The sequence below is a fragment of a genome, unplaced genomic scaffold, assembly GCF_019419815.1.
Source record: "Pyrus x bretschneideri cultivar Hongxiangsu unplaced genomic scaffold, Pyrus_bretschneideri_v1 Contig14, whole genome shotgun sequence".
NCBI lineage: Eukaryota > Viridiplantae > Streptophyta > Magnoliopsida > Rosales > Rosaceae > Pyrus > Pyrus x bretschneideri.
In genome coordinates this window covers 6354653-6411021 of record NW_025999435.1, presented here as the reverse complement: position 1 = coordinate 6411021, position 56369 = coordinate 6354653, and the positions used below count along the sequence as shown (strand labels likewise).

Here is a 56369-nt window from a genome sequence, read left to right as displayed (position 1 = left end):
TCAAACAAGGAACAGATCTTCTACAACATGATATGCACATGAAATCACTCAAAAACTGTAACACACACAAAGTATTCTCTCTCTAAAGCATATGTTAGTCTCTCAATATTTCCCATCCTGCCTGTCTATCTATTTGTGTGTATCTTCTACGGCAATACAATGTCAACATATCTATAATGAATCTTAACAAAACCCTATCACATAATGTCAAGTCTGATGGGCTTTATTTCGAAAGCCTTAAATGAAATAAACAAAGACCAACCACTTATGTTAACCCACGACTAAAATCTACGTCAGAAAAGGAAATCTAATATTGATTAACTTAGTTCAAGTAAGACTCAAAATGACACTTCAAACATGCACACGCAGAAGAAAAAAAATACATTTGTATGCATCTAAACTACTTAAGAATATATGTAAGTCTATAAGTCTTACTTACCATCCTAAACTTCAGATTGTGACTTAGTTACCGTAGAACAATGATCATCAGTTGGGTTTGATCTTCGATAGCTTGAGTAGAACCAATCCTAACATCTAAGACTCAACGTACACAAAAATTTAGGCTAGAAAGCTGCCAATTACGATCGATATGCACTATTAGATATTATCCTACAATACCCTTTTTGAAAAAAGAGAATCATTCTAATAGTATTATTTTGAGGAGGAAATGTTTCATTGCATGTTTAAAGAAATATATAACCTAATACATGCTCCTCTCATCCATCTCTGCAGTCATTTTAGCAGGATAGTTATACATAGTAGAAGATCAAATCTTTGCCGTCAAACAATCAGACATAATAAATTACTAATTTGATTCATCACTAGCAAGCCTCTCATCCAATATTGTTTTTCCCATGTACCTGCACCATCACAAATCATAACAAACCATCAAACATCAACGTGACATCCATGACATATAACTAATATTAAATTTTGAGTAACCTAATTACGAGTCAACTATGGATTAATTGAAACTGTCGAAAGCCCGTATCGCAGATAATACGAGCATTCATCCCTTACACTTGAGATCCATAATTTAATTTCCCATTCCCTAATGTATAACTTGCATCAGAATGACGTATTAACTTAACATTACATACGTACCTTCCAAGCATCATAACAGTGGCTTGAGGATTGGTTCCAGGGGGAGTAATTAAACGTCGAACCGTCGATAACTCGAAGAGCATCGACACCAAGAACCTTGTAATCATGGTCAACAACCCTACCAACTTGGCATCCTCCATGGTAATGCCATATGGTCATGACAGTGTCCTTGCAAAACTGATCCAAAGACCTTGACGCATTGGCATGTTTAGGCAACAAATTTACAGGGCTATTTGCAGTAGCGTTCAGCAGAGCTGCTATTGACATACCCTCGTATCTGAACTTAGAGAAGGCCTTTGAGTCTATTATTTTCTCAATGGTTTCAATGCCTTGGACACATCTCTCCAAGTCTTGGGGCTCTTTGAAGTAGTTGAATGTGACTGCCGGGTTGTCGTTCGGGTTTCGGGTCCGGAGCTCCATGTGGCCTATGGAAATTGGACCCATGACTTTCTCAAGAATGAACCCTCCTTTGAAGGCTGCGTCTTCAAGACTGTCCATGTATCTTACAGCTTCGGCTAGGGCTTCTGGGGTCCTTTGCTTTGGTGGCACTGTGGATAGCTGACCAATCTGCAAAATATGAACAAAATTAATCCACAATTACAATTATAAATATTATTATTAGTAGTACAATCACTAAGCTTAAACATTAGGGTTTAATCCCAAAATTGGATATTTAAACCCTAAAACGCAGCTCTAAACGACCATCATATACCCTAGATAATTAAACAAAACATGTCTATAAATGAGATCAAGTTGTAGAAAATTGAGTAGAAGTAAGTTTTTCTCAAGGTGTTCTTCACAAATAATTTCTGTTGAAACAATAATCAAGCCATAGAAAAACTAAAAACAAGAGAGCCGACCATGGTTGGCCAACGTCTAGATGAAGGACTCCCCATCTCACAGTCGACTCAACAACAAATCAAACTTTTATCTACGAAATATGAATTCATAACTTCCTCTAATAAAATAGAGACTAAAATGAACTATAACGATGGAACAAACTACATATCTTTTAGTCATTTTAGTAATTTGATGTCTTTTTAGGAGTAAATTAAGTTGCAAGTGGCCGTTTACCACAATGGTAGAAAGGTATTGAGCCCTTGCATAACGGAGTGGGTTCAAACTATGTCAGTGGCTAATCTAACAAAATTTACGGTTTGACAGAAAAAAAAAAGGAGTAAGGTTTGAATTAAATATAATTGGGTGTAGTGATCAAATTCTTTTTTAGAACCACTTATTGGCCTCAATTGAAGGGATACCTTGGGAGAGAACATTCCAAAGTCTTTGGTAGTAGAACCGCCAGCAAAGTTTTCACCACTGGCAGCTTCAATGTAGCTTCCAAAGTGGGTGATCCCTACCACCTGAATCAGTGAGACCTCCGCAGGGATTGGAGAGGGCACAAAAATTGCATTCATGGGGTTGTCAGACATGCCTTGCCCAACCAGGGGCTGGGCCACCACCACTGTGATGTTGTGGGCCTTAAGTTGTTCTGCTGGGCCCACTCCACTCAGCATTAGAAGCTGTGGACTTCCGAGTGCACCAGATGATATGATGATCTCGTTTTTGGACCCGTTTTTGAGATAGGCTCTGTGCTTGGTCCCTGAGGAGTCTCTGAACGCCACCCCATGGGCCAGTGGCCTTGATTTTCCTGTTTAAGTATCACAAGACAAAAAATATATTAAAATGATTATAGGGTCTTTTGGAAATAATCCTTTTATATTAATTAAAACTAGATCACAAACCTTTGGTTCTAAACAAGATCTTATGCACAGAAGCATGCAAGAGCACAGTAAGTCCAGTGGGATTAGCGTACTCTAATAAATCAGCAGCAGTGTGTCTATGTCCCTCCAGATCAAAAATGGTTCCTCCGACCTTCGTCCCGTAGATATGGTCATAAGTGAACCCATTGTAAGGCATCACCCCAGCTTCCATCAAACCATTGCGCACCGCCGCTTGCCATGCCTGAATTGGCGGCCGAAACGCCACAAGGCGCTCTACCCATTGGTATGATTCGTTAACTAATCTCCCGTCCCATCCAGCTTCCCTAATTGCAGAAGCATAATTCTTAATCATTATTAATCATACTTTTACTCATTAGTGATTATATATGTTGAATGAACATAACTACGTATAAGTCACGTGATGATATCATGTCAATGTTGAAAATTCGTGTCATAATACTAACAAGAAAATTGAACATTTGACGTGTCTTAATCCTAACTCATTATTCTACCATTCTTCATCACTTGAACTAACCAATTTTTTTTTTTATCACAAAATATATTGTGTTCAATTAGTTTACTTTTTACTGCAAATAAGAAGCTTGTATATAAATCCTCATATATTTTTTTAAACAAGGTATATAGATTGATATTCAACAATAACAATGTGTGACAACAAGTAAACATTAATTACACCTATGTAGATATTATAAACGTAAATATACCTAATGTAGTCAGGGGGAGCGCGAGTGTAAAAACCGGCATTGAGACAGGTGCCGCCGCCTAGCACGCGGGCGCGGGCGTTAATGACACCATCCTCAGAGATGAAGCGCTGGGAAGGGGAGGCAGGGGAGAGATCAGAGAGTGCACTGCCAAAGGTAGACAAATTTGTAATGTTGGGGTTGCCATAGGGAGAGCCGCCGCGTTCAAGTAGCAAAACGCTGTAATTTTGGGAAAGAGTGGCGGCCAAGGGGCAGCCAGCAGTGCCACCACCCACTATAATGTAGTCATAGTATGATATGTCTGGAGCTGTTGTTGCGTTATGCATGAAGGTGAAGTTTGGGGCTGTAAATTAGAGAGCATATATAAGAATATAAGTATATAGATTACACATCTTATGTAAATTAATGGAAATAGGGCTAACTTTGTCATTAGATTAGTGTAGCTTTATACGTGTCACATAATACACATATATCAAATTATACTTTGCTTTATACGTGTCACATAATACACATATATCAAAGAGAAAATTAGGTTCATATCCTTCTTTTTGTTACTCCATTAATTAAAATCCTATTCATTTTCAATTTTTGATCAAGATCCTTGGGTATTAATATCATTAATTATTTGAATAATAAAATATTTTTATTTTTACATAAATATTCCTTTAGTGTTAAAAATGTTACAATTAGTATATTTATGTTTATGGCAAAATTTTTTATCATATATTTTTATTTTAGTTTGTACCTATTTTTAATTTGTACCAATTTTCTTTTCATTTTTAATTTGTACCCATATATTAGTTTCTTTTTGTGCCCATATTTTTTTAAGTTTTATTTGTGTTTGTACCTATCTGTATACCATCACGTGGCATTGTATATTTAATTAATGATAGAAAAATTACATATGGTATATTTATGTTTTATGCCTAAACTTTGTATCATATATTTATATTTTTAGTTTGTACCCACTTTTAATTTGCAACATTTTTTTAAAATTTGTAGTATTTTCTTTTTAGTTTTATTTTGTACCCATGTATTAATTTCTTTTAGCGCCTATATTTTTAAAAATTCATTTGTACTCATAATTTTTAATCTTTTATTTATACCCTAATTTATTTATAATGTATGCATTCTTCTTTATTAATGTACCACTTTGTTATATGTGAAATGTACCAATTTTTTTAACACTATGGATACATTCTTTTGCCATTTATTATTTCTTATTTTTACACAGTTTTTATCCATTTATTCAGTCAAAATGTTTGAATTTTTTTTATTGTAACAATTTCTAATAGTATTATAATGAGGGATTTTAAATTTATAGGATTATAAATCTCATAAAATATCAAACAATTAATGTCAAAACTATAAAAATATAAATATTAATAGTAATATAATGAGGTGTACAAAGTCAAGGGACCTTGATCAAACTTTGAAACTATTAAGGTTTTGATCAAAGAATATTAAGGATTAGGGACCGCATCTAAAGTATCTCTATATCAAATTATACTTTTCTAAGCAAATAAATGCAGGCAACATTTTTAGGTTTATGCCTTTATTTCTGCTCAATGTATGCATGGTAGATGGATCAGGTCCCCACTCATTCACTACAAAGGGTAAAAGAATGTAAATGCACACTAATAATATAAAGGTCAGTATAATATATAGTTGGAAGTTGGTACATCTAGGGCTAATGAAACTAAAAATTAATTTAGCTTATGCTGCCTTTGGATTGCTGCTATGGGTGGCTCATGATCTTATAATTTTTCAGTTCAATGTACAATATGATGTTCTAAACTACTTCAATTTTTTGCGGGAGGGAGATTCATACTCGAGTACAAAAAGGTGTACATACTGTTGTAATCAACTAACCTCTAACTTATATCTGCCACAAGTTTGCATAAATGATATTATGCAAGCAGTAGCAGAATGAGTCTATGGATCTTTCTTATCACAGTCATCACAAACGCAGATATATCTCACTGCTCTCATTTCATGCAAACAAATTTCGTAAAAAATTCAACATATTCACAAAACACAAAAAAGAAAAGAAGAAGGAAGCGAGAAGATCAAGTGTTACCTCTTTCAGCACCAGAAAAACCATGAAAGAAGAGAATGACAACAACTGCAGCAACAAACAATCTCCACCACCCAAAACTCATTTTTTATAATATCAAGATATATATATCCCACGTACTTTCAAACAAGTACACAGAGGTTTTGTGTGTAGATGTTATGGCCGGCTTAATTGCTTTGCAAACCCTAATGCCTTCCTTCCTTCACAAACCCTAGTGCTTGCCTTCCTTATATAAGTTTCAAGGCAACGATATCAGCGGCTGGAAGTACTGAAAACAAAGCTCAAAAAGCCAGTCATGTGTACAGAAAATGAAGCACCGGACCAAAAAAGATTCAAGAAATGCATAAGATGTGATCAAATATATAGAAGCTAGCAAGCTGGCAAGCAAGCAATTAGCTCGGCTAATTTATAGACCAAAAAATAATGCATGCATGAACTATATAATAATCGCTAAATATTTGGTTTTTTGGACCTCTTTGATTTCAGCAAATGTCCGTCTTAATCTGTTAGATGTAGTGTGTGTGTGTGTGTGTGTGTGTGTTTGAACAGAGAGAGAGAGAGAGAAGGGACGGAGGAGGGCAGTTGGAGGAGGGCAGTTGGAGAAGGGCGGTTGGGTTTTATTAAACTCTGGGACCTTTAGATAGGTATAATGGTGGTGGATAATCACTATCAACTTAATTGTTGGTCATGTAATGTGAGAGTAATAAAGTTAGATCATTCTCCGTAAAAAGTTAAAACTTCGCAAAACAAAAAAAAAGAGATAAAAAAAAGACTTTTTTTCTTCTTATTCAGTGACGAGTAGATTTAAACTTGAGACCACTCAGCAACTAGTAATAGCTCAAAACCATATACTTTTGCACCCAAAATCATATGTTCATTTCCTCCTCCTCCAATATCACGTGTATCTTAATTGACATAGATAAATATTCTTAGACAAAGAACTAATTGGTTAAAATACCACCACTGTCTCTCCCTTTGTGTATACATGTTACAGCAGTGTGTCAAAAGTTATTTTGTGTTTGTATATAGGAGCACTATGAAATAACGTTATATTTTTAAAATAAGATGTTTGTGCCACTTAGTACTACGGTCTAATGATATTCATCTTCACTTGTAAGTGAGAGGTTTTAAGTTCGATTCTCAGTAAAGATGAATTTGAACATTATTGCTAGCTCATTATGAGGCTAAGTCACCCCCCTTTAGTGTAGATAATATCATTTGTTCAAAAAAAAAGATGTTTGTAACTTAATGGGCTAAGCATATAATGTTTAATTTTCATTCAAACTTTTATACATACTTCCATATAGACACGAGAGCGTTTTGTGATGTTGGTCAAAAAAATCGTGGGCTCAATAGCTGCTGATCGTGAGAGTTTTAAAGAAGTTGAACTACTTCAGCACAAGTAGTTGCATCTCAATGTCTCATTTAAAAGTTCCCCACAATTGCACACTAGTGTAGTAATAATATATGTGTTCAATCAAATATCATTCATTACCTTCATTCCAAACTTTTCGGTTCTTGAATAGAATTGTTAAGGAATCCAGACTTTGCTTTGGTGTATAGTTTGTATAAAGAATTGTTGGAGCCAACGCTACATCTAGCAAGATATGTTACGTTTTATCGTGTTTATGTTGTGTCATATTTATGTCTTGTGAAACTATATATCCTAACCTCAAAACACAACCTACTAACGTACTATATCCAACATATAAACCAAAACTCATTCACAATTTCAATGTGTCCAGACTTTCTATTTTTCTTGTCAGCAAAACAAAAAAACATAGTACATAAAACAAAATTCTATCTGAGTTTAGTACAATTATTATCGTGCGAAAATCGTGTTTTGCGAGTAAACACTAATCCAATCGACCCATTCTTATTCTTATCGCCAGTAAACACAAAAGTCTATCGAGCTTAGTTATTATGGTCTCAACCTGTTACGCACGAATCAGACTCAATAATCGTGCAGAACTTTGGAAGGTCTAGTGACTGGTGAGACCTGTGGATTGCTAACGACTTGCTAACATTTTTGGAAGGATATGGACCCTATGCTTTCATTACTCAAAGCCCTGTATATCTCCAAGGGAGGAGTAATTATATAATGTGGGTAGATTTTTTATTTGGGATTTTGTACATGTATTATCTGAACTTGCAAGTATGTGCGCCAATATCAGTACCTCAATTTTAAATTTTTTTATTTTAACCACCTGGACTCTTTTAATTGTTGAAATCTATCACCTGGACCATTTGCCGTCAAAACATGCCACCCGCCCCTCACGTGGAGGGATATTTTTGTCAATTCACTTCCTAGGGCTCGTTGGAATCAATTTGTACGAAGGCCAAAGGCATTTTTTGTAGCAATGTTGGAGTTAGGTCATGAAGAGAAAGGCAGAAGAACTGAAAATTATGCAAAAATATAGTCTTTCATTTATAGTGAGTTCTCAAGATATTTTTTTGTAGGTCAGCAAGTGGGTGTGTGGTTCACCTTAATTTATTCAAATATTAATTTTTCAAACTCTTATGGAGGGAATTGTCGAATGGAGGCGGTACAAACCTCCAATTTTGGCACCATATTGACTCAGGCAGTATTATTTTGGAGCCAATTTGATTCTAGCAAGCCCTATGAAGTTAATTCACTAAATATCCCTACAAGTGGCATGTTTAAACGGCAAAAGATGGCAAGTAACGTAAGTGGTAGATTCCAACAGTTGAGAGAGTTTAGGTGGTAAAAAATTAAAATTAAAAGATCATGTGGTATTATCTGCTTACAAGTTTCAGGTGGTACTTGCACAATAAAAAAAACTTATGTATAATTAACTATATTTTTTATTCATGGTTATTATCACGAACAGACGTTTGGATTACCCATCAATTTGGTCACTCACGTTTCAAATTAATCATTTGCATCCACACATATATGTTCGTCGAAGAAATATGAAGGTTGGCCTAAGAAGACAACGTTTAGTTTTTCAAACATTAATATGATCGTAGAAACCATAATTGCTTGATCTACATCGTATTATCTTCACAATCTTGGAACACTTTGATTACCAGATTCCCACCTACACCCACGATTGTTTGTATCCAACCCTAAATTATTTTGTGAGTCCTACAACACATCTACCATCTTTTCCGGTCATTAATTAGTTGTGTTCACTTTGTATGACCGACGACAAAGAAGAAACCCTTCTTATATAATTTTTATGGAGAATGTTCAAGATTTACGGTTTAGGGTAGCTCCATCCGTTTTGCCTCGGCAAGGAGCATGGAAGGACTAGAGTAATTAGTGTTCACGCAGAAGGCTAAGAATTCATTTCACATTTTGCTCATCATCTCTTTGGGCCTTATTTAAACTAATTATAAATCATTTTGCTCTTCATCTCTATGGGCCTTGCTAAACTAATTAGAAATCATGGCTGGAAACTTTTTTCACCCAGGTTACATTTTCAACAATTTTGCAATCGGAGGTACATAATTAGAGGCTTTTACTAGACTACCGCCTATCAAGTTTGCACGTTAATTTAAGAGTAGTACTGTCCACACACTCATTTTTACTTCTCATATACCTCTCTAAAATTTTGGCCGTCGAGTCGACACACCCATTTTTACTTCCCACACATCCCTCACAAATTTCGGTCGTCGAATCGAATGAATTGAAGAAGATCAATGACCAAAAATTAACAAGGAGATGTAAGAAGTAAAAAATAAGTGCGTGAATAGCACTATCCTAAGTTAACTTGCACAACGGAACAAAAGCCGTTACATGGATTGGTCTAACAATGATATAATAGTTCTTGTTCAATTGGTGCAACCAAAAGAATGAACTGTTGAATGCTCGGGCAAATATCAAACAGTCAAGGATCCAACGGCAAACGGCGGTGTATCACAAGTGACCCTGTTCTTTCCCAGAATGGGTAGGCTTGACGGGAGAAGCAAATTCATATAAATTGAAGACAAACAATGACCTAGTTTGCTACAAATATACAAACCTGCGGCTAAAAATAACAGCGATTCGATAGAAAATAATTGAGGGGACTTGAATTGGGAAGAGACGGGCGTTTTCTAATACATTTGGTATGATATGAATCAATAGAGAGAGTTGTACGTGTAGCAGGTGGCAATAATGGAAGTAATACAGATCACGAGGGAAGGAAGCAAGGTGATGTTCAAGAGCCTACTCTCCCCCAAGTATCCGGCTAGAGTTATGGTGGCATCTGCTACTACTCGAGCGAGTGTCCCAGCTTCTGTTGAAAGTAATCCACCATTGTATGTTCCGCGGGAAAGCCTCGATGACATAACCCTAGAGAGAAGCGACAAGTTGACACCTGCACAAATGGCGGTTGAAGATATGTTGAGAATGAGGCAGAAATTGCCTGTGCGTCTCCTGCTACTTAAGAAACTAACAATACTTCGATTCCTATTAAACCAAAAAGTAATTGAACTGAATAAAAATATCTCACCTTCAAGTACTTCAGCCGAAACAAACATGATGAGCCCTGAGCTGACGTATTGTATCACCGAGTACGGATTAAACATATGGAAGCTCATAACTATGCCTATGCAAACCACTATTTCGGATACTAGTAAAATTTGCCTGCAATTACGTCAACAAGATCAAATCCATCAGTTAGCAGGGAAAATAAATATGGAAATTATCAACGACCACCTATAAAACAGCACGGCAAGGATTACCTGTCTTCAAACATGTTGCTGATGTAGCTCCCAACAAGAATATTTACTGGAAGAACGGTTAATCCAAGACATGCCAGAAAAATTGCAACTTTGCTAGTATTCCAGCTAAAGTAGTACGTGGTAACAACACTAGATTCTGAAAGTAAAATCTCCATAGCATACTTGAGCATGAAATATATCAACAGTTGAACCTGACGAAACCATAAAGAAGTTGGAAGGGTTAAGTGAAAGTAATGTTAACACGGACATCAAGGGCACATTTAATGGATTATCTGTGAAAAAGACATATATGAATTTCAAAATCAATGAAATACCTTTACAGAGGGTGTAAGTAGTCGATACGCGGATCGAATTGAAGTGGCTGGTTGACGAGATTCCTCAGGAGCTTCTTCACTTTCATCAATATCTTGGTCACCATCTTCATCTTCATTCTTGTACTTCAGCACTAATGAGCAATGGTTGTTGAAGACCTTTCTCGAGCGCATCATTTACTGCTGTTCCTGTCAAATTCCAGAATAGATAACTGTTAGCTCCTAGAACTGCAACTATATGCTTTGCATTGGAGAGATGGAGCAGAATGGCTCAATCCTACTCTTATACAGCACATTCAGAATCATGGCTACGTGGGCTACGCACCCATTATACACACACTTATTTCATGGTAGAATTATTATTCAATGTCTCAATAACCAACATTGATCTGGATACTGAAATCAATAAACTTGAGTTCAAGAAGTGCCCACTGATTGAGAGAGGTCTATACCCATTAATGGATTTAAGGATCCGCTCATTGGCAGACATCATGCATGTCCACAGCACTATGTCTACATCAATGCCATAAACCATGTCGATACCAAGCTTAACTAACATGTTACTAACATTTTTTATTCTTTGGTCTGAACATGTCAAGCTTGTTGAAATCAGTAATGTCCAAGAGGTAGTTTGGTTTTGATTTGTTGCAATCAAAATAAATTAGCACGAGACTGACATTTGAATTTGATGATGTGTTTAAGGATGTAATTAAATTTCTCAATACAGCCAAAAAATGCTCACAGCAATAAATTGAGAACTATTGGGTCCACTTAGATTAAATCCATGGTGCCATTAGAAGCTTAAGATTTATGAGGAGGACACAAAACATAAATTGTTCTAAATTGTTCAAAAGTTAAACTGCTGCTGATATGAGTAAACATACCGCTATTAGATCCCTCTTGTACAGGATTCACTTCATCTTCACGAGCAGGTTCTTTGAATGAGATGCACAGCCATATCAAGTATAGTAGCCAAGCTATAGCCATAACCCAACCAGGCAAAGTGTCTTGATTGAATGTAAGCTTGTAAATCTTGAAATTAGTTTGAAGTAAGCCAGCAAGAGCAGGACCACATGCCATTCCAAGGGCACTAGCACTAACAAAAGCTGCTGATGCCTGCATGCGGATTTTCAGAGGTACACAATCACTAATATAACGCCTGTTAACAGCTCTTGCAGAACCCAGCCTGAAACAAAAGATAGCTCAAATTTGTCAATTGATTTGATGAAAGACATCAACATTCCTCCAAGTTCCGGGGAAGCCAAAGGAGAAAAGTTAAAGAACTAAAAGCTGTGTCAAAAGAGCAGACCTACAGTACAAAAATGTTTTAGAGCACGGTTTGGTACAATTGTCAATTGTTACTGAGGCAGCTAGTGTTAATTTATACATTTGGAAACAAGGAGTTGCAAGTATAGCTGTACAGGTTTTAATCAAAGCCAAGAAGTTCCAAAACTCCCTAAACTACTACTTCCAATAAATATTATTGCCTATCCAAAAGAAGAACCAGAGGAACAAGTAGAAGAATTACTTACCCACAGAAAAGACGACCAATCAACAGTACCCATATCGAATTAAGATCATAAGCCAGCGCATACAGGGTGTTTCCCGCAAAAAGAACAATACTGCTAAATACAAGAGGCTTGAAGTATGACCGATTTGACCATGCACTAAAATACACTGAAGAAAACACCTGTGCAACAGCCATTGCTCCAATCACAACACCACAAACTGTTGCTGCAGCACCAAGGCTCATGGAGTAGTCATCTGCTGTAGGAACAATAATATATGTATTGACCATGTAAAGGAACGTGTTCACTAAGTTTAAGACAAGTGACATAAAGTGGTATCTCTGATCATCAACTTCTTCCTCAACTGGAGCAGGCAGCATATCGTCTTGCAGAATAAGTGCATGTTGTCCCAAAAAGTTAAGAAAGTTTGTTGAATTGGTTAACCTGTCCACAGCTGCTTTTACAGAGTCAATGACAGGATCCTGCACATGAACCCTAGTAAGCATTACTATATACTACCAACATTTGACTGCTTCCTGCTCGAAGAGTAACATCACAGTTCATGGAAGAAAATAAGGAAACGACAAAAATTGAGGCATCAAATTACTAAATCAACCTGGAGGGGAAGAGTAGGCTGATCATATATTGATAAGTAGCTTCCTTGTCGGTCCTGAAGTTCATGAAGATTGCGAGATATAGCTCCTACAACAGCCCCTATGCCCTGGAAAATTATTTGTCCAAGATAGATCATTTACACTGAAATTACAAGGCTTACAGTTTCTAATAATATGCCAAGTTATATAATGACTAATATGCAAAGTTATATAATGGCTACTTTATGTTTTCTGTCATGCTTGCCCCAATATTTTATAACTGCACTTAATAATATACATTAACGGAAATGCTTTCAAATGTTTGAAAGGAGAAAGGGTGGAAAGGCCTCAGATCAAACATATTACCACATGCTTAAACACTTGCTGCAGCTGTGAGTAAGGATGATTCGCACGAGTTTTGACGTAGTAGTCAGTAAATCTATACCCAAAGCGTTTATCGAACTTCTTCAGTATCTTACGCAGACCTATGGCATTCACCTCAACAAAAAACAGAAGCTTTAGAAGATCATGCCCCACTTGTCTATAAGCTTCTCGTAGTTCAGATATTTTGGATAGATCAGGTTGCTGCTGAAGAGCTTCATGCTGTTCTCCAAGTTTGGCTATCCTACTTGCAAGTAGTCCTTGTTGTTCCAACAGGAAAAGGACAATAGTCTCAATCTGATATTGAAATAACAAACAAGAAAGAGAAATACATTCGTTATCCACCTCTCATGAGTCATGAATAACAGCACAAGTCAGATGAACCAGAATAAAGATTCAAAAAACCATAATATGCTACAAACTTCCTTCTGCTATATATACTACACACACTTATATAGGTATATATGTATAAATAGTATATACACACCTAAAAGAACAGGCATCGGTTTATGTGAATGCATATAGAGTATGCAGGTGGGCAAAACACACGAAAACAAATATACAAAAGCAAAGTGATGCAGAAATTGACTATAAATGGGAATTTGAGTTCTTGGTTGCATATATAGGTTGAAATGTATATACACAAAAGCCACAGCAACTTTATATCAATTCACTTATGATATGCCTCTATGAGGCTCTTAAAATTTCCCACAACTTCCCCAAAGAGACTACTAAAGAGGAAAAGTGAAGGGAACTAAGCATATTTATCTTTAATAAATGAATTAATCAGACTTCCCTACAAACCGCCCAAAAATTAACAGTTCCTTGACAGCTTAAGAAATGCATCTATGCCAAGGTGCACAACTTTCTCATCTAACATTCTCATATGGTATTTGTGAACGAGCATTAATGACCTGCATACCTGATTATCCAGCATTCTTGAAAAGTCCTTTAGGACGTGCCTCCGGTCTATTGCTCCAACTTTAATTTGTTGAGAATAGTGTTTCACTTTTTTCTTCATAAGTTTATAGTTGATGTAATACCTGAATGAAAATATGGTGTGAGCACACAATCATTGCAATAAAACGAAATTTATCAATGGAACACACAAGACGTTTGTCATCAAAGAATCTCATCTTCAGAGCCGTTCTTTAATTCTTTTATCCCTTCCACAAGAGAAAAGGTTCAAGATGTCCATCACAATGCACCAAATATTGATGATGCATACTTGAATAAGTGAGAGATAGATCAAACATACCCCTGCCATTCTTGTACTTGTCTTTCCTTCAGCTTTTTCCCAAAGGCAACCATTTTCTCACTACAAATTAACAGACACTTGCATTAGCAAAAGAGGAAGATGAAGTGAAAACTACCACAAAATAGAAGGGAGAACGAATGCAATTTCTCCGAGTTCAATAATTTCACAAGCTGTTCCATTGTGCAAGAAACAAGAAACACCAAAACGCTAACAATTATAGTTATTCTCGTCTGCCAGAGAAGCTGCTTCTACAATTAGAATTCTTCTCCGAGCCTGAGCAATGTTGATTTACATTGTACATTTCAGGCCAATCGATTACATACATGATTCAAAAACAAGATTTACCACTGTTTTATTCACACACACACACACACCCACACACAGATGAGCCAAGAAAAGGTTTTTTTCCGTGGAATAAAGATCAGCCGTGCCACAAATCACAGAAATCAGTAGTCGGTTTACGCCTTCGAATAACATAATTAGAGATTTTTAAATAATTTGAATTGATTAGTAATCCAGATTTCACCATCCTAATGCTCACTGTATAATCATAAGCCGCCCAATTTGACCTAGTCCACACTCCACACAAACAAAGCCATCAGTCAACTTGCCGTACCAAAAAAGATAAGCTCATACGCCTATCACGTAAAATCATCTTATCACAATTGATAAATACATACAAAACATAATTAATTCTCACACACATTTATAATTAATATTTAATTATTTGTAATAATACTCCTAGCAGAATAATAAATCTGATGAGGAAGAACACAAAGAAAAACTATTCCACCAATTAATTGAACAAAAATATAAAAATTCAAAAAGCTTCCGATAATCCTCTGTTTGGTTGCTCAGAAAAAAAAAAAAGAAAAAAAAAAACTCGGAAAAGAAAATTCGAACTCAACTCCAACAATCTCAGGTCCCAGGCTCCGAATAAAATTCATCGAGCGATGTACAACGCCTGAGTTCGAATCTCATTTTCTCGGCAACCAAACAGAGCACAAATCCATCAACCAAAAAAATACAGAGAGATTCACAGCTGCAATACATACACACACACACATATTCACAGCTGCATATATATACACACACATATGTGTGTGTGTATCCACGCATTCAAGCAAGAAAAATTGCGAGAAAGTTGAATTACCCAAGTGAATTCGGAACGCTGCTGCACGATGAAGAAGCTTATTAGATGACCATCAACGAACACGGCTTCGAAAGAGCAAATCGACGGCGCTATCACTGCATGCCTTGTTCACGCCAATCGATATTTTTCGAATTTACAAATCGACGGAAACGTTTTGAATCAGAAACGTATATGCGAAGACGACGGAGGAGATGGCGAAAGCTCGGAAGAGGAAGCTCAGAGAGAGAAAGGAGAGAGAGAGGAGAGAGAGAGAGAGAGAGTCGTGTGTACGCTGGTGTGCACGGAAAGATCGGATCCTTATAACGCTTGGGGGATAGAATGGGAATTGTGAGAAATGTAGACTGCGGCAGGGTGGAAATGAGTGTACCTTTTTTGAGGTAATTTAGAAGAGGCCAAATCATTTACTAGTAACATTTCTTTTTTATTTTATTCCAATTATTGGAGACAGGCTCATTCGGGATTCGTTTTAAAACTTTATATTAACCTTGTCGTCTCCAACCAAGTATAAATTAAATTATTTTTATTTTGTATTTATTTATTTATTAACAAACAATAAGATATTTACATAAAGTGTTCTAAAAATCAACTTAGACAGTCACCTAAGTGCTAGGCAGTGAAAGCCTGCCACAATTTAGTGCAATTCTTTTCGAAAAATCGGTCTGGAGCTAGGCGGAGCTCGGCTAAAGGTCCAAAAACCAAAAAATGACCTGATTTGCCAAAAAATCCATCTACAACCGATGTCTAGGTTATAATTTTGTGGAACCCACTAGGCTATTATTTGGTCAAGCTAGCTAAACGTAGCCCCTTTTTTTATGGGGCTCAGCTCTTCACTTGCAATGATTGATTCAAATTTAACAAATAGATTTGAAAACATCAAACAGTAGTTTAATTAAATTGAGCAATAAATTTAAAGTCTAAACTTAAAACTAATAAATTATTGAGGGATCTATATTTAGCTATTTCGGTTGAAATGTTATATGAGTATGACCTGACATTGTTCATTTAAAAATAATTTGTTGTAGGGCTATAATTTTGGACGGGACTATATTTAGTCATTTCAGTTGGAGATAATCTTAATCAATTGAGTTACAAGTCATTTGCTATTTTTTTATTTATTTCCCTTGAACCCGAAAACATTTCATGTTATTAACTTTAAAATCGTTAAAATATGTCGGATAATACTTGCATTTTCATAGTGGAATGCAAATATTTAACTTATTACAAATTGCGTATAAATTTTATAGAATAAATAGACAATGCGAGCACCAAGTAATATATTCAAGGTAAACTTTTTATTTTTTAAATATATTTGCATGACTAGAAATATCTGATTTGAATAATTTTTTTTCTTTGTAGAATAATCTTCGAACAAAAATTAAGAAATTAAATGGTTTCGATTATAAAATTTATATAGTTAAAATACAGTATTCACAGAGTAGGATATGTCCATTCTCAGGATTCCAGTATTATTCTAAAATGAGACTGCCTAACTATATATACATCACTAGGAAGTATCTATGTCAAGAATTAAAGGAGGGCACTTGTTTTCAATTAACACATATAAACAAATTAGGTATTGCTTTTAGAGCTCATATAAGATTTTGGATAAACATGTCATTGCCCAAAAGGTAAACTTGTCATCTACTTTTATTAAGAAGGAATTTGTCAGTTTGCCTTCCAAACTTGTACAGAGCTGCCAATTTTCCCTTTGAACTTTAATTTTTAGCCGATTACCCCCCCTAAAGTTTTATAAATAGGCACTTTCCCCCCTAATGTTAGATTTTCAAATTCTTCATCCAATTTTCACATATCCAATTTTTCATTCTTTTTGTCCACATACACTTGTCATGTGTTGTTCTCGTGATCAAAATGAATGAAAATTTGGATGAAAAATTTTAAAATCTAGCGTTGAGGGAAAATTGGCTATTTATAACAGTTTAGAGTGGTAATTGGTTAAAATTAAAGTTTGAGAGGAAAATTGACTAATTATAAAAGTTCAGGAGGAAAATTGACAACTCAATACAAGTTTGGGGAACACATCAACAAAAGTAGGTCTATTGAAAGGTGATATAGTGAAAAGGTAGTGATTTTCACATTCTCGTTATTACCTGCTACGCTCATTCTCATGTTTTCATCACTTGGATGATTTATTCTACTCAAAAGCTACAATTAAAGGAGTATCAAAGGAGGAAAATGACGTGTCAAAATCATTTCCGTAGGAACATGTAGTAAAAATTAAATAACATCACTCTTACTTTTAGAGAATAAAAGCGTCTTTTGATAACGACAAACAATTCTAATAACGCCTGGCAGAAAAAAAAAAAAAAAAAAAAAAAGAAAGTACTTTTCAATTTATGCTAAAAACTTTCAATTAGGGAAATGAAAGTACCTTTGAAAGTATGTTAACTCATATAAAGATATAAAGATTTGAAAGTAACGGTAGTGCTAATGACTTAACCTTTACAATCACTTGCCTCCTCATTTTCACACTTGCTGATTGTTCCAATGTCATCTCAACCAATAGCATGTCCCGAATTTCCTTTCATTTTTACTCTTTTCTCTAAGTTGCTTAAAATGAGAAGAAATGAAAACTAGGAAATGAACTAAAATTAAAAATATACATTAGAGACGAGGAGATTCAAACTTAAACCCTCTTCTACAAGGCAACAACATTTTTCAACATAACCTCCGCATACTAAACGTGAGTATATGTTATGCTGCAAAAAAATAAGATTCAAACTTGTACTTTATATGAGTAGATGTTATATTAGTATAAATAGTAAATAGTTTGATCGATATATTGTCAAAATGTTTCTTTAGCAACAGTGATAATTGTTGTCTTTTAGTATGTATGAGTTTGTGTGCTTGATCCCTCATTATGCCTTTCATTTCTTTATTTTTTAAATTATTTGACAGACACGTGAGCATTTTTCTTTTACAACGGGCACCAAATTATTTCGCAATTATTTGTAGTCCACATATATATATATATATATATATATTGAAAATGAAAAGGAAAACTAGCAAATGTGTTGTCTTCCAATTTTCAAAAAAATTAGTAAAAATTCTAAACTCTCTTTCTTCATCTCATTAGTGATTTAACACCAAACTTTTTTCACAAATCATCAAATTAACATCCACACTCAAAAAATTTCATTTTGATTTTTGCAACCGTGTTGACGCCAAAAGGTATTAGTATTTTGTATTCGAATTAGGCTTTGGTTTTATAAATTGAAAACTAAAAATCAATGAGGAATTATTTAAGCTGATGAATAAAGTGAGAATATGGAGTGTGTTGCTCCTCTTGGATTCGATTACTCATCAAAGAGGAATGAGCAAGGTGACCCTTGCAAACCCATTCACGCCTACAACATGACTCAACTCATGTGCACAACACGTGTACAACATATGACACAAATGCTACAACAACTGTCATTCATCTAGCCTATGAGCTAGTTCTAATCTTAGCCATTCATACAAACATGAACACAAGAACAAATAAACCCATAAATTCAACATTTAAACAAAGTGCAATTTGCACAAATGCTTATATCTTTTGTACATTTTTAGGGTTTTGAGTGTTAGAAGGTATTCATCTCTCATCTATGGCTCTGTAATGTATTTTAATTTGACTTTTAATCTTGACATGGTTTATGCATTCAAGTGTGCTCTCTGGATCGCATAAGTTTCAGCAATAATTCTTTTTTGTTCCACATATTATTTTCTAATCCTGATATTTATCATTGTTAATAAAATTAACTAGTTTGTAAAAAGAATAATGTCTATTAATCAACCTACAAAGAGCACCATTTAAAAGTTTGCTCCGGACATTTAAAAACTCAGGACCAACCCTGGGTACAAAACGGTGAATTTGTTTACATGATGTTCGGACCCTGTTAAGGTCTGAATATCATGTAAACAAAAATGTTGACACTGGCCAGAAAAAAATGTTGCCACTTTTATTTTTCTGTTTATTTATTATCCTTTTCCGGCCAAGGATAAGGAGGTGCCTTTTAAGAATATATAGAAGGGGTTTTAGATTTTTTTTGTTTTTGTTTTAACAGATCACTTATTTAGAGGGATTACCGGCAACAAAAATTGAATCTAGACCTTAACCTAACGAAGCGAGTGATTCTTATCAACTCAACCAACTTTCGTTATCTTCTCAGTTTTTTGGGTGTTTTAGTTGAACTACCTTGTTTAAAATCCTCCCCTTATACCAAAAAATTAAATGATATTAGAAGAAAAATAAGACTTTTGTAATTGAACATATGCCCATTTAATATGCGCCACTGGGGTTCTTGGTTTATGACATGATGTGCAATGCACATGTGGGGTAAACCGACCAGAGTACACGGTCAGCCGAAAGCTTGATCTCTCTTTATAGAATGTAGCGCTACTTTCGAATATCGCACCATAAGTTTGAATGAGCATGTGCCAATTATATTATAAGAGAAATACTAAGTAAATTCTCTCGAAAGTAGAACTTTTTATAAATTATTTGTCACTTTATATTTTTAGTACGATTAGCATTAAAGGAGAGATTGATGAATCCATATATAGTGAGATAGACAAAGGTGATGGTAATACATTCACGATGAACCATGGTGGGAGAGTATTCTTTAAGATCAGACTCTCTCTACGATGTATATAGAAAATCTGGAGTGCATGTTAGTTCTATTTATTTTTAGTTTTTACACAAGTGTTTGAAAGAGGAGAATTAGACTTTAAATGCAAAAGATAAATAATAATTTTAACTAACTGAGTTACAAATTATAAAATTAAATGGGATAAGGCCATTAGAAGATAATCATTATTCACATGACAATACTTTAAACTAGTTTTAGTCTGTATGTATGAAGATTGGCACTTGCAAGAGGGGACCGGAGGGTGGCAGGCAACATCATTCCACATTACTTTTAACCCTCATTACCTAACTCAGTTGATCAAATTCAAGACCAAAATAGATTATGGCAACCCCTTGCCAGTTGCCAATGTCCTACACATTATTCACAGATGGACCTATATCCAAATAATTGAAATTATAAACACAAATTAAACACATGTTCATTTATAATTAACTAGAAGTAGGAGCTGTTGCTGAATTTACAGCAGCTAAGTACTGTTCGTGACAAAGTAAGATAGTTCGCTAGGGATTATCATCGCGTCCGGACAAATACTATGTATATGGACTGTGACAAAATCATTAAGTAGTCATCAACTGGTGTCACTTTTAGAAAATAGTAAGAGCCAGCCATGTTCTTGTTTTACAAATGGATAGTATAATACTCTATTATGTGTTGTCATCAGATCTGAAAAGGCCACGGGTCTCTTGTCCTTATTTTTCGCTCTGTATTGTCTCAAAATTGGATCCGATCCGGACCTTATTGTCTGGAGCTTAATGATCAATCCATCTGGATCGTTGATTAGTGTGTAAAAGAAATCAGGATTATTAGTTTGTGTGTGGTGGACCAACGAAATGAGTTAATAGAGAATGTTGGATTCAATTGTGTAGCCTAGATAAGTTGATCCTTAGGCTTCGAACATTAAGGTTCCGAGAGAAGATCCAATTCCTTGTGTCTCCTTGACACTTATCCTATTATTATTATTATTATTATTATTATTATTATTATTTATTTTTAAAAGACGATAGCATTTACGCTACGGTAAGGGGTGGGGGAGTGGGCTAAGCCTCACAATGGGCTAGCAATAATGTGGTTCAAATTCGTCTTTGGCCAGAATCGAATCTAAAACCTCTCACTTAAGTAAAAAAATAAAAAATAATAAAAAAATAAAATAAAATAAAATAAAACTACTAAATTGTAGTACTAAGTGGTTATCATTTATTGAAAGAAAACATTTGTTAACCTTTTTCTTTGATTATATAAAAATTAAAATAAAAAACTAAAAAATACAATAAAATATACAAGTGTATTCTTAATCGGAGCCAATCTCCTTCTCGATTATCATCTCTCAAACCCTATCCGAGCAAGGAAGAATATTATGGCGGAGGTGAAGAATCAGACTTCCTGCAACTCAGACAATTGCAATCGATGGATGGACACAATAGAGACACAAAGAAGGGGACAAGTATAAGAATATTAATAAAGAGACATAATAGAGAAAAAAATAAATAAATAAATAAGGACTTCAGAAATGTGGCCAACGTGGCCATCTGAAAAAATGGTGTGACTTAAAAGCTAACCCATTAATTTACTCAGATTAATGGATTATTAGATGGCTTCAACTAAGTATTAAATTAAAGATCATAAAGATACGAAGGATGCGCTGCCAATTTCTTGTTTTATAAAAATATAACAAAAAAAAAAAAACAATTGTGGCAACAATGGTTAATTGAGTTGGTAAGGATCGTTTTCTTCACTAAATCAAGATCTAGGTTCAAGTAATCTGTAAAAATAAAAAAAAGAAATAATTTGTAAATACCCCCTCTTTAAGTCCTTAAAGAGGCTTGTGGTCTGTCCTGGCCCTGAGATGGGGGTAGCCTTTGCTCCCCTAAAAATTTTCTCAGCCAAGAAAAAGAACTTGTTATTAGCATTCCTAACTTTCTACATTAACAAAAAAAAAAAAAAGGAAAAAAAAAACTTTTTTGAAGAGTGCACCATTAAACTTTTGAAGTACCAACAATAGTTCCCAAAAAAGAATATTGGGTAATGTCAGCAAAATTCTTGTTCTCCCTTCTAGATTTTTATTCTCATCATGTAAGATTGCATAATGATCAATATCGTCTCTTTTCTAGGTCACCCTTAAAGATAATCGGAACAAAACATTAACTAAACCTGAAATTGTATATTTATCTAATGGTTATTCAATAAATAGACAAACTACTAAAATAGTTAAATTTTGACAACATTAATCAAAATGTTAAACAATTTTTAATTTGGTTAACTTTTTGCATAGTTAATTTTATATTATGGCCTAAAATTAGATAGTTCCGATTATCATACAATATTGCAAAACAAAAATAAGAGTCAAGAAGTAAAACAAGAAGATATGAATGAGAAGGTCCCTACTACATCATACAACCCATCTTACTTTATTGTGCGCCCTGATGCATTGCATCATACATGTGTGCGTGGAATCCATTATATAAGTTCTACTTTAACATCTTTTGTATGAGAGTTCGTGTTGAAAGTTATAAGTCAAGTTAGCAGCTCATTATTAATCATATTGATATTATCAACTAACTTAACTACATGCACAACTTGAATTGTATTTTATTACAAAATGCCTCAGTACAATGACGAGTGATATCATTCAATAAAAGTTGAATTTAGATGGTTCTAGCAGACTAGAACTTTTCAAATACTGCCTAAAAGTATGTCCTTCATATAAAGTTTAATCCCAGAGATCATCACAATAAACTTGAGAGGAATCGTTCTTATCATTGTAGCTGGGCCATCGCTATCCTGTCATAAAATTTTGATCCACAATGTGGAGACGTCGCTGTCCGGTCCAAAAAATGCACCTATGTAATTACATGGAAAGCGACCATAAGCAGCCTATAACCTTGTAGGCGGCACGGCTAACCTATAGTTCTACCTTTCTTTCATTTTTGGGTCATGAAGGGCCCCTTATTTATAGGGCGTGTTAGGAAGTGTTTGATGACTGAAAGTATTTTTAGTGAAAGTTTTTTTTGGAATTAATTTTTAGTAGAAATGTAGGTGAATTTTGGAAAAGCACTTGAAGTGCTTCATGCAAAATATACATAACTGGTGAACCCAAAAATACTTGTACTACAAATGAATTCAATCATTTTAAAAACACTTTTAAACGAGCTCTTAGTGGATGGGTTTCATTGTGTTGTTTAATTTCGTAACTGTATATTATACATTCATATACTTTAAAATTTTCCAGCATTCAAAGCTAAAAAAAGAAAATTTTGAATAAGGTCCGCACGTGGATCTGCTTGATGGGGCAAGCTGGATTGCCTTCCAGCTCAAGATGCTCGTGGTAGCTGATTTGGAAATAATTTTCTTAATGAGTTGGAAAGCAAACAATTGAATAGCTACTCGTTTGCTGGCAGATAACATTTTGGTCTAGTGATATTCGGTTTTGTTTTCTTAGAATTTCTACGTTTGAAATTTAATAGACGAGATTTTGATACATGTTTTTCTTTTACATTAACAGAAAATAGTTGAATTTAAACTGAAAGCGCAGTGAATTGAAGAGAAATAGCGTAACAACTGAGATAATTTACCACTCGCAGATTTCAATACATGTTGATGCTTTGTGAATGGTATTATTATTTGTTTGGTTTCATTTGGTTGACAAGTTGACGAGGAACCCATACGGATGACGGATCCCGCAGGTGGCAGTTGGCAAATCTTACACTGCACACAAATCATGCCGCCCACAACATTCGTTCATGTCATGGACTCATGCGCTGAAGCCTTGCTCATCATGTGTCGTCGTCTAATTGTTTGACATTCAACTTGGAACATTTGATGGCTCCATGTGGGAATGACAAAAAACTCCACGGATACGGATAACGGTGGGGATCTACACGAATGAGCCGGATATGATAATAGCACTCTGAACTACAAAACGGATCTGCAGGGCCAGTCCTAAAATTTAGTGACCCTAAGGGTGTCGTTGAAAGGAGGCATTGACATGACATGCATGACATGGCACCTTAACTGAGGCAATTAGGGTTTCAGCTCTTGTACCAAACATGCAAATTTATGCAGCAATGCAAAATTATGCAGTAATTGGAATATGATTTAAGTCTCCAAAAACAAATATTAATAAATACGATTGATTCGGTTGTCCAATTATTACAACAAGAATAAAAGGGGGCCCAATCCAATGCCAGCTTCCCCTTGCTACTTCCACTAGATCTCTTCTGCCTGTTTCTAAATGTAAGGCAAACAAGTTCCAGTAGAAGTAGCAAAAGGAAGCATAGAGCATTGGAGCCACACAGACTAAGCTTAGACACTTCCATTGAAAATAAAAGCAAAAACGAAGGAAAAATGGCCGACTTCGCCAAGCCCTCTTCAAGCTCAAAACATTCTGTTTCCTTACTAGTTACTCTGGGCCGATGATGGCTCATTTCGTACCCAAGAGCCTATGTATGAACAAGGATTACAGCTTTGATAAAGGTATGAGAACTTCAAAACAGTCTCGTTGAAATGAGTCGCTGCCCTTTGTATGGTTAGATGAGCAAAATTCATGAATACTAACTTTATCCACCGGCGCTGGCCAACAAGCTAACTTTGGATGGAAATTATTTCTTCAGTCTACACCTACTGTACATGCTTGGACACCGGGGAATACACATGATAAGAACCAGTTTACTCAGGTCCGCGGCCAAACCATTTTGCCTGGTAGCTCTTGACCCTCTGAGGTGCTACAATCTCAAGAGCACCCATCACGCACTTGTGGTACGAAAAATCTTCAACAGTTCCATCTGTTCGTACCACCATAAAGCATTGTGCCCCCTCATGTTTAGGGTGAGCGCCGATCTATAAAAGATAGGAAAGAAAATCATCATGAAATTGCATTCTTTCAAGTATTTGTTCATTGGCACTTAAGATGCATTGCCTGGAAAATGTCAACGCTCTGCATCTTTACGCTTAAACCAGCAACAGCTAAATGCATTCAGCAAGCAATTTTTGTATTTTCAAGTTGTTAACATCCGTAAGATGGTTGAACACACGAACATACATCTAAATCAAGTCAAAAGCGCAAAGCAGCTATAAAAATACCTTTACCAAGTACCTTGCAACATTTACCAATTTACGAGAGATTCTTTCAAGATAATGTACCTTTATGTCTTGAACTCCAGGTCCAATCTTATCCATTCTATGAGGATGAAAATATAAAGCCGTCATCAATTTTGACTTGTCCTCATCATTTAACGTCTCATTGATTGGATACCTGCATTTACATGAGTTATGTACATGTGAGAAACAATTTTTTATTTCTTTTTTCGTTGGAACTGCTGGATTCAATGTAATTCAGTGTTAATATGAGGATGCTCCTAAACACTGTAAGTTGGAAAAAGACTCTTTGCAAGAGAATATCAGCATTCCCAAATGTCTTCACAATGGGTGCTTAATGTCTCATTACAAATTTCAAACAACACAAGCATTTTCAATATCGAATAATTTTGCAAGAACTCCTTCAATTCAGTTTGAACTTTGTACAAAAAAAGGGTACTAAAAAATTTTTTTTGAAGAATAATCAAATATGATGTACAAAGGTAGCCAAAATGGAACTTCGAGGATATTACGTAACGCTACAATTTACAAGTTTCTTTTTCTGAAGAACATCACTCTAGAAAAGTACAATTTGGTACAAGTGGTGGTGTAACCGTGCAAGCTCTAACAACAGGTGTGGTGTGATATAGAAGACAGATTGAGTATATTTTCTCCGAGTTCTATCTACCAAACAAAGGGATGGATGTCGATAATACTAACTAGAAAGTGCAAAATGACAACCATACAAAAGCTCAAGATGTGATTAACCTTGACGGAAGATAAGTCAAAGTGGTATCATGCAAGGCAAGAGACAAAATGGACAGGAACATCCTAGGGGGTTAACTTACTTGCGCAGTATGTGCCTCCACGTCTGAGACCACTTGAGGATATCATTGAACTTGAGATACTTTTTAATGACTGATTTGGATATACTCTCAAACTTCTCAAGCCCAACGTATTTTGCATTTTGGAGCAGATATGGAGAACCACATTTGTCGAGTGAATTGTTCAAAACTTCAGGCATTTTAACTTCATTCTCCTTAATGCAAATGGAACCAACTTGGCGTCGAAGCATGTCATAAACATCAAGTGGCTTTGACAAGTTGAGCCCCTGATGATAAAAGAAGAGTATGAGAACTGTAAGTGTCCACTGAAGAAAGTGATAAAATGCCAAACATATTTGAAAAAATAAATAAATAAATAAATAAATAAATAAAGATTGAGATGGCAATGTACGAAATAAAGTGCTAACTAGATTGTACGTTGCTTTACTATTTCTAGATATCTACTCATAATTAACTGCTTTAGATATAGAAAATTTAATGCACCAAACTAAATTGCTTTAACCGTTAATTTAACCCATAGTTCAAACTCTGGAGGATTTTGATAAGTTCACAGATTTTATAAGAATTTTAAGTCATCACTAAAATGCGAAGGGACTTGAGAATAAAGCTACGTGTTACTTTAAAAAATCATTAAGGATTCTGATTAGATTTATAGACAATCTCATCGTTCAAAACCAGTATAATTTCAGCAAAGCGAAGCTCAAGGCGTAGGTTGTACTGTGTAGCAAATGCCTTAAATTGGAACCCTATAATCCTCTGCTTTTCTTGAGTCGAGGCGAGGAATACTAAATCTCTTTTTACCAAAAGCTTACTCTTGTATCCCTCAAAACACCTTAGTTGGTAGATTAACTTAATTTTCTGCAACTAATTGTAGCATAAAATTAGCCACCAGAACAGTCTAAAGTTCTAAACTCTACCTTTTGAGAAAATAAAACCTCAAATTGCCTGCCCGTCCCAGAAGGAGGAGGCTTTCCCCATGCCAAGGCTTCCAAACTCCCCGGAAGTTCGTCCACGGCTCCAGCCTTGGCTGCTTTTACAAAGCAAGCCCCGGGAGTCTACATGAAGTTTCAGAATGATTACGTGAATTGTGACTAAAATAACCTTATTTAAAGGCAAAATGCATAGATAAAGTAAATAAACCAAAAACTAAGTATGGCACTTACAGAGAAACATGCTTGCATGAATGGCGATGATACAGATGCGTGTTCTTGTTGTTGGGCAATGCCCTTGGCATTTAAGCCCACAAATTCTCCTGTGCATGTGAGGCAATCTGCTACAAGGATCAAATGTTCGGGGAGTATGTTCTTTCCAATGTCATTGCATGTGCTCTCTAAACTCTGCAATTAAAATTGCATTGAATTAGTTAGCATATGAAACATATCTCATTTTGTGAAGGAATAAAAAAACAGAGGAATCGCACATTGAGGAAATGGTTCCACCCAACATCAATTCCATAGGCAAGGCAATACTCATGAACATTATCGGGATGACTTCGTGACCAATCAATCACATTCATAATCTGGATACAACTATCCAAAAGCATACTCCAAAGTCTTTTCTTGCCGCTCTTTCCTACCATAGAAACCTTCAAGTACAGTTCACCAGACGAACCATCAGCTACTTTTGATCGTTTGGGTTGGTCATTCCACAAAATATCCACCTTTTTCACCTCCAATAACCCTAAGAAACATAAGATGAGTACAATGTAAAGGAGGGCGTGACTATGCAAAATATGTTTAAGAAAATTTAAACTATCCTCATTCAACAAGTCTCAACAATATTCACAAATAACAAAAAAGGACTGGAGTTGCTAAAAGAAAATATTACAAAATTTTTATGCTTTTACCATATTTTTTCCTACCAAATGCTCAATCTAAAACTTTTCTTCAAAAGTAAGCGAAAACAACGTAAAAAATAATCGCATTGAATTATTGATCTTATCATACTTATTGGTAAAGTATTCCGAAATTCTAGTGTGGAGAATAGGAAACAGCATGGCCTGGTCAGAGTCAGAGCCAGAGATAGCATTTCCTATCCCCCACTCCATCTTAAAATTCGTCATCCACCTGCAACCTGTATTCTACTTCAACATGAATCCCATTCCCCATCCCAATTCCCCATCCCTGCACACACGCTAATTTATTATCCCATCCCATTCTCATAGAGCCTAAGTGTTCAACGTAAGCCAAGCTTTTAGCAGTGATGCATGCTGAAAAAGGCCTCAAACCCTAAGGATTTGAGATATTTTTCTTTTTCTGCTTACATAAGTTAGGCAAAGGCATTTCCTGTCATTGCGGACACTACAAATTATGCATTCAGAGAAAAATAAAAATTTCTGCGAGCTATCAAGCCTAAAAATACAAAAATCTAAAGCAGGATGAAAATGATCCTTGGTGCACAACCAACCTTTAACTACTGTTTCAAGCAGGAAAGGTATCACCAAGTCTCGAGCTTTATCCAGCTGTTCAGAAGAACTTTTGTGGTTTTCAGCCATAGCAACAGTGATGCAAAATGTGTCGTTATCTCCCTTGCATGTGTGAGCTTCAGAACAGTCCCTGCCATTTATCAGCCAGGTTGAAAGGGACGGTAAAGACCCATGAGATGGATTCAGTTTTAAACTCTAAGACAGAGACACAGCATTAGTGTTGTTGCAAATAGGTGCCGCTGGTGCAACCCAATAATATCATGCCTAGATTCGGTATCCTAGGAGAAATTGGCGCGGGTCCCTGCCTAAGGTGAAGCAAGATGGAGAAGGCCAGTTGCTCATGGCTAATGGGTTGTGATGGGACAGCATAGTAAAACAGAAGGAATTCAGGCCGAAACTTAACCTACTCCTAGACCCGGTTGTAAAATCAAGTAAAAGATCAACAAAGTTGACAGCTTACTTGCTCGTAATCAGCAAACTGCGAAGAATAGCTTTTAGTTCTGGTCTGGCAGAGTTGCACCTAGCATAAAGGGAATTGACAACGGAATGCATCTTCAGTCTCCTCCTCCTCACAATTTCCTGAATGGAAACAAAGTTATACCAGAGAATGGAGCTTGTATAAACTGAAAAACGCTACACATTACAGCTTGTACTACCTTGCCTATGTGAAAGTGGGTAACCCATGGGCTGAAACGTTTTTTACTCCCGTTTTGGGAGGAGAAGCTGATACCGACAAAATAAAGAAGTTAAAAAATGTAAATACATATAAAAATAAAAACAAAAGGGAAGCAAAAATATATGCAGATAAGAAAATGAGTGGTATCTAACATTATCAGGACCGTAGAAACAATATCGGAAAATTTCAGCCCTTCCAAATAATTCTTAACTTCCAAGGCTGCATACTCGAAACCGTGCCTATGTCTTCCAAGCTTCTCAGATAAATATAAAGACATGGTCTGCTTGGCACTGCTTTTCTTTGAACCACATTCCAAGATATTCTGCACAATTATATCAGCTCAGAAATGCCACGAGTATTTCCAGAACAGTATAGTTGAATCTGTGTTAATTATCGCCAATTTATAAGCATTATTGTCGCATGTAACGAGAAGTAATATATTTGGGACCAGAGAGAGGGAGAGTACCTTCAGATTTAGAAGTGGAGAAGTTTCGAGAAGACTAACTGGCTGATCTAGAGCACTGTATGCAGCTTCAGATATGGCACAGGCAGACAATGAGCCAACAGGTTGACCACCTACACCATCACAAGCAGTAATACTCTCGTCATCTCTGGTACTAGCGCTATCTGGAGAGGATATGTCATAGGAGAACTGAACAACCTTGTTCCCATATGCATTTCTCACCGTTCCATCATAAGCAGTGCACAAATCCCGCATGAAAAACATAAGCTTTCGTGTCAAAGTCCCAGGAAGATCAGCATTTCCACTAAAAGAACTATCTCGACTTGTTACTGAATGAATAAAACATTCTAATGGATTTAAGCCTGTCAAGAATGAGTTTTCAACCACGGCAGAGGGGATGTAGGACTCGACACATTCAGAACTTCCCTCAACCTTCTGATCTGAACTGATTGCCTTTTGATTATTCCACGCAGCACATGAGAGTTGGTTGGGAATTCTGAATGATAATGGAACTAGTGAGTTTTGCAAACCAAGGCACATACTGTGCTGCACTAATTTCTGCATATTACCCTTGCTTCCAGCCTTGAGCATATTCATCAAAGAGTTGTCCGTACCCGCATATTTGTAAGCTAAATTTTGAATATCCCGAAAAAATTGCTTGAAAGCATCATGAACAACCTGACTGAGGGCAGCAGATTTCTGCTTCTCGTGACAGAAGTAGTCGACATCCGAAGTCACGGGACTTTGATTCTCTTCAGCACATCCCATAAGAAGTTCCCGACTACTATCCACCAACAGCTGTCTAAATATACATGCCTGCTCTGCTTCTCGCAACCCACAGAAAATTTCCTCCATCAAGTTATTCCTTGAGCATGAGTCAGAAGCGAGGTATAAGTCCGAGAGAGAGACAGTCAAGCCCCTCATTGACAACCACTCACAAAAAACTTCCTGAGCAGCATGCAGGATGTCAAGTACCGGACCCTGGCAATGTTTAACGAGACTCTGATAAAGATTTCCACTCGTATCTCGCAACCATGAAGAACCTTCAGAAGATAGCAGCTCCCCATTTCTAACGCAAACTCCATCTGGAGCAAAATCATAATCAAAACCCAAAGGTAGAAGCATGCTGAAAACTTGCTTTCCAGTCCAAGCAGGGCCATCAAGTGAAGGAGCTTTAATGATTGCCGGTGATGGCAGTTCATTGCAACAGAACCTTTGCAACTGTTGCATTTGAGAACGATTCAAGAGAACACCATCCTCCAGGATCAGATGGGCAGCCGTTAAGCTATCCTGACTAAGTGAAAGTAGGTTGGTACCGCTCTGCCCATTAATCAATTGTTTATCTAAAGCAACAAGCTCCCTAAGCTCAACTTTGGCATCAACTGATTGAGGAACATACCCATGAAGGCAATCACCATCAAAATCACCACGAAATGGAGAGCAACAGAGTGGGTTTATAGATACAACAGGCGCTGCCGGAAGTATCTTGACAAATAAAGCAATGAGAGAGTGTTGATGTATCGATGGAGGCCTATTTATCAACACAATGTCTCCATCACTCAGAGGCCTGTAAATAGCATCTCCCATCTGCAGTTCGTCTGTCTGGTGTACCAGAACGATGCTACCTTTTCTACGAACATGCATCACTTGTTTGAACATTAGGAGTAGATTGCAGGTGGCACCCAACCTTTCTAAGTTCCATCTGTTCAGATTCTCCGCTATATGCATCCTCTCTGCAATATTTGAGGGTATACCAATTTCACTGAGCTTTATGTTTGGATCACCAACCACCACCGTGCGAAAACAGTGATCAGTTCGCTTCCCAAGAAAAACATCTTTGATCCATCTCAAACCAGATGATTTTGAAGGATCGTCTTTGACATTTTTTAGCTGAGCAGCAATCAAATCATTGCCTGGTTTCTCTGAGTTCAACTGCATTTAAGAAGGATGACCATAAGCAAGAACCGTATTGTCTTATCTACATAAACACGAAATAACACATAAACTGATTAGCTTGCCTTGGAAATTTTCAGGCATTCTAAAACACGAGAACCCAGCTCATTAGCTACACCTTTGAAATCAACAAGTTTCCTATAAGCCGTGGTCCGATGATCCTACAAACATTCGTACAAGCAGGCATAGAAGGAAAGCAAAAACAAAAGCCATGAATTATTTGGTAGTTTACTAACCAAATCAATCAAGAGAAGCATAGTAAAGAAAAAGACTTACAAACATCAACCGCTGCCCATTAGCAAAAGCATGCATAAATTCTGTCACGCGATGACAATTTGGAGTTACAAGGAAAGAATCCATAGAAAGTGAATCTGTTATTGGGACAAACTTCGCAATGAAATTTGGATCAACATCCTTCAACAAATGATGAACCTGAAAGCCAGAAAGAGGGCACCATGTTTATGAGTGATCTGCATAAGAACTCGAAAGTGCGGCACTAATGTTACACCTATCTGCTTAATAAAAAAAAGATGGTAGTTTAGAGAGAGAGAGAGAGAGAGAGAGAGAGAGAGAGAGAGAGAGATCTGATCAAGCATGGTTTGAAAATGAATGGACAGGAAAGGTAAGAAAACTGAAATGCACTATTTTGATTACACACATCCCTTAACTCAAATGCTGTGAATGCTATGTCGATATCAAAATGCAAAGTCGTAGTCTTGAAGCCACAATGTTAAATAACTATTAACAAACAGTGTGGATACTACAAAATCAATCAGAGAAACAGCAATCATTTTTGGTATTTATAATCTGGAGATAGATTGGTATGTCTACTTTCATGGTTCATATGGTAACAATTTGTTGTAACAGTTAGTTAAGACACAAATCTCCCATAAACTTGTTTCTTAACGTGCATTCCATATGCAATAAGGAGAAAATGAATGCTTAACTATTCCAGTGTAAAAGCGGGTACAAACAACCTTCGTTTTTTGTTTTCTTACGAGGAATTCTGGCTTAAGGAGGAGAACATCATATTTAAAAACAAGTTCATAAACTTCATAATTCCGTCTCCTAATGGTATACTTAAATCCTCTAAAATGTACTCCACTCCACAGAAGCAAAAATGAAGGCGTACGTGCATTCATACATACAGTTATGTAGTGTGCATCACTACACGTTTGTGCATAAGCATGCATCTGACTGATTTAGCAGTTCGATGAATTTATGAATAAGAAAATTAGTTAAGAGTTTGAAGAAATTGTCTCATTGATACCACATAAAAAATATGCACATCAATGTTAATTCTAAAAGATTGTGCAATTAAGACATGCACATATAAGAAGGTCAAGTTACCTGCGCATGAGATAGAATTCTTTTGTTTGGTTTAACGCAACTCTCGTCTTGCTGTTCATCTTTGGGAATAAAATCCCAAAAGTCAGAAGGCAATATTCCGCTTGCTTCCACAATAATACAACTTCTTTTAAAGAGTTCTCTCGTAGAAACTCTGAACTTCATTCTTGGGTAGCTTAACGAACTTCCCTATTAATTGAAAAACTCACTAAAGTTACAATGGTGCAGACAGAATGAAATTACGCTCAAAGAGACAAAGAATCACCTTACAATACTTGCAGCCCTTGCGCTCCTTGTGCTCCTGGCGCTTTCTCTTACCACTTAGAGAATCAGCACCCTGATGCATGCATAATAGGAGATAGTAAGTAACTAATTCTTTCGATAACACACACGAGAGTAATAGGTTAATGTGGATAACCGACAATAATCACAACAATTTTCAATACTAAGCAAACATATCGCCTTTTAACCTTTAACCATTAAGGAAAATAAATAGCAACAAAAGTTCAATAGTGCCAAACTGTAAGTCACATCTCAGTGATCAGCTCGAATAGTGTGGTAGCTGACCTTGGGCTTTAGATCCTGCTTAACAGATTTACATCCTACACAAATCTTGTTTAAGATTTGAACAACTTCTGGAAGATAATATGGATGGACTATTGAGCATGGAAACTGGATACGCCCATAATGACCTAGAAATTAAAATGATTGATCAAAACCAATTCCAATACTGAAGATAACCACATCAAGAATTATGTTAAATGTTCATCCACACCTTCACAGTTCTGTAACTTGTTTTCGGCACCACAAGTAGAGCACTGACCAGATGGATTTGGAAGTCCGAACCTAGGATCAGTGACCTCGCTGGCTGAACTGATTGGTGTTTCTTCAGATATCCTTAGCTGTTACAGAATTATTAAGTATTAATAAATTCTCATCTGATATATCAAACGCATCATGCTAAATTTAAACCACGAAACTAATAACCCCTTCACACTTGTACAGTTGTACTGACACACATATTATCGTCACGTGATAAAATGTTCAAACACACTCCAGAAGTAGATTTCATACATTAAAAATGCCTATGACTATAAATAACACTGGACAAACGAATGAAGAAGTGGAAGATATCGTGTAATAAGAATGCCAATACAGCTTAATTAGATGATAAAAGAACATAGTTCAGAAAGACCTAATCATAGTGTCATATATGTAAAGAATAAGGTTCAACTCTGGGGGGAGAGAGAGAGAGAGAGAGAGAGAGAGAGAGAGAGAGAGAGAGAGAAGTGTTTAACCTTAAAACACCTTAAAACCAAATACGAAATGATTAAAGAAACAAAATCAAATACAAGACAGTCTGAGTTGTATAAATTCAAATGCCACACTAATAGCAAACATCATGTTTTATTGTGACGTGCTAGTCAAACAAAAGCTCAAAACAAACGCATATGCACACGCAGGCACACATTCACAGGCATCGATTATTACATTATAATGAAACTGGAAGGCATTAAATAAGAGTATGAACTATGAATACAACTTAATGAGATGCCAAAATAACTTAACTTGGATACCTATGATACATATGCAGATAAAATGGCTCAAGTCTAATATTAAAACTTGCTAACAAAACCAAAAGACCAACTAGACAAAAGAAAATATAAGGAAGTAGACAAGAAAGGGAAAAATACTTACAATATCTTCCCCAGTTGTAACATTTAGACGTATGGCAGTTATGATACCAGATCGAACTGGCTCTTCTTCATACAATTCACTGTCCATGGGATTTGATTAACCCCTGCTACTCAAAAAATCACACAACCTGCAATGATAGCCAGAGCGTTAAAACAATGAAGAGTAGACAACCATAAAAGCTTACTATATAAGAAAATAAGGGCTTCCTGTGGAAATCCATAGTGAACACCCCCAGATATTTGTACACATAGTTTCGGTAATAATGGTTAGTTCACTCACAAGTTTAAGGCCAAAAGGGCAAAAAGTAATATACATCTACATATGCCTTCAACTATGTGCCACACATATACAAAACCAAAAGACAGCCTTTTGGAGAAATTAAAGCTGATGTAATAATTAATGGTGCTGATCCAATATGAAATTATCCTGTAAGAAACCTATTTATGGGAAAACTAAACCAATCCTTGAAACAGGTAACAAGTCATTGTCAATAAATAACTTGATTCGCGTTGCAGACACGTTCTGAAGCATCCATATCAAACACAAAACTGAATGGAATCGCATATAACACACTGAAAATACAAATACAAAAACAAGAACAACAAAAAACAGCTGTGATGAATAGATATTATGTCCATACCAGTATAACAATCACTATGCTTACAAGTTACAAGTTCATGGCTAACGACAGAATTTAGCACCATATCATCAATGCATAGATGCTAATTTATAAAATTTAGCTGGAAACTCTAACTCCTACCGGTACAGAATGTGTGGTGGCACACTCAAACAATGAAATACACGTGGAAATTAGTCGCAAACAGGGGTTGTCAGTTGAATTACCAAATGGACAACAACCACACCCACCATAAAACTGACAAAACACACTTCCTGCTTTAGTGATCAAACCGTAATCAATAAACTACAATTCATCTACAAAAAGACAGTTAAGACATGATTTTTTTTATATGTTTGAAACAATCCATTACAATGGTACCACGGGAATGATCATTGTAACCTGGAAACCTAACAAAACAAAATACTCATCCCAAAATTGACCACATACCATCATTGTTGCTCAATCTCATTAACCTCTAAGCAATAGGAAAACAGAATACCTTGCTTTCACCACCTTATTTGTTCATAAATCAAACAAAATTACATCAGATACACCAGAAACCATGTTTGTCTCGGACACGCTAAAATTCTAGCATTTCAATCAACAAATCTTACAAATAACACAAGATTTCAATCCACATTGTGCAAAGGTCCATTTTTTTTAACCTCCCCAAATGATCAAACCCAACATGCAGACCACCAGACCCAAATTTTCCCATGCACATTGCCAAAACCATCAAATTCCAACAAACCCACAAACCAGGATGCCAAGAAACACAAGAAAATACACTTATCATCCAAAAGAATCAAACTTTCACTGAAAAATCAATGAAAGCACATAAAAAAAATATCTTGAAAAATCAACATGATCATACACAAACTACCATGTAGCAGCACTCCCAGGAAACCAAAAGACCAAAGTTCTAAAAAGATACAAAATTTCAGACAGGTATCTGCAAAAGCATGTGCCTTTTTCCCAGAAACAGAAAGGTTTGCTGTAAAACTCAAAGAAAAAGGTGACCCAACAGAGGAAAATAGCAAACGGGAAAAAAAGCAGGAGAGAGAGAGAGAGAAAGAGAGAGAGAGAGGCTTTTCTTACTGTGATGAGTAAAGCGACGCCGCCGGGTCACTGCAGCCAACCAAAAGACAACGCCGATTTCAAGAAGGGGAGTTGGAAGGAGACCAATGCCGAGAAAGACTTGTTTTCTTTGTTGCTTGGGTTTGTGTCAGAAAAAGAATCCCCCAAGGCTTCTGTGTGAATTTATCACTACTGAGTACTGACCATGCTCTTTTATATCCCACTGTACTCGCTATCTGACAACTTAGACTGACCGGAAATTACCATTCGAGCCTATTTGATTTGGATTTTCGGGATTTTGAATGCTAAACTTGGAATTGGATTTTAATTGAGAGTTTATGATGAAATTTCCGAGTTTTTGTTTAGGGTTTAGGGTTAGGTTTTCTCTAAGTAAAAAAAAAAAAAATTATGATTAGAGTTTAATTTTGGGGTTTAGGGTGTAGGTTTTGTGGAATACAACACTTATGCAGCATTAAGTTTTCAAACAAGTTTTTGACTATCATGTGAAGTTGAGCAGGATTTCAATTTTTGCGACGGTTACATTCTTTGACCAAATTAAGGTTATGGCTTGTGTTTGTCGTGCATAATCAATAGGATCATGATCCTCTCTGGATCTTGAATGTGAGGATCCTAGGGTATCTTGCAGTTCAAACGTTCGCTACAAATCAAACGGTTATAGTTCAATACATTTATTTTATTCATATTTTAACACAAGTTAGATCCCACCAACCCTATAAGCCCTTAGATTTCAGTCGGGGAAACCAAATGGGCAGCAGGGTGGCATCATAGGTGCAGCAAATTCTGACGACTTGGGGGTGCTCAAATAGTGTTGCATGATCTGAATATCTCGCCAAACATCCTTATAGTCCTCCCGGCAAAGAAGCTTGCGTTTGGGGATAGACTTGCAGGGGTAGGGACGTCTGGAGGAAATTTTGGTGCATCGGTGGATGGTATCAAACTAGCCATGGTGAAGGACCCTCCCAAAAGAGTAGAGGTCAATGAGGTTTTGGGTTTTGTAGGGTAGGAAGAAAGGCCACGAGGAGTATCAGTAGGTGAATCGGAGGTGTTTCCGGTGGCTGGTGAACTTATTAACTTCCACTTCTAAGGCGTTCAAAATTTGGAACCTATCTATATATATGTCATGCTTTAGGCATGCAACAATTTAATTCATGCTACTTATGAGACAAAAGTGGATGTATCAACTATGGTTCACAACGTTCTTAAAACTGTCATTTCTCCTGTTAACAGCGGAATACTTGTCTCACCATATAGTGATAGTCCCCAAAATTACGGTAAATATATATGAGCACAACTAAAAAATACATCTACTTGAATCCCACTTTTAATGGGTGAAACCCATCTTTGTGTACGCAATTACTTGTTGGTCAGAAATTTTACTTCAACCGAACTAATCAGGATGATGCAAGTGATCAAGATGCATCTCCCAAGTAGAAAATTATTAGTAAATAGAATGCTTAAAACTTGTGGTAAGCCAAGAAAAATTGTGCGCTCAAAACTAATCCCAAATGGCATGAAATAGCCTACAAAATTTGGGAATTGTGCTAATAATGGCAAGCAAATAATTTAATGGCCATCTTATAGATATACATCTAGGTCATTGGTTAAATAATCCACAATTATATATTGAATAAGCTCACAAATATGCTTTTATATGCGTGAAGCAATATGAGGATCCAAGGTTAATTTTGACTGAGATGGTCTGAAGACCAATTACTCATGTCAACAATCCTTGCAAGGACATGCACAATGCACTTTGTTGAGGACTCAAAATATGTTCATACAAATTTGCAATAATCCGACACATTATAATGGATCATGAATAACCATGATGATCATGTCATCATTTGGTCAATGAACTTTGGATTCATGATATGCATCCATTACTTCTATAACTTTGCAATACAACTCTTTAGAGAAAGTAGGAGCTTCTTTGAAAAAATGAATTCAACAAGAATAAAATACATCTTGATGTAAAAAGAAATTCAATTAATGAATCCATAGTAACATAACAAAAAGAAATAACTATAATTGAAATCAACCACATGAAAGTGCTAAAAAATAAATAATAAAGAACCAAGTTATTAGAAGATAACGCAATCGTTAGTTGCTTGCTTAAGCAAAGTGGGAGATAAAAGTCAACCACAAATAGTGGAATAAAAATGAGTTTCCATTTGTAGCAAGAAAAACAAGTTAGAATTCTTGACCATCCATTGAGTTCAAAATTAAAGGAGAATCGTCAATTTGTCTCAACCATATTTTATTTGTCTTTAATAGAAATTTGTCATAAAATTCACCAAATATTTTGGCATGCGATGGAATCGCGCCCAATGCCTAATTGCAATAGCATAAATACTATCACAATTTTTTTGTTTGGTTTGGCTATTCAATTAAACCAAGGAACTACATGTTGGAGAGTTGACTTTTTGTAGTTAGTTTAGTTACCTATTTAAGTCCTTGTAATCAGATTGTATTAGGTTATTTGATGTTTCTTCTTTCCTATTGTAAATCACTCTTGTACATTATATATTTTCCTCCTTGGTGAGAAGAATGATATCAAAAAATTAAGCCCCAAGATAAGCTCTAATTAGCATGGTATCAGAGCAGAGAACCTAGGATTCCTACTCTACCCGTTCCCTCAAGCAAACTCGGCCCTCCCATGGAGAACCTACCACCACTCCACGGTGGAAACAACCCCATCCTAACTGATTCTACTCTTACACTAAACACTACTACCCTAACTGACTCTATCATGAATCCTACCCTACCTATACCGCAAGTTGTTACACAGATTGTCCATCATGATTCGTCTATTGCTTCGATTGGCATCAAACTCAATGGTGTCAATTATGGAGTTTGGTCTTAGATTATTGAGATGTTTGTTGCTAGAAAAGACAAGTTGGGCTACTTGTTTGGGAGTAATCCCCAACCACCCATCGACGATCCAATCTTCACCAAATGGCTTATGGAGAACGTTATTGTGAAGGGTTGGCTCATCAACTCTATGGAACCCAATTTGCTTGGGTACTTTCTTCGACTACTGACAACAAAGGAAGTGTAGGACGCGGTTGCTCACACGTATTATGACACCTCTGATATATCTCAAGTCTATGATCTTACCTGCAAGGCCTCTCGCATAAGGCAAGATGGACAATTGGTGGAGACATACTATAGTGATCTTCAATCTTTGTGGCAGGAGATTGATTATCGTCGACCTAATCCGATGAAGTACGGTACTGATATTGAAATTTTTAATAAAATTGTTCAAACGGATCGTGTGTACACTTTGCTTGCAGGATTGGATAAGATGTTTGATAAAATTCATATTGATATTCTACAAACTGAGCCCCTTCCTTCTGTCGAACAAACTTTTGCCTATGTTTGCTAGGAAGGAATGCGACAAGCTGTGACGAATACCGGAGGATAACTGCTAAGTGGGGCAGCCATGGTCGCTCGCCCTGCCACACGAGCCGTAGCTTCGACCTCGTCCCCGCGCCCCCGATAAGTCACATGCACCGAGCCTAAGATTACAACCATATGCTACTGTCCCAAGCCCAGCACAGGGCTCTCTCTTTGCTGCTTGGCCAGCCTCACGGCCCACCACGGGTCCCCATCCTCCTCGTTCTAAACCACCAGTCCCAGCTAGTGGTTGTACTTACTGCGGCAGTAAAAAGCATGGCTATGATAATTGCTTCCAATTACATGGCTATCCTGACTAGTGGGAATCATTGAAGCTTCAGAAACAACAGGAATGACACGAGCAAGCCAATCTCGCCACCTCCATGTCCTATTTATCTTTGATATCTGCAGATGATCTTCCTCCGATTTCAAGTTTTTCCGACATGTCTTCGGAGTCCTTAGGTAACTGTGGTTATATTTTTAATATGAATAGTGCTACTCCATCCGAATGGATTATTGACTCTGGTGCCATAGACTATATGACTTATGATCCCATTGATTTAGCTTGTGATAACTGTACCACTCCGAAGTAATATTACCAATGTTAATGAAGTCACCTTACCGGTAACTGCCACTGGCATCATGCGCCTCGCGCCCACTCTATCTTTGCCTCATACATTACTTGTACCTTCACTAAAACATAAATTGATGTCTCCTAGCCAAGCTACTAAACAATTGAACTGTTATGTGCTAATGTATCCAAAGTTTTGTCTTATATAGGATATTCTCAAGAATGAGATAATTGGTCGTGGTACTAAGAGGGGGATCCTTATTTTGTGGATGATGTCAGTACAGGACGGGTCATTCTCGCACAATGAGCTGTTAATCACAAAAGGCGTCATATATGGTTATGGTATCACCATTTGGGTTATCTATCTTTCAGTTATTTGCAGCATATGTTTCCGAATTTATTTGTTGGTTGTTCAGTTTCAGACTTTAAATGTGACACTTGCATACTCGCCAAGAGTCACCTGTGTTTCTTATCCGCTGAATTCTAATAAAAGTGTTATTCCTTTTGGTCTTGTTCATTCAGATGTTTAGGGAACATCTCCAATTACTACTTCATCTGGTATTCAATGGTTTGTAACGTTCATAGATGATTGCACACGGCTGACATGGTTATATTTTCTTAAGCATAAAAGTGATGTTTTTTCGGCTTTTAAGACCTTCCACACCATGGTTCAGACATAGTTTTCTACTAAAATACTGATTTTGTGTTCTGATAATGGTTGTGAATATGTTAATAATGATTTTTCCCATTATTTAACTAATCACGGAATTCTTCATGAAACTACATGTCCTCAGACTCCTCAACAGAACGGGGTGGCTGAGCGCAAAAATCGTCATTTCTTAGAAACGGCTCGCTCACTCTTGATTAGGGCGTCTGTTCCCCGTTCTTCTTGGGATGTTGCTCTTCAGACTGCCACTTATCTTATCAACCGTCTGCCATCCAAAGTCCTGGATTTTCTTACTCCCCTACAAGTCCTTGCTACCTTCGTGCACCTACTGTCAGTTTTGGTACTCCCATCTCGAGTTTTTGGATGTGTTGCATTTGTTCATCTTCATAACAATCAACGGATTGAACTGTGTGCTCTCCATTGTATTTTTATGGGGTACGAACTCCATCAAAAAGGGTACCGTTGTTACTACCCTCCTTCTCGTCGAATGTATGTTACTATGGATATCACTTTTTCTGAGTCTGAGATGTATTACCCTTCGGATTCTTCCAATCCTTCTCATCAGGTAAAGACACAACATAATGAGAAGGATTGGACCATAAATGATAGTATTGATCTTCTGCTGCCACTAGCCGAGCCTATAGCGGCTGCGCTGCCAACTCAACCAACAGCAGCAGTAGTGCTGCCCATAGAAACAACTGCAGGCATGGCAATCCTCACCCACGGCAACGGTGCTGCCACTTGTCAACTTTGAGATTTTTACTAATACCACTCCCCCTTCATCTCCAAATATACTACCACCAAATGACCATACTCCTGAGAATATTCCTAAGGTAAGCTCTACCATCCCTGTTGATGATACCGTTGTTTCGAATTATCAATTACCTTTCAGGTACAACTGGGGAAAACCACCCAATCGATATCCACCAGACACAACAAAAGGCTCTAAATACCCTATTGCCAACTATGTGTCATCACAGAAGTTATCAGAACCCAGCAAAGCTTTTGTACAACAAATATCCAATGATAGCATACCAAGTTCATTGAATGAGGCACTATCTGACGATCGATGGACCAAGGCAATAGAGGAAGAAATGGCTGCACTCCAGAAAAATCAAATGTGGGATTTAGTTCCACTTCCTCGATGAAAGAAGAGAGTTGGGTGTCGATGGGTTTACATCATCAAGTACAAAGCTGATGGGTTGGTTGAACGATACAAAGCACAATTGGTGGCTAAGGGATACACTCAGACGTATGGTGTTGATTTTACAGAGACATTTACCCCTGGTAGCAAAGATTAATACGGTAAAAGTATTGCTTTCATTGGCGGCCAACTTAGATTGGCCATTACAGCAATTTGATGTCAAAAATGCTTTCTTACATGGTAATCTTAAAGAAGAAGTGTATATGGATATTCCACCTGGTTATGCATTGGTTTTACAACCCGGAGTAGTGTGCAAGTTGAATAAAGCATTGTATGTGTTCAAACAATCACCTTGAGCATGGTTTGGTAAGTTCCGACGACTATAGGAAATATGGGCTCAAGCAGAGCAATTCCGATCATACACTTTTCTTGAAACGTCAAATGGAGAAATTGATGGCACTTATCATCTATGTGGACAATATGATTGTTACGGGTGACGACAAAGAGAAAATCTCAAGGCTCAAAGATTACCTAGCAACCGAGTTCGAGATGAAAGATCTTGGTGGTTTGAAATATTTCTTGGGGATACAAGTAGCTTGATCTAAATAGGGTATATTTCTGTCTCAAAGAAAATATATTCTAGACTTATTAGCTGAAACCGGAATGCTTGATTTTAAACCGACTGACACCCCTATAGTCCCAAATCACCATTTTGCTGTGCACCCTAATCAAGTTCCCATTAACAGAGATCATTATCAAAGGTTAGTTGGGAGGTTAATTTATTTATCTCACACCAGGCCTGATATTGCATATGCAGTAAGTGTTGTTAGTCAATTTATGCATTCTCCGAGTGAGGCACATATGGGTGCAATTGAACGCATCCTACAATACCTGAAGTCCTCATCGAGTAGAGGCATCGTGTTTTCCAAGAATGATCATTGCCGAATAGAGGGTTACACCGATGCAGATTGGGCAGGCAACGTTACTGATCATCAGTCCACATCTGGTTACTTTACATTTGTGGGAGGACATTTAGTGACTTGGCAGAGTAAGAAACAGAAAGTGGTTGCTTTATCAAGTGCAGAGGCGAAATATAGGGGTATGGCAAAAAGAGTATGTGAACTATTATGGCTTCGAAGGTTACTTTGTGATCTCGGGTATCCTTCGAATTCAGCCTCAAATTTACTTTGTGACAATAAAGCAGCTATCGATATCTCACACAACCCAATTCAATATGATCGCACAAAACACGTGGAAGTTGACAGACACTTCATTAAGGGGAAGTTGGATGGGAATATTATTCAATTCCCGTTCGTAAAGTCAAAGGATCAATTGGCGAATATCTTAACTAAAGCTGTTGCAAGTCAAGCGTTCTACGACTCTCTTGTCAAGTTGGGCATGAACGACATTTATGCACTAACTTGAGGGGAAGTGTTGGAGAGTTGATTTTTTGTAATTAGTTTAGTTACCTATTTGAGTCCTTATAATCAGATTGTAGTTAGGTTATTCGATGTTTCTTTCTTTCCTTGTAAATCACTTTTGTACATTATATATTTTCCTCCTTGGTGAGAAGAATGATATCAGAAAATTAGGCCTCAAAGATAAGCTTTAATTAGCACTACAGGCCCTCAATTATATAGAATTAATGAACTCTAGATACAAATATGCAATAATTTGACATCTAGGGTTTACAATTCCATTCCTAGTAAACTGGTCAAAATTATTTTCTCACTAGTGTCGAAAAATACTCAAGGCTTGACTGTCCTCCGAGTTCGACATATCCATATACCCATTTTGATTATGGGTACAACAAACTATACACTTCCAATTGCTTTGTATATGAACTTTAAATTTATGTACAAGGATGTAGGTTTCCCATTCAACATTGTGTTGAGAATTAAGGATTCAACATACAGAGGTCCAAATCCATTTATATGATAAAAGTTAGAGAGATTGCGGGGCAATTTGGGGTTGATGTGTTTTTTTTTTATTTTTTTATTTTTTTTATTTTAATTGCTTCTTTGTGCTTTAAGAATAATCATTTGTAAAATAAAGCAGTTGAGCGTTTGATCAATTGTATTTTTTAAAGTATTGTGAATATGAAAAGCAATGTAAAGGTGTTTGGTAAATTTCAATGTAAAAATGATACTGTGACAGAATTATATATAAAGACAAAACTAGATATAGTAGTGGATGTGGTGACAAGGACATCGGTGGTGGGGGTTATAGCGGTCATGGCAGTGCCAAGATGGGGGTGGTGCCAATAATAGGTTGTGGTGGTTATGGTGTAGAGGTAGCAGTGGTGGCAGTAGAGTGTAGTTGTTGAGGTGTGGAGGTAAAGTGCTGGCAACAGTGGTGGTGGCGATTGTAGCGTTGTTGCCCGTGGTAGGATGGTGGTTGTGATGGCAACAATGGTGTGATGATGGTAGTTGCAATCGTAGGTGGTGGTGACGATAGGGGTGGCAATAGTAATGATAGTGGTGTTGGGGCCGACAATGACGATGGTGATTACAGTGACAATTGTAAGGGTACAGTGGTGGTGCTAATAAATTTTTGTTCCTACTAGTGGGTCTGGTGGTTGGGTTGTAGAGGTTACAATGGTGGTGGTGGTGGTTATGGTGGTGGCAATGGTGGTGTTTGTGGTTGTGGTGGCAGCCGTAGTGACAATTATGGTGACGATAACGACAACAATGATGAAGATAATGGCAATTGTGGTTGTGGTGCCAGCGGTGGCGCTTGTGGTTATGGTGATGGCAGTGATGGTGGTAGTGGTAGTGACGATTGTGGTAGCAGTGGTATGGTGGTGGTAATGGCAGTGGTGATTTAAGGTTAGTAGTTGTAGTGGTAGGTGCAGTTACTTTGTTCTCCAAGAGAGAAATGTATGTAGAAGGATAAATAACGTCATTTTTAAAACTTAATGATGATATTTCATGAAAGAAAAATATTCATGAAATACTGAACTCTGTTTTTTTTTTTTTAATTAAAGTAACTTTTAAAACCAATCTACAGATTGTTCTAAAAGCCAATGTCTGGAGGTTATTGCTTAAAAATAAGCATGATACTTTATTTTATCAAACACTATTTTGGTGCTTAAGTTTAAAGTGGCATGTCACTTAATACTACGATCTAGTGGTATTCCTCTTCACTTGTAAGTGAAAGGTCTTATATTCGATTCTCGACAAAGGTAAATTCGAATAACATTATTGGTAGCTCATTGTGAGGCTTAACCTACTCCCCCCAACTCCCTTAGTGTACATAATATCGTTTGTTATTAAAAAAAAATAAAAAATAAAAAATAAAAAATAAAAAACTTTAAAGTGAAATAATTTTTTGTGAAAAAACAATACCAAGCAAACCCTGCGTGTCCTTGCCTCTTAAAAATTCATCATCATAATTTTGATTTAACAACATAGTAATTAAAGGGGTAATACTAGAGAGATCATTTTAAATTATATTTTGTAAACTATATAACGTAATCATTGATAATTAAATTATTACTCAAAAAATTAGTTTAACTAGCATTACTTATAATTAAATTCATAATGTTGTAGTGGAGTTAGATAATATATAAAGTCATACGCTTTTAATTGATTAGCAAATATAGGTAATTGATTTGATTTTCCAAATGGATATGCCGTGTAACAGAGAGAGTAGAAAGATGAGATTATTGAATTAATAACCAATGCAAACCAAGATCCATTCATGGTGGATGTCTTACAAGCATATTCCACATCTCCTCTTTTCTACTTTCATCGTCTGGCAACGTAGCAGAGTGCAGAACACTTTTTTTTACTCATTAATTAATGAATCTGAAAGAAAAGCTAAAATATTATAAGAAATGTTGTGAAAGATAAATAATTAGTATTATCAGTGCCAAAGTTTCAACAACAAATATAGCGAGCATAATCTCCAAAGAATTAGTTGTTTTTCTACCCTCCTTTGATCTTGTAATTTTGTGTGATTCTCTTTATGTCAGTATTTTCTAAAAATAAAAATTAAGAGTACATTCGTATGACTGTTGGAAATAAAATATAAAACAAATAGAATAAATAGAAATATACGGAGACGAGAGATTAGGAGGAGAAATCAAAATGTGGTTTCATTCTCATCAGAAGTCTATTATGTTGATAAATTTTATTCCATGTTTGATCGAGCTGATAAATTCACTTCTCAAACTAACCATTCTTGCAAACAAAATAAAATAAAATAATTAATTTGAAGGTTAAAGAAAGTTGTTATTTGGAAGTCGACCCGCAGGTCCGAGGGTACTTTGGTCATAAAACTAGTTGAGATTTAATGTTTGCTTTTGCCATGAAAACGAAAGAAAGAAATAAAGAAAGAAAGAAAGTTGGTTTCTGAATCGGAAGGAAAGTGGGGCCCACAATCATGTTTCTATTGCTACTCCAACATAGTTTTTGTTTTATTATGGGGACAAATACATAGAGAATCTAAATATAAAATTAACTATTCACATCGTTTTCGAAACCCCTCAATTTCGAAAATAAAATATTTAATTACTTAATTTAAAGAAATGCTAAAAAGATTAAATTTGTTAATAAAATTTACAAATTAAATGATATGTCACATAGGAATAAACACGTTTATCAATGTTTTAGTCATAATCCAAACATTAGTTTTTATGTCATTTAATTTACAAAATTTTATCTCTATATTTAATCTTCATTTTATGCACACATCTTTTTTTAGACTGACCTTTAAGTCTGCTTTTGATTTTTCAATCGAATCATTTAAAAAAAGCGTGCAAAGAATAAAAAGTGTAGATATTTTCTAACTAAAAACCCAAAACTACTATATCAATAAAACGTTTCATAAAAATATTTCAGAAAAAAAAATGTTTAAATTGGAAGTATGTGAGTGTGGGGAGCATTGAGAAGGATTCATACTTTTATTTATGACTCCAACAGAAAAAGTTCAAGCGGCCCATCAGGAATCGAAGAAAGTTTGCCACGTGGCGAGCATGCAGTGGATCTGTTGAGGGAAGGAATCCTGATTTCTGAGAGCTCAGGTAGGGGCGAAATAGTTAAGCTTTCAGTGGGGGAGTGAGTGCTTTTTCAGCATTTTTTGTAAGAATATTTTGGATTATTGGTTTGCTTAAAAAAATAAAAGCAATGAATAATTCCAAAACTTTTCTCATCAATAATTGGGGTATTCTTGGGCAGTGCCTTTTTTAGTAATTTTGTCAGATTTTTTTAGAGTAATTTGATCTAAAGAAAAGAAAAGCATTGATATTTTCAAGCCTTTTCTTATTAATATTTGTTAGATTTTTGTGCACAACATTTGTACGTACGGTTGAGGTCAATTGTCTAGGACTCAAGTTGTTCTTCATTCCACATGTTTAATTTCTTTATCATCGAAGTATTGTCCAATTTTTTATTTCTCTTCCTTTTTTGTGTAAGTTTCGAAATGTTAGCGATTGTCATTAAAAGTTAAAACACAATTATAACATGATTACAAAGAGGGTGCCAAACTGGGTACATTTTTTTAAGTGACCAAATCATTGATCTGAAGAGAGCAAAGCATAGCAAACAAACATAATAAATTCCCTACATGGCCACCACAAGCAACTCGATTTACAAGAACTAGCAGTGCAAATCTACCATGATAGATCAGTGGTGGCAAATTCAAGACTAAAGAACCCACAAAGCCATCATGAAGTTAAGGCCACACAATCAATGGGATGCTTGTGGCTTATCTCCAAAAAGAAAAACAAGGCATCTCATTCTGATTATCAATGTCACTGCACCTTGAATGATTCGCAGTACCATGACCAAAGCAAGAAAACCTGCTACAAATGCTGCCAGTGAAGACTTCTTGGCCAGAGACCTAAACTTGGTTTAGCCATGGGTTCATACCATCACCGAATCAAGATGGGTTTGCATCAATTATGGCCCAAACAAGGTGAATTCGACTCGGATATAAGCATGTGAGGTGGCTCAGCCAATAAAATGGCCAAAAAGTGCACAATTGCAAACTAATCGAAGAAGGTGGCTTCTGTGACATCTTGTCTCGAATCTAACATTATTTTATTATCTAACATTAGAAAATTACGAAAATGTGCTTGATGGGTGGAAATCCTGAAGGAAGATTTGTGAAAAACAAGTTCATTTGAGCAACATCAACAACATGCAATTAACAATTAAAAGGCGGAATCATGTTTATATGCACTCAAAAACAAAACTTAACCCATGAACTTCAAAGCCTAGTAGATAGGTGAACCAAGACTCAACTCAAAACAAAGTGAGTTGAGAAATCAATACCTTTGTAGATTCCTCTTTGCATAAGCAAAGGCTAATCACCCAAAGAGAGGGCCTTCATTCCTTGCATCTTAGATCCATGGATTTGGATGGATGAAAAGGTTTCTCCAAGTTCCCAAAATTGAGAATCTCTAATGATTCATCACCAAGGCATAATGAAGAAGAAATGAGTGACCTTGGAGGAGTTTGATTGCTAGATGATCCCTCCAAGGTGGCCGAAAATTTTAGAGAGAAATGAGAGCTTGTGTTCTCATCCTTTCCCCAAAAACTACCACATTGTAAATTTTAGGCTATAAAGTCCTTTATATAGTCCCTTCAAATAAGTGACCTAATGGACCAAAAGCCCTATTCTTCTATCATGGCCGGCCTATAGGGTTCATTGGGCTTTCAAGCCCTTTGTTTATTCAAGTTGTCATACAACTTGAGTTAATGGGCTTGACATTCAAATCCCATTGGGCCTTGCGGCCCAAAACTAACCCGAGGTCTTTAACAAACTTATTCGTTTGATTAATTAACATATTAATTAATCCTAGCCTTAGATAAATAATTAAACCATTTAATTATTCTTACTCATCTCCATTGTTTCTTCAAACTCTACCTTACTCGGTGAACGATCCATTAGGTTCCTTTTAGCGAGGCAGTGGGCAATTAAAAACTCTTTCTAATCGATTGTGAATTGAAACTTACTTTCAATTCTCCCGTTAGTGATAATACACTTTTAGGGCTTCCACAAACCATGGTTGACGCCTAGCAGCATGTCATGGTTACCCAAGCTAATCAGAAGAGGTGGAGAACCTATTCAGTTTTAGGATTACAAATGCAATACGGTCTTTCTCTAATACAATACTCTTGACCACATTGTTTGGTTTGATAGTTTATTCATGTCTACTATCCAATGTGAATCTTGTACTTATATGATTACTTTGAATGTGATCTGGAATGCATTCCAACATCTCATTCATACTCTGGCCAGAGATTCTAAATCATATCATAGAGTATTCTCCCTCAAACAATTTGAAGGTTAGAGATCCCTTGTTGCGCATTCACTTGCCTCCATGGCTAAGTGGCTTAACCCCGACGATGCCGTGGACACCCTGATAGAGTGACTTTGACATAATCAAAGATCAAGTACCTAACCACAAGACAGCTATGATGCCTCAGGTCAAAGGACTACTTTGCATTATCCCAACCATGAGTTCTCATGTGACATGAATATGAGAACTCTTCGTTGATCGTGTTCAGTGAACTCATTCTCTATTGAGCACCTACGTACTTGTCTTGATGTCACACACACCAATGACTCGAGACTAGTCACTCTCCCTGAGAGAAGACATAGCACGTACTGATCTTAACGGACTGTCAATGCCCAATTGACAATCCTATGATCAGGAACGTTTAGGATGTGTCAACGAAAGAATGGTCTCATGAATCTAACTTCTTTAGATCGCATTCTTCCAATCACATATTCCTTGGACTTATCGTTTAAGCATATAACATTTATATGAGACGGCTCAAACAATAATGTTTGCCCTTAATATTAAACTAGATTAGTTTAACATGTGAAATGTCCATAAAGTATCATCATATGATTGGTTTTAGGGCACATTTCCAACAATCTCCCACTTTCACTAGAGCCAATCAGCTTAGTCATCAGTGATGATACCTCTTCTGTAGTCATTTCATAAATGGCTGAGTAGTAGGCCTAGACAATGGATATCTATATGTTATCCATAGAAGCAACCTTGAGAATAACGACGTCACCATTATACATGATTCTCAATCATGTGGTTCAGTCTCTCATTTGAGTTCGGACCTTGATGAGACCTTGATTCCCTAGCTTGAGCTATCGCCCCATTAGTGTCATACACTTTCTGGTTGGAACCGAATGGAGAGTTCATAAATGAACTTTCCCATCCAAACAACAATGTTGTAAGCTTCTATATGGCAATATATTTTGCATACATGATGGAACACATTAAAGTCATTACTTTTAACGTTTCCACCCAAATATCTCTTTAGTCATAATAAAGAGATATCTCATTATCACTTCATTCTCTGTTGCAAACCGAATCACCATCTTCTCTGATGAGTTCCACCATCCCCAACGTTGGTAAGCCTCAAAATCCCTAACACTATGTTTGGATGAAGAAATTTAAAATTACTAAGGAATTTTAAAATGACGGAAAATGAAACGACAGGATTTTATTTTTTAAACGTAAATTTTCTTGTTTGGTTAACCTAAAAGAACAATGGAATTTGAATATAGAATTTGTTATTTTTTAGCTCTCAATCATAGAAATTGGGAAATAACACCTATTTACGTGGAATTTAAACTTGGGAATTAGAGGTCCCAAATTTGAAGTTTTTTTCCACACGGAAATTCAAAATTTCTATGTTTATGAATCCAAAGAAGAGGATTGGTGCATGTCAATTTATAAATTCTAACTTTTATCCAAATTCCAAGTTTATTTCCCTTATCCAAACATAGTGCAAGATTCACCTTTTAAACATGATTTGGTACTGTTTGTAACCTTTATACTTGATTTGGAAGAGGGTTGATGCATAAAACAGGAAGGGGAGACTTTCCCAAATTTCTGAGAAGTGAAATCTGTGACCATTTGGTCACTTTCAGGCCTTTTTTTGGGCTAACACCAACCATAACTCGGTCCCACTTTGGTATGGTTTTGTTCCCTACATTTCTAGCTTCAAATTGGCTTTTGAATCATCGAGTTCGGTGAAGAATTAAGCTCTGAAAGTTAGCTCAAAAACCTGCAAAATATGGAAATCGTGAAAAAGATGCATGGGCACGCTTGGTGACTGACGCATGGGCGTGCGTGCAACGCGTGGCTACCAGTGCAACCACTTTGTGGTGGCGCGTGTGGTGGCGTGTGGAGGACCGAAGTCCTTCCTTAGGTTTCTCGACGTGTCGAATCATAATCCGCCCTCCGTTTTCTGAAATTCGAACATTCTAAAATAGTTCCTTTATTACCCGTACTTTGTACGAAAACGTGTATTTACGTTAGTTCATTATATATTTACATAAATGGCTTCGTTTCTAGGTGAAACGCATCACAAAGATCTTTGATGCCTGCGAGGCGGGTTCGATCCGAAGACATGTCTTGTGAGTGGGTCTTTGCTTTTAAATATATTTAGTTTCCATTTATATATTTAATAAGAAATTTTCTACGCTATGCCTAGATTAGATTAACATTTATAAGAATTAGCGCATTGACGGAGTATGAAATTATGCCACGTCCTACGGGATGCACATGTATGCGTATTATTACGGGATGCCTTAATAATATTTACGACCATGAATAGTATTATGTTGACTAGAATTATTGATTTATCGTGCATGATCATACTCATATTACTACTCATCATGCATGCTACATGGTGTTAGTAATCGCCTAGGCCAAAGCCAATCTTCATGTGTATGTTCACATCTCACTGTACACTTACTTTGGATCCATTGTAGGTGTCAGTCATGTCCTAGATTGTTATAGGCAATTAGGACTCGTATGTGATGAGCATAGTGTCAGTCTTCACGTGATGGTAGTACTATAGTGTAAATCATGATTACACCGAGTCCTGTTCATGCCAGAATACCTCTACATGAACTCATGTGTCAGCATATGTTAATGAGCACCCGATAGTTATATGTTCGTTTATGAGAGATATTGTGATTACCAGTTGTTATATGTCTTATATGTGAAATATTGTGTTTCATCGTATTTCTAAAATATTGTTGTTATGGTAAGTGTTTTCATCCTATATGTAGTATATTTTTGGAAACTATACTTGTTTTACGATGAAGGGTTATACGTTTTCAAAAAGGTTTTTACAAAACTTTATTTTCAGGCCCACTCACCCTTATTTTTCGCCTCTCCAAGTTTTAGTGGCAATGCTCGTGTCGACGAGGATTTATGGCAAACATTATTATAGGAGATTATTTCTCATGGTATAATTCTTATCCTAATTTTACTATACTTATGCTCTGACATCATGTGTGAAATGGGTTTAATCCCACTCACATGCGCACTCTTGTACTTAGTCACTTTTAGGTTTAAATTTACTCACAATTTTCCACAACACCACACTTTATGGCTATGTCACCTTCCTGGTGTTGGCCAACAGAGCTCGATTCGGAGTCCAGTGAACATTTCGGGTCGGAGTGTGTCAGCTTTGACCTATCAGAACCACAATATTCACATGTCTTAGTGTTATTTGCACTGAACACCACCGTGACTCTAAACTCGTGCCGTACAAGTTGTTCTCCACTCCCCCACCCTCTTAGACATGCTCGTCTCAACCTTCCAACTTACTCTAAACCTTGAGCTAAAATGAGTTTTCGGTTAAAACTAATTTTTGGGAAAATTTTAACCCAAGTAATTGGCCAAGGTAAAGCCCCTAGCTTACTTCTCTGCGTGGACACGCCCAGGAAATATGTGAGCCGCAGCAACTCAACGACACAAGAGATGTAGAGAACACGCCAAGACTGACAATGCTAGGGCCTCATGCTGACGTCAATATTGGCCACAATCAATGAGCCTAACGGCTCTTTTTCGATCCAACGACTGTGATTTTTAGACAATTTTAAAAAATACACTAAATCTAATTGCTGAGATCCAATATTATCAAATCTAACAATAAATAAAAAAAATTCTAACAACTCAAAATTAAATCCAACAGCTCAAACAATTTAAAAAAAAAAATTATTTAACTCAAATTCAAAAAACTCTATAAATACCTATGTATTTGTTTAACTATTGGAATCTAAATATTTTTAGGTTAAAATGTTCATAAAAATAAATTACGATAGTCTACATAAATTTATTTTTCAAAAGATTATTTTAGAAAAAAATAGCCTAAAATCATTCTTGTATAATCACGAGATAAAATTTTAACCCATAATGGTTGGAGAAGAAAAATTGTTTCTGAGGTAAAATCTAAATTTTATGGATTAAAAATTTTAGGTTTCAACCCAAGGGTTGGAGATGGTCTTAGTGTAGATAATATCGTATGTATTGAAAAATATTATCTATATGTGCATGAAATTAATGTGACATTCCTAATTGACATAAACCTAATAATGAAATTATCTCATTGATTAGGTTAAAAACAAAAATTGGTCATTGATATATAGTTAATTAGTAAAGATTCAATGATTTTTAACTTTTCTTACAATGATCTATTTATACTAAGGCTACGTTTGGCATGTGGAAAGAAAGTCAAGAATGTAAAAATGTTGTCTTTCTCATGTTTGGTAAGTTCGGGTTTGGAAAATGATTTCTTGGCCAATGAAAAATAGGGTTGAAAGTGAAGCCCTCCACCCCCTTTGGTATTCAATTTCCTTCCCAATGGAAAAAAGATATAATCATTAATTGCTATATTTTTATGACAAACATGTCATCATTGACAATTAAATGCCCATTAATCCCGAAAAGGGGAATTTTCTATCTACTTTCGCATTGTTACCAAATACATGAAAGAAATTTTACATTTTCCTTCTCCAAATAAAAGACATGGGTAATCATTTCTCATGAATTCTTTTCCACGTACTAAACGCAACCTAAGGTGTCGAGAATTGAGTTAGGTTGCAAATTGGGCCAACCATAATAATTGGTAACAAACTCACCATCCATGGGAGTAGATCAAATACCTCATACTTACACGTAGAGAAGAATATCACTAGATTGTAGTACAAGGTGGCAAAAAATAAGTTGAATATGAAGTGTTATTATGGATGTAATTGGCTTATAAGTTTTAATAAGGCCAATGTTGTCCTAAATAAACTTAAGAGCCGCTTTGAGAGTTAAATCAAGCTCTTAATGAAAATAGCAATTTGTGATGGCAAAATTTTGTCATCTTCGGATTTGATGAAATTAAACCTACAAAACAAATTAAAGACATTTCTTACAGCCAAAGCCACGCACCCAGTGACGGGGAGGTTGGTCACTGAACCTCTAATACGTAAGTCAGTTTCTTTGAAGGGAGAGAGATATAAGGTTGAATTGTGTAATATTAACTTACTAGAGAATGAACTGGGGATAGGATATTTATAGGAGCTAGGCTGGGCACATGTGTATGGTTTTCCATGCTATGTGTCTACATTTGATTGGCTAGAGTGTGTCATCCGTTGTGTGGTAACAAAATTCCACCATTTTACATATTTGATTTGACCTACAAAACAAATTAAACACATTTGGTTAAGGCCAAAGCCACTCACCTAGAGAGGGATGTTTAACCAATGAACCTCCAATGCCCAAGTTAGTTTCTCTGAAAGAGAGAGAGAGAGAGAGATTTAGGTTGAATTTTAGAGTTAACTTCAACTTACTTAAGAAATGTGTAGAATAGGTATTTAGAGGGAGCTAAGATCGGCCACATGTGTAGAGTTTTTCATGCCATATGTCTATGTCCGATTAGCTAGAGTGTGTGATCCATTGGATGCAGTGGGAAAATATCTTTAAGATGTTGGAACATCTTAAAGATACTTAAGTATAATCCTTAGTAATATTATTAAATAAATAATAATATCTAAGAATTATCTTTGGAGAAGAATGTGATTGTGCTTCTTTGAATAAATAAATACTCTTCAATAAAGAAAGTTTGAAGGGTGGAATTAGTTATTAACTCTACCTTTGATTCTCTTACCTTATTTTCGAGAAATTGTAGTCAGCATCTCAGGTCTTCTTGTTAGTTGAACTGCACGTGGAATAGATGTATACCTTACCAATTTAATGAAGGACATTATGATTAACTGTGAATAAAAGTTCATGTATCAGCTCTAGGATTCTCTGAATTATTTTTGGCTCATAAATTGGATTTAGTAGGAAAGTATCTTTAACATTGTTCTAAATTCATCCTAGGCGGTCTAAACATAGAGAAAAATCAGGTAAGGGTTAGGCAGCCTAGGCGGTTCAGGTTTAGTGTTCCACTATTTTTTACTTTTTTTTTTTTAATTAAGTTAATGGTTTTCTGGGTAACCTACCCAAAAAGAACTCATATTATTTCCCTTGCATTTTTATGTTTTTCTTCTCCCTATCTCATTGCGTACACACGTTCTCTCTCTTTCTCTCTCGTTTCCCCTCGCTCTGACTCTGACTCTGCCTACACCGTCTCTCGCAGTTTCCGTCCCTTAGTCTATATGTTAAATTTAGTTTAATTTGTTGGGTGTAAGTAGCTTAAGTTTTAACTTTTTAAATTCTCAATACAAGTATAGTTTTTTAGAGTGTAAGTAGGCCACTATTTATATGTTATATAATAAATTTAGTTAAATTCGTCCAGCCCTCCTAGGCCCCCAATTAACCGCCTAGGCGTTAGCTCTAGCTTACCGCACGACTAGCGTCCAACATTTTTTAGAATCTTGATCTTTAAGATGTTGAAATTTCTTTAAAATGCTTGAGAATAAGGGAGCTTTAATGAAAAAGAGCTTCCAAACTTTTTTATTTAACAAAACCAAAAACCACATAATAACTTTATTTAATGAAAATGACTTAAATTTTAATGATAAAGTAAAAGATTTAATATAATAAAGAAATAAAATTGATGCGTGAGGCTCGTACTTCTCCCTTTCTCTCTCTTACACCCTTCCTCATGCTTAACCCCTTTCTTTTCATTCACCCATCATCAACATCTATCTTTTCACACATCACCATCTCTCTCTCCTCTTTCAACCCCCATCATCAACATGTCTCTCCGCTTTCACCCAGCACCATTTTCTCTTTTTTTTTCTTTCACCCATCACCATCATCTCTTTTTTCTCTCTCTTTCATGTCAGTTCTTCCTTGCTCTTTCCTTTTTAAATTTTTGTTATAAGTTTATTTGACACACCCCGACTAGAGTCGAGACATGCTGACCGTCACGTGAGGATGACGTAGCCAAGTGCACAACAGAAGTGATAATTATGCGAAAACTTGAGTAATAATAAAAAAATGAAACTCAAACTTAATT

At 36.2% G+C, this 56369-nt stretch overlaps 3 protein-coding genes across 4 annotated transcripts; all 3 read right to left on the bottom strand.

Annotated features, from left to right (window-relative positions):
* Positions 1-620: 620 nt before the first annotated feature.
* Positions 621-6242, bottom strand: LOC103966469 (protein HOTHEAD). The gene is given in 8 exon segments (XM_048579952.1): positions 621-860; positions 1105-1154; positions 1156-1671; positions 2364-2752; positions 2847-3148; positions 3551-3890; positions 5628-5892; positions 6097-6242. Coding segments are annotated over 7 exon segments (1734 nt in total). The 5' UTR covers positions 5710-5892; positions 6097-6242; the 3' UTR covers positions 621-805.
* Positions 6243-9544: 3302 nt separating this feature from the next.
* Positions 9545-15707, bottom strand: LOC103966470 (SPX domain-containing membrane protein At4g22990). The gene is given in 12 exon segments (XM_009379635.3): positions 9545-9949; positions 10085-10218; positions 10317-10507; positions 10631-10744; positions 10746-10816; positions 11512-11813; positions 12160-12617; positions 12752-12856; positions 13095-13406; positions 14032-14152; positions 14368-14427; positions 15521-15707. Coding segments are annotated over 11 exon segments (2100 nt in total). The 5' UTR covers positions 14421-14427; positions 15521-15707; the 3' UTR covers positions 9545-9710.
* An 8534-nt stretch (positions 15708-24241) lies between these two features.
* Positions 24242-36665, bottom strand: LOC103966471 (DNA-directed RNA polymerase IV subunit 1). Of its 2 annotated transcripts, none has more exons than XM_009379637.2 (19): positions 36364-36665; positions 34647-34773; positions 33724-33850; positions 33516-33640; positions 33214-33285; positions 32952-33137; positions 31878-32033; positions 31667-31762; positions 29652-31580; positions 29338-29507; positions 29166-29232; positions 28970-29088; positions 28491-28639; positions 27505-27764; positions 27248-27421; positions 27002-27139; positions 26088-26350; positions 25306-25417; positions 24242-25002 (listed from the first exon to the last, which is right to left on the bottom strand). In XM_009379637.2, the coding sequence occupies exons 2-19, from the start codon at positions 34731-34733 to the stop codon at positions 24832-24834; spliced, it is 4401 nt and encodes a 1466-aa protein (XP_009377912.2). In that variant the 5' UTR covers positions 34734-34773; positions 36364-36665; the 3' UTR covers positions 24242-24831. The 2 variants fall into 2 exon arrangements, with proteins under 2 accessions (XP_009377912.2, XP_048435908.1); XM_048579951.1 differs by lacking the exon at positions 36364-36665 and adding an exon at positions 35713-36253.
* Between the last annotated feature and the right edge of the window lie 19704 nt (positions 36666-56369).

Excerpts from the sequence above, each read along its gene's own strand:
- LOC103966471 (XM_009379637.2), bottom strand. The coding sequence starts at position 34,733 with ATGGACAGTGAATTGTATGAAGAAGAGCCAGTTCGATCTGGTATCATA. Across the intron at positions 33,286-33,515 it reads AGCAGGATCTAAAGCCCAAG|GGTGCTGATTCTCTAAGTGG; the intron begins GTCAGCTACCAC and ends TGCATGCATCAG. Across the intron at positions 33,138-33,213 it reads AGGGCTGCAAGTATTGTAAG|GGAAGTTCGTTAAGCTACCC; the intron begins GTGATTCTTTGT and ends TTCAATTAATAG.